The sequence below is a fragment of the Trachypithecus francoisi genome, unplaced genomic scaffold, assembly GCF_009764315.1.
Source record: "Trachypithecus francoisi isolate TF-2019V2 unplaced genomic scaffold, Tfra_2.0 Lachesis_group21, whole genome shotgun sequence".
Classification (NCBI taxonomy): Eukaryota; Metazoa; Chordata; class Mammalia; order Primates; family Cercopithecidae; genus Trachypithecus; species Trachypithecus francoisi.
The window spans coordinates 3,552,615-3,606,005 of NW_022681467.1; the positions used below are offsets into that span (position 1 = coordinate 3,552,615).

The 53,391-nt window shown below is 43.2% G+C and overlaps 1 long non-coding RNA gene across 1 annotated transcript; it reads left to right on the plus strand.

The window, feature by feature from the left end:
• Positions 1-8,842: 8,842 nt before the first annotated feature.
• On the plus strand, positions 8,843-26,261 carry LOC117068234. Its single transcript, XR_004431036.1, has 3 exons — positions 8,843-9,070; positions 9,282-9,441; positions 24,025-26,261. It is a non-coding gene; the product is annotated as an uncharacterized LOC117068234 (long non-coding RNA).
• The last annotated feature ends 27,130 nt before the right edge of the window (positions 26,262-53,391 follow it).

Sequence of the window (53,391 nt, forward strand, 5' to 3'; positions counted from 1 at the left end):
AAAATATTATGTTAAATATTATGTCTAACAAAAAACAACATAAAAGCTGCCCCTCATCCTCACAGATAGCACCAACTTTAGTTCCACACCTGAGAACCACAACTTGGGGAGGTGGAACTGCTTCCTGGGTTCAGAATCAAGAAATAGGGCATAAGCAGAATTGAGCTAGTGGGGTTAGTACCCCGGGCAACAACAGAGTTATGAGGATATTCAGGTAAAAGATGGGACATCTGACTCCCAGAACATGCTGGACAACACAACCAACACTGAGCCTGACTTTACTGAGCTGGGAGCTGCTGACTGATATTCTCGTGGCCGGGGATGAGTGCTCCCAGTGCTCATCCACTGGGGAAGAGCCAGGCCTGAGGATGGCAGCTCAGCAGGTGGGTGATGCAGGTGTGGGGACCAGGCAGACCTTCCTTTCAGACAGAGGGGTAGACGGATAAACTCCAGGGAGGGGTGGCTGTCTGAATAAAAATATGAAACCTGGAATGGGTAAGAAATTAGCTTAGGTTCACATGGAATCAACCCAAATGCCCATCAGTTACAGACTGGATTTAAAAAAATGTGGTACATACACACCATGGAATAGTATGCAGCCATAAAGAGGAATGAGATCGTGTCCTTTGCAGGGACATGGATGGAACTAGAAGCCATCATCCTCAGCAAATTAACACAAGACCAGAAAACCACACACTGCACGTTCTCATCCATAAGTGGGAGCTGCCTCTCTACCCTGAATGCAAGAGACCCTCATAGTTAGACAGGAATATCATCACCCCTATTCAGCCTGAAGAAGTTAGAGAAGATGGATCTTTGTCCCTCTGCAACACTTAGGATTAAGGATTCTCTTACAAAAGAGAGGGGGGGCGGGTGGGAAATGTCAGAGGCTTGTGAACCAGAGCAACTTCATCTTAAACAGGAGCTAGGTAAAATGAAGCTGAAACCTACTGGGCTGCATTCCCAGACAGTTAAGGCATCCTAAGTCACAGGATGAGATAGGAGGTCAGCACAAAATACAGATTATAAAGACCTTGCTTATAAAACAGTTTGCAGTAAAGGAGCCAGCCAAAACCCACCAAAACCAAAATGGTGACGAGAGTGATCTCTGGTCATCCTCACTGCTACACTCCCACCAGCACCATGACAGTTTACAAATGCCATGGCAACGTCAGGAAGTTACCCTATATGGTCTAAAAAGGGGAGGCATGAATAATCCACCCCTTGTTTAGCAGATTATCAAGAAATAACCATAAAAAAGAGCAACCAGCAGGTCTCGGGGCTGTTCTGTTTATGGAGTAGCCATTCCTTTATTCCTTTATTTTATTTTATTTTATTTTTCTGAGTCTCATTCTGTTGTCCAGGCTGGAGTGCAGTGGCGTGATCTCAGCTCACTGCAACCTCCGCCTCCTAGGTTCAAGCAATTCTCTGCCTCGCCTCCTGAATAACTGGGATTACAGGCACATGCCACCACGCCCGGCTAATTTTTCTTTTTTTTTTTTTTCTTGTATTTTTAGTGGAGACCTGGTTCTGCCATGCTAGCCAGGCTGGTCTTGAACTCCTGATCTCGTGATCCACCCCCCTCAGCCTCCCAAAATGCTGGTATTACAGGCGTGCGCCCAGCCTACTTTCTTAATAAACTTGCTTTCACTTTGCAACAAATAATAATAATAATAATAAGTGGTAGCTGAACAGTGAGAATGAACACATGAACACAGGGAGTGGTACAACACACACTGGGGCTTGTCGTGGGGCAGGGGTAGGGACAGCATCAGGATAACTAGCTAATGAATGCACTGCTAAATACCTAGGTGATGGGTTGATAGGTGCAGTAAACAACCACGGCATATGTTTACCTATGTAACAAACCTGCACATCCGGCACATGCATCCCAGAACTTATAATAACATTTAAAAAAAGAAAATAGTTTGGGTTCATCGGTGGTTTCTATAAGGAAGCAGAATCCCACTGTCCTTGTGTGGATCACTTAGGAGCCTGGATACTCAGAGCTAGGGCAGCAGCATCTTTAAAAATAAAAAACAAGGAAGAGGGTTCAAAATGTGATTCACTTTTTTCCCCAGGCCCTTTCTCCTCTCCAAGAGCTTGCATTTTACCTCCATCTTTTCTCTTCCCCATTGTTGGATATTTTCGTAGTGCTCATCTCAGCACTGACGGAGTGAGGAAGGAAGAAGGGCTGTCTGGTCACGCCCAGCCATCCCCACCGGGAGAGGATGCCCAAGGAGGAAGTTTCCAGGCAAGTTCTCTGGGAGCTGGAGGAATTAGAAGATGAGGTTCTTCATCTTCATATGTTCCCTGCAGGCTCAAGGTACCGCTCGCTAGTTGCAGGAGGGACAGGGAAGCCTGAACACCACGATAACATCAACACCAGTTGGGGGCAGCTGCCCCACACCCTGGACATGTGGACAAGGAAAAGAAACACCAGGAATGTGTCTCCCCTTAGTCCTGCCTCTGACCTAACCTGCTGCCGGTCAGAGTTAGAGGCAGTGCACATAACCAGCTTCTCCATCAGGCCTGAGCTGGGGATCGCTTGAGACTTTATCCAGCTCATTGCTGGCACCTTCGCGGAGCTGGCCATTGTGAGCTCTGCCAGGGCCTCCAGCTGGGGCCGAGTTGGGAGGCAGCTTGTGCCTGGGCGAACGAATGAACCATGAAACGGCATCCTCTGCTGCCCTCTACTGTCGAATAGGCTTAATTGCAGACGGCCTAAGCGGCTGCTTCAAAAGGGAACTAGAAGAGCGTCCTGCATTCAGACGTGATTTCGCTTCCACCTGCTTTTATGAATTTTACCTCATTTTATTGGCATAGATAATCTAAATGACAATATTTTAATTAAGGAAACCTCAATGATATTCCCTAGGAACTAGGGCTTGCCTTTGACCCAGGACTCAAACGTCTTCCTTTTCAGTGTCTGGCGGAGGGTCTAGCAGCAGCAGGCCTGGCTGATGGTGCGCTGTGAAGCTTTCGCTGATGTGCTTAGGAAGGGCCGGGGCACACATTCTCCTTTGCAGTGCCTGTAAATGTATGCAATAGAAAAACACAACCAATGACCAGAAAACGTGTGAGCCCTGATCTGAAGGTAGGTCTCCTTCGAGGGCTTCCAGGTTTTTTGTGCAGAGTCGCTGGACTCATCTGGAGTGCTACGTGATTAAAGTTTGGGGATGTCTGATCCTCCCAGAAAGCAGATCAACCACGAATTGAGGCTTCAGGCTCTATGGACCACGGACACCACCGCTCCCTCCTTACCAGGTGATGGGTGGCTAGGCAGACCCACTCCACCACACTTATGTGGGACGACCAGCCTAGCGTTTGGTCGCTTGGTCCAAATATCAGGGCTTGTTTCATCCACAAAGACACACTGCAGCCCTGCTACATGCCAGGCACTTCTCTGGGCACAGGGATGGGACAGCAGTCAAAGACACTTGAACTCTACCTCCTAGGGTGCTGGCAGTTTTCTCACCAGCTCTTCAGATGTTTCCGTATGGTGGGAGCACATAGTTCTCAGCTTGGCCGTCAGGTGGTTTATCTATAGCCCTAAAGGGAAAAAGACACCCATTGTCCACAGAGCTCACTACAGACAGTCCAGGAAGTGCTCCCTGGCATGCGTGCTTTCTGTGCAGTTTGCACAGTTGATCCCGTTCCCCTCAGGTGGAGAAGCTTCAGGGTCTAGGGCAATGGGGCAGAGCAACAGTGGACGGTCAGGGGACAATGAAGTGGGGTCACTCCCAGGTCCTGAGCTCTGGCAGCCACTGGCACCAGGAGGACAGACAGTAAAATAAGTGATATTTCCCAAGCATACAGAGAGTTATTAATTAGAGTTAGCTATTTGCCAGCTAAGTGCTGAAAGGGTCTATGGTAATTAAAAGATCTAATCAGATTTTCAAAGGGCACCGATACCATGTAAACACAAGGGGATTCTACGTGCTGTTCTCAGCATGTCATTGGAAGCTGTTGGGGTGAGGGGTTGTGGCTGTTGACTCCTCCAGTACAGAAAGCACCACCCTGTTGGCTGCTCACCCCTACAGAAGGATGGAGGGGCCTAGAATTAATGCCAGGGCCTCCAAAAAGGTGCTGCGTACACGTTTGCACTATTGTTTGTAAGTATATACAGCTCTTCTAGCTTCTGGTTTTGTTTTAGCTTTAATCATCCAAAGTGCTTCTAAGTTAATATCAGTGTTTTTCTATTGCCTTTTTCTCTATCAGTGGTTATGAAACATGTGTCCATCATGTGTTGTTTGCCTTCAGATCCATTTCACAATTGCCCCGTGCAAACAGTATTTTCTAGGCTCTCTTGCCTACTGGCTTCCCTTTAGGTTTGGCCAATGGGAAATGATGTCAAGAGATGGAGGTGAGAGGAAGAGGGAAGTAAGAGCATTTCTCTCCTCACCCTGACCCCTCACCTCTGATTGGAGTCCCTGGTGGGAGTGCCCCTCCTGGACCGGCTGGGTGTCGACTCCAGCTCTAGCCAGGTGACCCTTCCTTAGACCCGGTTGCCACTGCGAAACTCAGCTCCAGGTTCTATCTTGGCTTCCCTAGATCTAATCTTAGGAGCAGCTGCTGCTAATTTCTGAGGTTTGAAAGTAACAGTAATTCACATGAGAAGGTTAATGAAATACAGAAAATTTATCACTTTGTAAATTCTTACACTGTCTTATTTTGGGATCCCTAGAAGCAGAATCTGAGACAAGTCTTTGTGTGAAGATTTATTAGAAAGTGTTCCCAGAACAACAACAACAAAAAGAAGCAGAAGAGTGGAAAGGTGAGACTGGGGAGTGAAAAAAGTGAGCCAGGAGCCATGTGGGTGCTGCTGGCTTCCTCCTGCTGGAGAGTTCTGAGACAGAGTCAGGACTGGTCACACCCCAGAGAGGCCGCATTGGCGATGAAGGAGCTGGAGTATTCATATCCTGCAAGCAGTAAAGGGTTAACCTTGCCCAAAGAAAGGTGTGGTCCTGGCACACCTCCTGGGAGGCAGCCTGTAAGTCCTCCAACGTCCTGCCTGATAAGTGTCTGTTTACCAAAGCCTTGGGCCACACCAGGTAGTTGATGCTAAGGATGGGATTCACAGTGGAGGCCTTGTATCAGCTTGACCTGTTAAGGAACTGGAGACCAGGTCAGCCGTGTAGATCATCCATCATGTTTACGTGATCAAGCCTTCAATAAAATCCCTGGAAGCCAAGGCTCATGTCAGTGTCCCTGGTTAGCAATATTCCATGCATGATGCTCCACGTCATTACTGGGAGAACTAACAGCTACTGCACAGCCCCAGTGGGAGAGGACACTGGAGCTCCACAGCTAGAGCTCTCCTGGGACCCACTCTAGGTGCATCTTCCCACTGCTGACTTCAACCTGCCGTGTAGTGTTGGAACCATGTGTAGTAAAGGTAATTGTGAATCTGGTGGCCTTTCTGGTTCCTATGAGTTCTCTTAAATCATTGAACCTGGGAGATGTCTTGAGGACCCTTGCATCTACCCATCACTGGGTAAATACTGTCTCAGCACCCCATGCAAGCAGGGTGAGCACAAGGGCTCCAGCAGCCTTGGGACAGCTGCTCATGGAGAGAAGCTGGCACTGGTTGTGGGGGTCATAGTGGCACCCAGGAACAGTGTGCACGGAAGGGGAGAGGTACCCCAGGGAAGCATGGGGCACTGACAGGGCTGGGGGTCAATGTGAGTGCTTCAGTTCCCAAAGCCCCTGTTCTTCCCAGCATCTGCGTGTGCTATGAAGAATTACTTTGGCAAACTGATATGAAGATATTGGCAAACACGAGAACATCTCTCATCACTAATGAGTCATCATATGCTGCTACATAATCAGGTCCCAAACCCCCCGATCAGTGGTTAGAAGCAGAACAAGCTATTGTGAACTACACATCTAATGCTAATTAGTATGGCTTTAGAGCAGTGCTTCTAGGGCTGCAGCAAGCCCTGGAGTCCCCTGGAGGGCTGTGGGCACACAAGGGTGGAACCCACCTCTGAGTCTCTGGTTTAGCAGGTCTGGGACAGGGCCTGAGCATGTGCACTTCCAGCTCCTAGGTGACGCTGCTGGCAGCCAACACGTGCTTGGAGAAGGCAATTTTAAAGATGCAGACAAGAGCTTGCCAGGGGTCAGTTCTCCATCCTGGTGAGGAAGACGGTGAGCAAAGGCCAGCAGGGAAGGTAAATGGCCAAGGGGGCAGGGAGGGCTAGAGGTGGGCATGGGTAGGGACAGGAGTAGAGGACAAAATGCCCACGTCTCCAACTCCCCAGGGGGACAATTCCCAGGTGTAGTTCACGTGGTTTCTCAGACTTTGGCAGGCTTAAGCCCCCATGCCCACACAGGCTTTTTTCACAGAAGTGAATCTTGATGTGGCACAAAGAGGAAGAGCTGCTAAGAAAGAGGGAATTGGGTTCTGCTTGGTGTGGATCTTTCCAAAGTGGATCCAGAGACAAGGGCTTGGGTGCAGGCAGCTTATGTAGAAGGTGGTCCCAGGAAACCCAAATGAGGGAGTAGGGAAGTGAATGGAGGAGACAAGGAAGAAGATACAGGAGGCGTCAAGGGCAGGTTACCTGTGTGGGCATCCAGACTCAATTCTCTGGGCTGGGGGTCTTGCCTGTGCTCCCCTTTCTAGGTAAGTACGTTCACAGCGAAGCAGGCTCCTGTGATGGGGAAGCCGTCAGGTAGAGAGAAGGACTTGAATGGGAAGTTGTCAATTTACAACGATCTGCCCCTCATGGCTGAAGATGAACACAGGTAGGCTGAGGGGATACAGGATGGGGCACCAACATATTATCTTAGGGGTTTGATCAACATGTAATAAAGTGACAAGAATCATGTCTATGTTTTGCAATGAGATGCTTGTCACCCTTGAAGCACTGGCAGAAGAGGGTGCCCACTGCCACCCAGACAGTGACTGCCCAGGATTCTGATGCAGAGAAAATCACGTGCTTAACAGCAGAGAAATGCCACCTACCATTTAAAACAGACCCTGACCCCACTCAGGAGGATGAGTGACAGTGAGCAAGGGCACATCCACTAGAAGAGGATGAATTTGCAAACTCTAACACCCATGTCCCCTTGCCCAAAATTTAGCTCCAAAAATGATAAAGAAACATATTTTAAAACCACCTTAAGTTTGACCTTGTCATGAGTTCAAATTATGCAAACAAGTAAATGAAATCATTGCAGATTGGGATACACGGTGTGAAAGGAAGAAACAGGACAACATGATAGAAAGTCAAGTAAATTGCAGTGAGGGTGGGGTGAGTGGGCTGCATTAGCTATGATTGTCAATGAGAGCCTCTAATAAGGTAACATTTGCTTTTTCTTCCCATGTTACCTGAGAGGGCAACATAAAATTTGAGGGATGAGAAAGTGGCAGCCACAGGGAGCTCCAGGGAAAGACCATTTAATGCAGAAGGAAAGCAAGTGCAAAGGCCCTGGGGTAAGAAAGAGATGGGAGTCTGAGAACACCAAGGATACCAGGGAGTGGGACGCCTCGTGCAGGAGGGAAAGGAATATGGAATATGTTTGAAGGACTAGGCAAGATCTCCAAAATCCCAGAAACCACAATAGGTATTTCAAGCAGAGAGAATTTAATATGGGGGTTCGTGGCACAGGTGAATGAAGAGTTGAGGAGTCAAAGAAGAAGCAGTGACAAAATCCAGATATGAGCAACACCAGGAAACTGATCCCACCTCTAGGCCAGAGGGGCAAAGGGAGAATGCATGTGGGGCTCTCTGAGCCCAACGTCTCTGTGCCCTCCCAGCCAAGCACAACAGGAGCACAGAGAGGGACTGCCTTGTGCTGGAGCTGAACTCATGGATGAAGCCTAGCCAGGGCTGGAGATGTCATGTGAAACAGGAAGAAGGGGCAGGCACATCCAGGCTTCTCTCCCAGCCTTCTCCCAGCAGCCAATCTCCTGCCAGTGACTCCCATTGACTAACTGTACCAGGAAGCAAGGGCTCCTGGGAAATGTAGTTCCCTTCACTATAGCACATAGGCACAGCTGGGGAGTGGTCCGCTATGTGCCATTTAGCTGTCATTTCTGCTGTGTTCCCTGCAGTTAGCCATCAGTAGTATGGCCAGATTACGTGCTTAAGAAACCTTTGCTGAATTATCAACTACTCATGAAACAAGAAAATCCAAACAAGTGATGCTAAGGGCTTTAGTCCTATTACCCCAAATCTATATAAAGTTCTTCATCCTCAGCAAGACTACCTGACTGTAGGCAGTTTACCTGATTAATCAAAGTGTACTTATATCACTGATGATAGAGAACTGTAAGCTTCTTCACAGCATTTCCTCAGTCACTTGCGTATAGATGGTATTCACATTTAGTCCTGCATGTCTAAAAGCTGGAAGAAGTTCCCCACAGCAACAGGACAAGGGATGGCACAGGTGCCCTCCAATCCAGCTAGTGAAGTCAGAACTAACTTCCTCAGTCCACACTGAGAAGATAAACTGGTCCAGGACCGGCTGGTTATCACATGGGGTTTGGAATCCATTAGTACTGAATGTTCTTGTATTCCCTCCTCCCGTCCTTCCTCCAGGCATTGCCCTCCATCTCTCTGATGGTTCATATGTGGTAGCCAGCGTGTACAGGATATGGCTTCATTTTCCTGCTGTGATCTCCTTTGTGATTTCAAAAAGGTTAATTCATTACTTGGTAGAAAATGTGAAATTCAACAAAAATATTGCCTTTCTTACTAAGCAAACTAAGCCTGGTCTAGCTGGGGATATGATGTAACAATTTTCTTGGTGATCTGCCCTCAAACCATCAGGTTTCCATAGCCTTAACAATGTAGCCGTGGGCCATGGGGAGCTAGCATTGCCTCCAGGGTGACGTCACAGTTCCTGAATCCTTGCACTAGGTGGGGCCAGCCTCCTGTTGTGTAGACTCATCACTATACCAGTCCTCTGTTCCTGGTCTCTGGAGCTTCTATTTGGGAAAGTGACCCATTAGCTTCTGAGGACCAGGGTGAGAGAGGACAAGCTTGAATGCCCTTCACAATGGGGAGATGTGTGCACACCGGACAGACATCAGTTCCTCTATCAGTGCACAGGTAGCTGCAATGTAAGCGGCTAGTGTGCAGGAACAGCCAGAGAGCTGGAGGATAAACACCTTGGCTTCCTTCTCCTGGAGGGGACAGTTCTGAGTCCTCATGCCCCCGCCCCCCTCCCTCAGAGACCACACCTCGGCTGCTCACAGCAATGGCTGCCCATCAACTCACCCTTCCATGCCCCCACCTCCACACTTCTGGCCCCTCTTCCTCGTGCCCTTACAGGTGATTCCTGGAATCCTCTCTCCAATAAACTGCTTGACTCCAAATCCTTGTCTTCGGCCTGCATGTGGGGAGATAAAACGCAGACAAAGAGGTAGACGTGAGCAGATGCGCTCCCCTGAACAAGAGATAAGTGGGCTGAGAGGTGAAGGAAGAGGACGAGGTAAGAGAGCGGGGATGGGGAGAGTGGTCTAGGCAGGAATGCACATGCAAGGGCTCTGAGCAGGCACGGCCTCATGGAATCCCCAGGCCTGCCCGGTTCCATTTGGAAGGAGGGCAACTCAGGGTTTCCAGTGCTGAGCGGCGCTCTTGGCATTCGAGGCTCACTCTTTGCCATGGGGGCTGTCCTGTCACTGTAGAGTGGTAAGAAGCATTCCTGGCCTCTACCCACTAGACACCAGAAAGATCCCCCAGTTGTGACAACCAGAAATGTCCCCAGACACTGTTAAATGTCCCCTAGGGGGCAATGTTGCTTCCTGTGGAACTGGGGTACAGGGCTCTGAAAAGATGAGGAGGGAGAGTTGGCCGCTGCCAGTGTCCCCCTTCCTTTGCACATTCATGGACATGTCCCTTGCCAGGTCCTCCTTAAGGCTGGTGACTGGCCAGGCTGCCTGTCCCTTGGCCTGCTGAGAGACAGGAGGGCTTGTTGGCTCAGTTGCTTTTCAGAGGCCTGACTGGTGGACATTCTTGCCTTTGTCCACTAGATGGACCCATTGCAATGCTGTACCCAGGAGACGAGGGTTGGCCAGAAAGGTTCCAGCTTCACTGAGATGGAGAATTTGGTGTTTGAGGCATTTTCTAGTTGAATTTTCCTGACCCCTTCAAGTCCTGGAACCCAAAATGTTGTGTTTCTCCCAAGTGCGTTCGTGGGTGCAGCTGTGTGGGGAGAGGCAGCCAGGGCTTGGCCGTGAGCTCCTGTAAGCTCACGCTGGGCAGGTGTGAGTTCCAGCACCATCGCTTCTTCCCTGCCTGTAAAGTCGGGGTAAACAAAATGCTTATTTCACAGGGCGGCCACGAACGCTAAATGAGACACGACTAGTCAAGTGTGGAGCCCAGGCCCATCTCCCAGAGGAGCTCAAAACATATTAGCAGCCCTTACCATTGGAGCCTCTGCCTCCTAGACCTGCCCCAATATCTGTGGAGGGTGGGAGCAGAGTCGCTTTTCCTCACTGAACCTCAGTTTACTCCTCAGAAAGAGAGCAGTGATGATGTCCTCTCAAGATACCCTCTAACTCCACAATCCCTCTCTCTATTGATCATGTAGGATGAGGCAGTCCAAGTTAAAACAAACACTTTGTTCTTAGCATCTCATTTCATTTCCATAAAAGCCTTACAGGACACACGCTTTTCTTATCCTTATCTTACATAAAGGTAAACCAAGGCACAGAGGGCTCAATGGGTGAGGAGGGATTCAAACCTGGCTGTCTAGACCCGGCGCCCACATGGCTAACCACCCCATAACCTGCAAGGAAAAATGGTTGTTGTCATTCCTTCTGCAAAAGAAGGACGGCTGCTTGGTTCACAAAGGTTAAAGTTATTTAGCAAGGGGAGCTCAAAGGGCTTTGACTGCATTGCAGCCTGGGAGTCAGAGCAGGAATGCAAAACAACCACGAGCTGGTATTGTGTCCGGACCCTTCTAGGGGTTCCTTGAAAGGAGCTATTTTCCTTTTATTCCTATGCAGGGGTTGGCAAACTTTTTCTGTAAAAGGCCAGAGAATAAATAGCTGGCCATATGGTCTCTGTCGCAACTACTCAACTCTGTCACTGCAGCACAAAAGCAGTCATGGACAAAGTGAAAACAAATGGGAGTGGCTGTGTACCAATAAAACTTTGTTTATTAAAGGCAGGCCGTGGCCTAGATTTGGCCTCCTGGCCACAGTTTGCCAGTCCCTGAGCTAATGCAGCACTTTACCCCAAACTTGTACCGAAGTTTTAGTTGCACCTCACCTGGCCAAAAGCCACTAAACGTGGACCGTGTCCCCAGTGTGGGATTCCTACGTGGCCAAAGATAAAAAGCATTTGGCTTTTATTGATAAGGTGTTTCTAAGTGGAATATGTCAGAATGGGTCAGGCTCTAATGAGTGTCTGGGAAACAGAGCCTAGGCAGGTCCACGGGGAATGTGCTGGCTTCTCTCCTCTGGGTCTGTCCCAGAGAGCCTGCAGGCAGTCCACACAGGGGACACGGTTTCTCTGCCCAACTCTGAAAGTAGATGACATGAAACGTGTGAATGATACTTTCTCACATCACACTACGTCAACCTGCAGAAGCTTGCACTGCATGTGCATGTGCTGGTGCACGCCCGGGAAAGCAGCAGCTGACTGGGACCCACTTTGCCCTGTGCAGAGATGGGAAGGTCTGTCTAGAGTGCCTGCTTATCTGCTTCTGGTGCCCCACACGGTCCCTGTCTATTCACTGCTAGGGAAGAATCCTGGTTCTGCTTCTGTGACAAGTTGTACGAATTGCCCCAATCCAGCCAACTGCAGTGTTAAGACTCAGCAGTGGGTAGCCAGAGGTGGGTTCTGACTTGTAATGCTACATGGGTCCTCACCAAACCTGAGAAAGTATCAACTCCTTGTAAGGAAAAAGATATCAGGGAATTATCAACACATCTGATAAACCTATATAGCTCCAGGAAGAAACACCAAGTTAATGTAGCTCTTAACCAACAGCAGCATACATCTTTGCACATTTATTAAACCCTATAAAACCAACAAATTCAAATTATCAGCATTAGTTTAACATGATCGATGGTGTTTTGGGTGAAACTAAATCATCATGTTGAATAGTAGAAAGATGTCTTGGCTGCATGCTTTCCTGATGGAATGGCTTTGGTGACATCATCCTCACATTTCCAGTAATTTTCCTGAAAATAGTGAACTCATTTTAACTACAGTTTCATTATGTTGATGGAGAAATCACTTCTAATTGTGCATTACAGAACAGAATACTCCAGAAAGCAAAAAACTACCATAGAATGACAAAAATTTTCTTTCATATTCTCTGTGTTGCAAGAGACCAGTTGCAAGGTGGCACATATACAGCCTGAGAAAGCTGTTGGCTCAGAAAAAGGGTAGCATCTTAGCTGCTGCCAGCCACTTGGGAATTGATAAGCCACTGTGATTCAGTTCTTGCTGCTTCCCTCTTGTTGATGCATTATAAGGCTTCTCCATATAGGTGGCTCCTGGCCAGCTTGGTGACAAAGACATAAAGACCTTTGCAGCTGGGCAGCTCTGCTGTTGGGCAGCCTTGCTAGCCAGTGTGCGCCATGTCTTCAAGAAAATGGAAATGGAAATTTTTGAGATTCTCATTTGAACTTGGGGATCCCTAAGAGTACAATACATTTTGTCCTATCAATACACAGGAAGGTGGCTTTTCCATGCAACAGGTTTCTTGTTTAAGCAGTAAGTGTTTTTTCTTAGATGCTTAGGTTGCCACTTGTAAAAATTTTACTTCACATTCATAGTTCGAGGAATGTTGACTAGTCTGCATTCTGAGTTTCTACCACAGTTTCATGTCAGCTTTTTTTCCTAAAAATGATTTTATAACATCTACAGAGCCAATCGCTTACCAAAGAAATAGTTTGCTGACTTTGTTATGTGAGTGGGAAATAATATTTAATGTGTAGAAATTAGGTTATTAATTTGTCCAGGAAGTATATTCTTTTTCAAAATTCACCTATGTCTGTAATTTTTGGTTTTGTTTTTGCGCTTGTGTTCATCTTTGGGGTCATGGAAGCAAACAATTCTATGGGTAAAACCACATGGAATTATTATTTCTGTAGGTCAAACATAGAAGCAAATATATTAACATATGATTCAGTCTGATAGAATATAGTCATATCATCAGCTTTACTGATGTGATGCACAGGCATTCTCATTAAAAAAAAACAATCCCCAAGCCAGATTTCAAATCTGAAAACTAAATGTAAAGCTTCTTATTCAGGAAACAAAATTGCAAAGCTGGCAATGTGATGGCCATGAGGAGAGACAGAGCTGGCAGTGTGATAGATAATTAAAGGCAGCTCAGGGTCCCTGACCCGCAGCTTCTGCCCCAGTGGATGATGAACGATGCCGGGAACAACACCTTTGGCGACTCGTGTTCTTATAACCATGTTTTTGGAAGATGTAGCGGAGAAAATTTGCCAGCATGATTTGGTTCTCTCACTTTCTAGCTTTAAGTTTGAGCATCAGCTGGAGCTTTGGTGAGAAGAGATGAAGGGGACTCTGGGTCAAAATTTCCTCTGCTTTGCAATTTCCCTCAAGTGTGAACCTCTGAGCAGGTCGAGGGTCCATTATGGACGATGGCCGTACGCAGAGCTGACAGCAAGGAGAAAATGACCCAGCAGGGAAAGAATTAAAAGAATGTCACCGTTGTTTGCTCTGGCTCACTTTCTTAATACACCAGTCACCTTGACATTTCTAAAGGAATTTTTCAAGAGCCTACCTTTAAAAAGTATGCAACTTGTCCAAATAAAATGTTCACAATCACCAGGTGGGCCCCCTAAATTTTGGCTGTGCTATTCCTCTCACAAAGGTGTGACTTGAATCTTGTTTAACCAAAAGGCACCTATACTTTTGCTGGTAAGAAAGTATTTTCCATTTCAGGTGACCGAGTGTGGGATACCTGGCCTTTGCCGAATGTCAACACTGTTTGGGGCTTCTGGTGGTTGCTCAGTGACCCTAGATAAGCACATTCATGCTTAGCAATTCCAAGGTTTTTACTTCCAAGCTTGGGACAATACAAATCATTAACATGTTCTGATCCCAAGAAAAGGACTTCTTCGTTTAACAAATAACATCAGATGTGAAAAGCAGTGGAATCCCTCTTGGTCTTTCAGTATTGCATTTGTGTGTGTAGAGCTGGGTTTATTACACATTTGCCTATTGCAAAATTCTATTAGACCAAACTCCATTAAAATATCCAACAGTGGCAGAACACAGCAAAGATTTATATCCACAATTTCATTAATCGAGTGTGCAGGCATAATATAATTCAGACTGAGTATCCCTTATATGAGATACTTGGGACCAGAAGTGTTTCAGATTTCACATTTTGGAATATACTTACTGACTGTGTGTTGCAAATCCCAAAATCCAAACTCCAAAATCCCAAATCCAATGAGCATTTTTTTAAGGCATCATGTTGGCCTTCAATAGGGAGCATTTCAGAGATCAAATTTTCAGATCTGCAAATTCAACCTGTACTGAATTGAGAAATGGCTCATGAGGAAGCCAACATTGAGGGAGACTTTGAAGGACAGGTTAGATTTTGACATGAATTGGACTTTGGAGTCAAACTGCAGCTTCCAAATTCTGGGCTCAGATCCACAAAGACAAATCTTTAGCTCAGTTCAAGATTCTGTTATTAAAAAGTGTGCGACCTTAGGGGAGGTTAGGAACCATTAGGAGCCTCATGTCCTCTCCTACAGGGCAACAGTAAGAATCAACACTGCTGAAAACCCTGTAATTTGGGACTAACACTTGGTAAGTATTTTACAGCACGTGTGATTGCGTCTGCTACTACTGTGCTATTAGCTATTGTGATCATCCTCACCACTTGTGGTAGGAGGCATTATTTGCCATAAATCTTCATCTCTCCTGCATCCACACCCTTGCCAAGGTAAGGTGGGTGTGAACTATTTTCTTGCCCCTTTACTTTGGGCTGGAGCATTCAACTTTGTTTCACCAATAGCCTGTAGAAGAAGGGACTGTTTTCTGGTTTTGAGCCTTGGAATCAAGAAGCTTTGTATGTTTCCACGTTCCCTCTTATTTTTCCTCCAGTGACATGAGAAGAAGTCCTCCTTGGTCACTACTGTGCCTGCAGCCTTGGCTCAAAACAAGCACCGGTGGAGCTGAGACCCCCTTGCCCACCCACAGACCAGCACTGAGAGCAAAACCACCTGGGCCAAGGCAGCTTGGAGCAGAACTGCCTGGCAAAGCCCAGCCCTGATCAGCTGAACCCAGAGAACACACAGGCACATGAGCAACAGTAAATGACTGCTGGATTACGCCATTGATATGAGGATGTTTTGTTATGCAGCTAAAGCTAACTGATGAATTATTTCTGATAATTTCAATACCAGAGGCTGTTGAATAAACAAAAGTCTGATGGAGGGGCTATATAGGATGGAAACTGGAAACAGCGGGAAAACAGGGTATGGAAAACAGAACAGTGGGAACTAAGGATTAAAGAGCATGGAGATTACAGAGGTCCCTGAGGATAAAGCTAAGGAGCCCAGGCTTTACCCATTTTACAGAGGTATCCCCTGGAGGCTTTAAGGAGGTTGAGGTGAACAAGCAGAACGTTAGGAGAGGTGATAGGACAGCTGCTCCTTCTCATACAGGCCATGCAGGATGAGGCTGGTCACCTGGCACCACAGCTCCCTGCACCCTCCTCCCATCAGGCATTGGAGAGGCTGTCCAGTTAGTGGTCTCCCTTCCTTTCCCTGTCCAGAGTGGCCTTGATCATCTTTTCTCCCGATTTTAGCATTGATAAATACACCAGGGGGCAGTGAGGTGGCATCCCAGACCCTCTCTCCTTCCTGACAAATCCACTATCCTGGACATTGTCTAGACCTGGGACTGTGGCTAAACAAGAGTAACAGACACTAAACCAGTGATCTGCACTTTGTCCCTATATTGTCGGCAGCTCCAGCAGGGCTATCCTCTGAAGCAGAGTCACAGAGCCAAGTGTAGCAAGAAAAGGCTTGGTGATGCTGGGGGAGGAGGAACTGGCACAGAGGAATCCAAAGGAGCCTTGGCAGCATCACCGTAGACAAACCTGTGCCCGCTGACTGCCCTACTCAGACTCTGCCTGTCTGTGGTGGCCCACTGTCCTCGGGGTGGATCAGCCTGGAAGTTTCATTAAAGTGAAGGGGACAGGGGGATTGTGGACAGTGTTGGGACCCAGCAAAGCCCTGGGCTTAACGGATCAGAACCAAAACCCCAGCTCTACATGGGCAGCCCTCAGTTTTCATGGGCCAGCCCCTTCTGAGAAACCCAGCCAGGGAGGAGCACAGAACCAGCAACAGGGGATGCTTCTAAACCCCTATCTCACTTGATAAGCTCATCACCTTCCAAGCCTCTGAAGAATGTTTATGTTCCTGTAAGTTTCTGAAGCCACGTTCAAATCGTAGCTCTACCACCAATGAGCTGCATGCTGGAGGGGAAGTGACTTCACCCCAGGCCTGAGTCCCACATGCCTAGACTGGGTGAGAGGGCCTCCCCACAGGCTCTCCATAAGGACAACCTGCACCCTGTGCCTTTAATGCACTTAGAGCAGCAGGTGCCTCAGTAAACGCTCACTGCCATTCTGCGATCATTATTGCATTTACTTCCTGGGGCTGCTGCAACAAAGTCCCACAGCCTGGGGGAGCTGAAACAGCAGACCCTGACTGGGCCATGGTTCTGGACACTGGAAGTCTGAAATCAAGGTGTGGTCAGGGCTGGTTCCTTCCGAGGACTGTGGGGAAGACTGTTCCACGCCTCTCTGCAACTCCAGGTGGTTTGCAGGCAACCTTTCCATTGCTGGCTTTGCAGACACATCACCCAGTCTCCGTCTTCATGTTCACAAGGCGCTCTCCCTGAGTGTGTGTCTGTGTCCCAGCCTCCCCTGTTTATAAGGACAGAGTCGCATCACATGAGTACTATTACTCTAATAGGACCTCATCTTAACTAACTACATCGCAAATAGCCCATTGCCACATAAGGTAGCATTCTGAAGTACTAGGGGCTAGGACATCAACATAGGAATTTGGGGAGCACATAATTCAACCCGTGACAATGATTAGCATGTTATTATTAAGAATATGTAACCACTATAGGATGAACGCAAATACTGTAAAATCCTGCTCATAGGTGTGCGGGGATTCAATGGCATCATTGGAAAACTGTCGGACACAAAGAAGGGGTTCAACAAATGCTGTTTTACTTCCTCACTGTCAGCGTAAATGTAGAATGTATTTGCTCATTGGCCCAACAGACATGTTTTGGCTTCTAATTTTATGCCAGCTTTACGTATACATGCTTATACGTTGTATGTGACATTTTGTACATGTAAACTTTAGTTCTGCCTTCTAATGTTATTTTGAAATCAACTTTCCCTTGTTAAAGTGTTCTTTTTAAATTATATAAAATAGCTGAATAATATTTTAAAGCCAAAATGCTACAATTTACTTTCCATGTTTTATAATCTGCTTACATTCAGATGGTGTACCATCTTGCATTCTGTTATGAAACAGCACAACCATGCATCTCTAACCCTGCCACCCTACCCCTGGAACTTTATTTACTATGAAATGTCTCTTCGTACTTTCATTTGCATTTATTGAGAACTGGAAGGTAGAACCTACTTCCCTGTCAATGTTGACCATCAATATTTCCTCCCACATGTGGCTTCTGTTTCTGTCTCTGGGCAGATTTATTCTAACCTGCCCTCAACTCTGTAAGAAGATGGTTCATTCTCTAGGGCTGGTCCAAGCCTCCTGGCCTGGTGCTTACTTCAAATTCACTTAAATCTGGCGTAAAAGTTTTCAGGACAGGCTGGATCAAGCTGTGCCCTTGTGTGAGCACTCCCTGGACAGAATGTCTGGTCATCTTCTGTGTAAAATCTTTCCCACGACTCACAAGTAGAAATCAGGAGAGGAGGGAGGTAAGAGGTGCAAGCCTCTGCAGCTGTCTGGAGAGTCAGCAAAGGGGGACAGAATCTTTAGTTACTTCACATGTGTAACAATATGCCTGGGTTTTGTTTTGTTTTGTTTACATTGTTGAGTTATCACAAGAAGTGGTGTATAAAAATGTCAAATAAGCAGATTCTCTCCCTTTCTTACTGACCACATAACTCTAAGAAGCGTGGCCAGACCCATGGCTCAGTGGCATCTATACACAGCCACATATAAGAAAGCCAGGGATGGGTGGCCTCATCGTATCCCAAGCACAAGGCCTCATCCACGTAGCCCTGCTGGTTTGATAGCAGCAACATAGACAAGCTCTGGGATTTTTATTTGGTGGGCTTGTCTACTCTCTAGCTCACCCTCAAAAGGGGAAGTGCCCAGAAATTCACCAGCTGAAGCAGGCATGGAAGATCTGGGCCCATTTGCTCATTTGTTCCTTGCACAGAGTTTAGGAAGGTACCCATCCTGCAGGAAACACAACCTGGTTTCTCGAACACATGCGTTGCAAAGAAGGGAGACAGGAAGATAGGGAGAAAGGGAGAAGGTCAGGGCAGTGGAGTGCGAGGCAAAGAGAAAGAAAGGGAGAAAGAGACGGGGAGGACACCTACCAGTTAAAGGAGAATGAAAACAACTCCTTGCAATAGGTAATGTAGCTGCTAATTCAAAGAAACCGCTAAAAAAAGATGATGATATTTATGAGGTAATTAGAAATATAAACATGAACTGGTTATTTGATGATACTGAGGAAACTGTTGCTCATTATTTTACATACAGTGATAGCATTGTGATTGTATTTTTTCCCATTTTTATTTTAGATTCAGGGGGTACATATGCAGGTTTGTTACCTGGGAATATTGCGTGATGCTGAGGTTGGGGTACAAATAATCCCATTCACTGGGTATTGAGCATGGTATCTAATAGTTGCTTTTTCAGTTTTGACCCCCTGCCTACCCCTCACCTCTAGTAGTGCCCAGTATCTGTTATTGTTTCTTTATGTCCATGAGGACTCAATGTTTAGTTTCCACTTATAAGTGAGAACTACTGGCTTTCTGTTCCTGCCTTAATTTAATGAGGATAAGGGCCTCCAGCTGCATCCAAATTGCTGCAGAGGGTATGATATTGTTCTTTTTTTAATGGCTGCATGGTATTCCATTGTGTATTTGTGCCACATTTTCTTTATCCAGCCGATATGATTATATTTTTTAAGATGACTCCTTATATTTTAGTGGTACACAGCAAAACATTTACTGGATAAAATTATGTGATGGTGAGAGCATAAAGAAACCAGTTGGCTGTAAGTTTGTGCTTAATTAAGCAGTGACCTAGAGTTTTCACTAGGGAACCCACTCTGTAAATGTCAAGATAAGGAGACCTTTTCTCTGAACTCATTCAGTATCTAAAGAGAAAAGTTTCTCCAAGCTTTTTATCAACAGTGGGGTGAGGAGCGAGCCACCTGCGCTGTGGGTGATGCAAAATTGATAGGGGCTGGTGTCTGCACCTCACCCTTCAGCTTCAGGATGTCATACAAACTTTATTTCGTGAAGCCCTGGGTCCCACCCTGCCTTCTGCTGTGCCTGGAGTAGCTAAGTCAGGGAGTCTCTTGTTTCCATTTCTCCCAGTAATGTGGTCTGCATGGGGAAGGCAGGCCTATGCCTGCATGGGGAAGATCGTTGATGATGCTGAGGTTTGAGGCACAAATGATTCCATCACCTGGGTACTGAGCATAGTATCCAACAGTTAGTTTTTCAACCCTTGCCCTCCTGCCTCCCTGCCTGATAGTGTCATCCCTTCCTTTCCAGTCCCCCCCTCCAAGCCTTGTGGAAGTGCTCATTCCTCACTCTGCTCTGGGTTGGTAATCCTTCCTGCACACAGGAAAGGAACACGTGAGAATGGCAGCTCAGTTCCAGGTAGGATGCAGGCAGCCTGCAGCGCTCCCCCGAAGGCTTGGCTCAATCACACATGCTCATCTGCCCATTTGTCAACAAGCAGGGACCAGCTCTGCCCACAGTGCTGGTGGATGCAGAAAACCAGGTCCCCGCTGTCCGTGAGTTTTGCCCTGGTTAGACAGTGTGAAGGTATCAAATGACTGAAGACAATTAGCATCCAACAATGAGAAAAAAAACTGAAAACATCGATGTGGATTACAGTTAACCCAAGCTGGTAGTCTATTTATGTAAAGTTTGGACAAAACTAACCTAGCCTGATAAATGTTAAGTCAGAGGTTGCCCTGGTAGGGTCAGGGAAGGCGGTTAGCTGGGCACACATGTGAAGGACTTTCTGGAGCAGTGGAATGTTCTAGATTTTGATTTGGGGAAACTGTCACATCTTCTGTCAAATCTCACTGAACTAGAGGAAGTGACACTTCCCTGAGAGTACCTTGTATATGATTATGATTTCTGAGATCATGTCTATGTTTTATGTATTTGAGAAACAAAAGTAAATCAAAAGGGCAGAGAAAATCCTCCTGCCAATGGCGGCATGGAAAAACTCACTCTGTCACATATACATGAAGTTGATGAGTGACAACAATTTGATGTCTTAACCAGGGGTTCTTGTCCTGGTCTAAGGATGTATTATGACAAAGGCCCCAAAACCCCCTGAAATAAGATGCAAAATGTCGTTCATATATTGAGTTTTCTAGGAATGGAAGCCACTGTTCCATCAGATTCCCAAAATCGTTCCCGACTCAGTGGACTTAGAAACCTCTCTTCTGAAAAAAAAAAAAAGTCTCATGAGTTAATGCTGAAGTATGCAGGAAGCATAGAGCCCAGTGCCTCTGTTCCTGGGGAATCACATTTTTCCTGAAAGCTTCCAGAAAGTTGAGAGGCTGGCATTTGCTTCTCTTGCTCTGCCACCACCTGCAGAGTGAATGAAGAAATATAGAGGCCACTGTCTACCATGGCTTTGAGGGTGGGGTATGTAGTAAAAGATAAGGAGGTTCCTTTAAAAAAAAATTGAAAATAAAACTACTAATATTATGACTGCACTAATGCACATTCCCACCAGCAATATAAAAGGGCTACCCCTTTCTCCACATCCTAACCAGCAGTTATTATTTATTGTCTTTTTGATAGTGGCCATTCTAACGTAGGTGAGATGATATCTTATTTTGGTTTCAATTTACATTTTCCCTATGATTAGTGATGTTGAGCATTTTTTCATATACCAGTTGGTCATTTGTATGTCTTCCTTTGAGGAATGCCTATTCAAGTACTTTGCTCTTCTTTAATTTGGGTTATTTAGGTTTTTTAATTTGTTTTGTTTTCTTTTTGCTATTGAGTTGTTTGAGTTTCTTATATAGTTTAGATATTGTCCTCTTGTCAGATGTAGAGTTCGCCAGTATTTTTTCCCATTCTGTAGGCTGTATCTTCACTCTGTTGATTGTTTCCTTTGCTGTGCAGAAGCTTTTAGGTTTGATGTGATCTCATTTGTCTATGTTTGCTTTTATTCTCTGTGTTGGTCTTCTCCCAAAAAATCTTTGCTCAGATCAATGTCATGAAGCACTTCCTCTATGTTTTCTTCTAGGAATTTTATAGTTCTAGGTCTTACATTTACATTTTTGTTTATTTGTTTGTTTTGTTTGTTTTGAGATGGAGTATTGCTGTGTCACCAGGCTGGAGTGCAGTGGCACAATCTCGGCTCACTGTAACCTCTGCCTCCTGGGTTCAAGAGACTCTACTGCTTCGGCTCTTGAGTAGCTGCGACTACAGACACACACCACCACACTCAGATAATTTTTGTATTTTTAGCAGAGATGGGGTTTCACCATGTTGGCCAGGATGGTCTTGATCTCTTGACCTCGTGATCTGCCCACCCTGGCCTCTCAAAGTGCTGGGATTAAAGGCCTGAGCCACCATGCCAGCCTACATTTAAGTTGTTAGTCTATCTTGAGTTAATTTTTGTTGATTTTATATATGATGACAGACAAGAATCTAATTTCATTCTTCTACTTTGGACACCCAGTTTTACCAACACTACTTATTGAACAGACTGTCCTTTTTCCATCGTGTGTTCTTGGGCATCTTTGTCTAAAATCAATTGGCTGTAAGTGTATAGATTTATTGCTGTGTTCTCTTTTGTGTTCCATTAGTCCATCTGTCTGATCTTGTACCAGTACCATGCCGATTTGGTTATCATAGCTTTATAGTGTACTTTGAAGTCAGGTAGTGTGATGGCTTACAGCTTTGTTCTTTTTGCTTAAGATTGTTTTGGCTATTGGGGGGTTTTGTGATTTTATGTAAAGTTTATAATTGTTTTTTATATTTCTGTGAAGAATATCATTGATACTTTGATACAGATGGCATTAAATCTATAAATATTTTAGTAGTATAGATATTTCAACAATATTAATTCCTCTAATCCATGAACATGGAACCTCCTTTACATTTATTTATGTATTCTTAAATTTGTTTCACCAGTGTTTAGTAGTTTTTATTGCAGAGACATTTCATCTCTTTCATAAATTTATTCCTAGGTATTTTTGTAGCTATTGTAAATGGAATTGTTTTCTATACTTCTTTTTCAGATAGTTTGCTATTAGCATACAGAAATGCTATTGACTTTTGTATGTTGATTTTTGGAACCTGCAACTTTAATGAATTGGTTTATTAGTTCTAATAGCTATTTAGTGAAGTGCTTAGGATTTTCTATCTATAAGCTCATGTCATCAATAAGCAGGAACAATTTAACTTTATTCCTTTTGACTTGGATACTTTCTATTTATTTCTCTTGCCTATTTGCTCTGTCTAGTACTCTCAGTACTTTGTTGAATAAAAGTGGTAAAAGTGGGCATCCTTGTCTTGTTCCTGATCTCAGAGAAACAGCTTTCAATTTTTTGCCTTCCAGAATGATGTTAGCTGTATGTTTTTCATATATAACAAAGTATTTATTTTGTTGAGGTACATTCCTTCTACACCTAATTTCTTTTCTTTTTTATCATGAAGGGGATGTTGATTTTTGTCAAACACTTTTGCTGCATCTATTGAAATAATCATATGGTTTTTAATCCTTCATTCTGTTAATGTGATGTATTATGTTTATTGATTTGAGTATGTTGAACTATCCTTGCATTCCTAGGATGAATCCCACTTGATCCTGCTGAATGATCTTTGTGTCATACTATTGAATTTGGTTTTCCAGTATTTTGTTGAGGATTTTTACATCTCTTTTCATCAGGGATATTGGCTTGTAGTTTATTTTGTTGTTGTTGTATCCTTTTCTGGTTTTACTATCAGGGTAATACTTGCCTTACAAAACTGGTTTGAAATAATTTCCTTTTGTTCAAGTTTTTGGCCTAGTTTAAAAGTTGGTATTAATTCTTCTTTAAATGTTTGGTGGAATTCAGCAGTGAAGCCATCAGGTCCTGGGCTTTTCTTTGATGGAAGATGTTTTATTATTGATTCAGTCCCTTTTGTCATTATTGGTCTATTTAGTCTATTGATCTATTTTTTCATAGTTCAATCTTGGTAAGTTGTATGCATCCTGGAAAAAATCTTTTTTTTACGCACTTTATATATCAAACAGAATGCAGAGTGAGACATGGCATTTGTTGTACATCCCTATGCTGATGTTGAAATTTCATTGAGGTAGTTTATTTTCTATTTTCCCATCTTTCCGCTTTGCTCCTCTGGTTTCTTGATACCATCCTTTCACTCTAATGACACTGTAGTTATTCCTTTACCAGGCTCAAAGTTTTCTCTTCTCCAGCGCACTCCTCTCATGCTGCCTCTGCTTGGGCTGCCTTTCACTTCAACCCATCCTTCTTTGTTGATATCTCACCACCATTCAAAGCAGTGCTCATGTGCCTTGCTGACCTGCCTTGACTCCCTAGCTCTTCCTTGGGCCCCTAGCACATGTGATAAATGGCTTGCAGAAGTGGCCCCAAAGTTCCTCCCAAGCATATATCCACACCTGTTTGCAATCTGACTCAATTTCCATCAAGAGATGGAGTCTATTTGATGCCTCTTAAATCCAGATTGGACAAATGCTTTGGCTAAGGAGACATCAGAAAATATGGCACAGTGAAGATTTGAAAAGTGCTTGTTCAATGGATCTTGGCCTCTTTTGTTGCTCAGGATACTTCTGCCTCCAAGAAAATGAGACTGGGTTGTCCTGCTGAAGGAAGAGAGTCACATGGCTATTGCTCAGATAACATCAAGCTAACCACCAGGCATGTGACTGAGACCATTTAAGATAACCCAGTTTCAGCTGAGCTGATACAGAGCAGAAACACTGTCCAATAACCAAGGGAAACTGAAAGATAAGTAATGTTTCTTACTTTAAATCTCCATATTTGAGTTGATTTCTTATCCAGCAAAAACTACCTGATATGACACCTTCACAACGCCTTTCTATATTCCAACTTAACTGTAGCATCCTTGACCACAGAACCACTTTGACTGACATCCTCTGAAGCTCCTTCAGGACTCAGATTCTGCCTCACTCATTTAAGGAGCAAAGGACATATTTGTTGATTGACAATCTTGTCCAAAGTTTCCACTGTGCTTCAAGGATCAGTTAGTAATTTAATTCCTTTAGAGGCTGGCTTAGGTCCCCAGGCACCAGCTAAAAACAAACCTGCTACATCAAATCTTCTTGAAAAAAAAGCCAACAGATCGTAAGCTTTGAAATCAACTGTAGGATCTATGGAGGAGCATTTTGCTAGGGCTTCAAAGACCATAGGCATTAATATAATCTCACCCTTCAGACTCAGATCCTCTCTCTGATTTCTCCTTCAGTTCCTGCAGAGAATTTGAGGTCAAAGGGAATGTAAGAGTCTGCTAGTTCAAAAGAATTGAGGTGGGGATGATTAAAAATTGAATCTCAGCTGACAAAATTGAGAAGTAAAGTTTCTCTGAAAATATTATTTTCATAGTTAAAAGGAATTTGCATATATATAAATGACTTTCTATCATGTAAAAATGCTTCCACAAAAATGTACATAAGAGTTTCACCTCAATGTTGAAAATGAGACAGTTGGAGTATATGATGAGTAAGAGCTTATAAATACATAATACTATATAGAGTTCTGACATCCTGAGATGCTGTCCACCTGTCCCTAACAAAAGCCATAAATTCCCAGAGGGTCATATAAAGTAAAAGGTTATTTTGAACATTCTAAATTAGTTTCTGGGAAAGGAGGGCAAGATTTCTCTCTTGTGCCCTTTGGGTCCCCACAATCTATTTATTAAGACAAGTACTAGCCACTGTGATGAAGTTTATTTCTCACTCGTGTAAAGTCCAAAATGAGCCATCAAGATAGGTGACAGAGGGTGGGGTTGGGTACAGAAAGTACACTCCACACAGTGGCTTAGTCATCTTCAGCATGCAAATTCTGTGGCCACACTGAGAGTCAATCCAATCAACACAGGAAGACAGAAAGGGTGATGCATCAGAAAGTTTTATGCAGTGGGCCTAGAAAGTAGTGTACATCCCTGTGCCCATATTTAATTGGTGGATCAGTCACATGATCACATCTAACTGCAAGGGAGGCTAAAAATGTGGTCAGCCTCCCACAGATTGTCACCAATAAATGATTTCCCCCATAATAAGAGCATCACATGGATCATGTCACATCCAGACTTGGGGATTCAGTGACATCCAGCTAATACAGAGTTTTGGTAGGAGGTGTGATTGCATGCCAAAGTTACTTCCCATGTAAAACCAATAAACAAATTCATTCAAAAACACTAGTTTATGATATATTATACTCCTGGGACAATGCTAAGATCTACAAGTCATAAAAGAAAAATACACCATAATGTCTCCCTATTGGGAGCTTATAGTTAAACTGAACACATTTGACATATTCACTGAAAGATGTGTAAATAATGCAGCATCAGTTTCTAAGTGTGTTTGCCTGTCATAGATAAGTGTATATTTATACATTTTTCTAACATATTTTTCCAGAACATAAGACAGTACACAGAGTTTAGAGATAGAACAGATCCTGCTATTGTTTGAATGTCCCCTCCAAAACTCACATTGAAATTTAATTGCTATTGTGACAATATTAACAAGTGAAACCTTTAAAAGGTGATTAATACTGTTATTATGGGAGTGCACTAGTTATCATGGGAGTGGGCTCCTGATAAGAGGATGCATTTGGCCCCCATTTCCCCTCTCTGTCTTGCACACTTCCTTGCTACGCACAGCCTTCTGCAATGGCATGACCCTGACCTGATGCTAATGCCATGCTCTTGTACTTTCCAGCCTCCAGAACCATAAGCCAAATCAACTCCTGTTTTTTGTAAGTTACTCAGTCTGTGGTATTCTGTTATAGCAGCAGCAAATAGATGAAGAAATAAAATGGTACCGAGAAGTGGGGTTTTTGCTACAACAAATACCTGAAAATGTGGAAGCAGCTTTGAAACTGAGTAATGGACAGAGGCTGAAAATACCTGTGAAAGGTATGTACAGATTTTGAAGTAGCTGGTTAGGAAAAGCCTAGATTACTGTGAATAACACGTTAAGGGAAATTCTTTTTTTTGTTTATTTTTTATTTTTTTTGAGATCGAGTCTGGCTCTTTCCCCCAAGCTGGAGTGCAATGGCACAATCTCAGCTCACTGCAAGCTCCGCCTCCTGGGTTCACACCATTCTCCTGCCTCAGCCTGCTCAGTAGCTGCGACTACAGGCGCCCGTCACCACACCCAGCTAATTTTTTGTATTTTTAGTAGACAAGGGGTTTCACTCTGTTAGCCAGGATGATCTTGGTCTCCTGACCTCATGATCCGCCCACCTCGGCCTCCCAAAGTGCTGGGATTACAGGCATGAGCCACCCCGCCCAGCCATGTTAAGGGCAATTCTAATGAACGCTCAGAAGAAAAGGATAGCTGTAGGGGAAATCTGTAACTTCTTAGAGATTACTTATGTGTTTGTGCCCAAAACATTGGAAGGTAAAGGCCATTCTGATGAGGACTCAGATGGAACTGAGGAACAAAGTATCCGAAACTGAACTAAAAGAAAATCCTTGTAGCAAAGTAGCAAAAGCCCTGGCTGAATTGTTTACCGGCCCGAGGGTTTTGTGTAATGCAAAACTTTAGAGTATGACAAAAATATGACTAAACTAGGATATCTGGCAAAAAAAAAAAAAAAAAATCTAAGAAGTAAAGCATTCAAGCAGCTGTGTGGCTACTTTTAACTGCATATGGTAAGAGGCAAGTGAAGAAAACTTATTTAAAGACAGAATTGCCGGGCGCGGTGGCTCAAGCCTGTAATCCCAGCACTTTGGGAGGCCGAGACGGGCGGATCACAAGGTCAGGAGATCGAGACCATCCTGGCTAACACGGTGAAACCCCGTCTCTACTAAAAAATACAAAAAACTAGCCGGGCGAGGTGGCGGGTGCCTGTAGTCCCAGTTACTCGGGAGGCTGAGGCAGGAGAATGGCGTGAACCCGAAAGGCAGAGCTTGCAGTGAGCTGAGATCCGGCCACTGCACTCCAGTTTGGGCAACAGAGCGAGACTCTGTCTCAAAAAAAAAAAAAAGACAGAATTTATAATTAAAAGGTAAGTAAAATCAGAAATATAGAAAATTTTCAGCCATGTAAATAGTGTAAAGGTGTCTTCGGGAGAACAAACCAAGGGTGTGGTGAAGTGATTGTTTGCTAAAGAGATTATCATGGATAGAACAGAGGTAAGTGCTGTTCATCAAGACAATGGGAGAAAGACCCCAGAGGCATTTCAGCCGTCTTTGAGGCTGCCCCTCCCATCACAGGCCCAGAGCTCTAGGCAGGCAGAGTGGTTTCAGGAGATAAACTTGGGGCACCTTTGTGGGGCTCACTGCCCATGGTCACCTGGAGACTCTGCTCCTCACATTCCAGCACAGCACTCCTTGACATCTTAAGCCATGGTTCAAGTGGGCCCAGGTGTGACTCGACTAGATGCTCCAAAAGATGTAAGTAGCAAACTCTGGCAGTGTCCATGTGGTGCTAATTCCACATGCTCACAGAATGCAGGAGCTTTGGAACCACAAGTTCCTCCACCTACATTTTAAAGAATGCCATGGGCTGCTTGGGGACCCAGGCGGAGACTTGCTGCAGAGGCAGAGCCGTCCACTAGGGTAATGCCAAGTGGAGTTATGGAAGTGGGGCTACCTGAAAAACCCCAGAAGCGTAGGGCCACCAGCATGCAACTCTAGCCTAGAAAAGCGGCAGGCGTGAGATTCCAACCCAGCAAAGCCAGAGAGGTCAGGCTGCCTAAGGTCTTGGGGACCCAACCCTCACCCCAGTATGCCTAGAATGTAGGACAGGAATCATAGGAGATTATTCTGCAACTTTAACACTTAAAGTTGTTTTCGCTGTTGGGTTTTAAATTTACTTGAGACCAGTTGCTCCTTTCTTCTTGCCTTTTCTCCCTTTTGAAATGACAACATCTAACCTATGCCTGTTCCATTATTGTATTTTAGAAGCAGATAACTTGTTTTAATTTTACAGGCTCACAGCTGGAGGGAAATTTGCCCAAAGATTTATCATGCCTTGAGCCGCACACATTGCTGATGTGGATGAGGCTTTGGAGTTTGGACTTTTGAGTCAATGCCAGAACACTTAGGACTTTAGGGGCTATTGGGATGAAATGAATGTATTTTGTATGTAAGAAAGCCATGAGTTTTGCGGGGGCCAGGGATGGAATACTATGGCTGAATGTTCGAAACTCATGTCAAAACTTAATTGCCATTGCAATGGTATTAAAAATGGGGACGCCTAAGAGGTGATTACCTCACGAGGATTCTGCCTTCATTAACAAATTAATGCCATTATCTTGGGGGAGTAGGTTAGTTGTTGTGAGAGTGCACTCCTGCTAAAAGGATAAGTTCCACCGAGCATGGCGTCTCATGCCTGTGATCCCAGCACTTTGGGAGGTAGAGGCAGGAGGATGGCTCAAGGCCAGGAGTTTGAGGCTGCAGTGACTTGTGAAAGTGCCACTGCACTCCAGACTGGGCAACAGAGTGAGACTTCATCTTAAAAAAAATTAATTTGGCTCCCATTTTTTCTGTTTATCTTGTGTTCTCAATTGCCACGTGAAGCCTTCCACCATGGGATGACCCTCACCAGATGCCAGCACTATGCTCTTGGACTTGCTGGTCTCCAGAACTATGAACCAAATAAACTTCCAGTTTTTATAAATTACCCAGTCTGTGATATTCCATTAGCACAGCAGAAAACAAACTGAGAAAAATGCTTAGATGCTAATTTATACCACATGGTAACCTGTGAATAGGTGTGTGAAAACGAAAACAATAGCATGAGCTACAGTCATTAGAAAAGTGCATGAAGAAAATATGACAAGCTGGGCTTCAAGGAATGGATAATTTGTGGGTATTTTGGAGCAGAAACCAGTTATCAGGGAAGTAAGGATATGTTGTGTGTTAGCCTGGCAGCACAAAGATTTCTCCCGAGACGCCTTTAAAAAAATGTGTAGTTCAAGTTTGATAAGCCTGCAAACTTATCAAAGTTAGGTATCGGGAGCCAGCAGCAGGCAAACCTGACCTGAGTCTCCTCTTGTGGACGACACACAAATATGCAGTGCAGGAAGGCACTGACTTTGCCTGGGATCAGACAGTGGGGAGACTTTCCTGAAGACGTGACATACGTGTAACCTGCAGGCTACATAGATGTCCCTGAGGAAATCAGGTTCATTTCATTCTCAGATAATAGGGAGCTATAGCAGGTTCTTGAGAATCAAAATGGCACCACGTAGAAGAGTTTTCATTTTGTTCTTAAGAAGTATATCCAGTGAAGGGGAGAAAAGGCAAAGGCAGGAATCTTCAAATGTATCTTAAATTGTTCACTAAGGAAATTAGGGAAGGCAACTTGAATGTTAAGAGAACCAGTCACTGCTTTAATGCAGTCAAAAAAGCCCTTTAGACACCCCCCTTCCCTCCCACAAAAATGTGCTTCTTCTTGAAGAGACTCAGAGTTCAGAGTTCAGCTGACCTCCCTGAAAAGTCAGTGGAAGTCCTTTTTTTCTGGAAGGAGTAGGTCCCAGGTGTGACGCTCTAAAAAGTCTCCAGCCAGGTCTGGCTTTGAAATCGGGCAGCTGAGAGGAAATCTGCATCTCCATGGCACACGGAGCAGCATGGAACCTGGACACTTCCTGAGGGGCTGAATACACATCCCTGGCCCGGTGTCTCTCCCTTCAGAAGGACTGTTTGCCCACCTGAGCCCAGCCAGGCCACCCATTCCCCACTGCTTCGCAGGTGGAACTGAGGACAGGTGCACTCAAAGTGAAGCCAGGAAGCTCCTTGCAGTCCCTCCAGGGGGCTTTGCATCACAAGGGGGACATTATTTCCTTGACTAGGAAGGCTGTGTTTGTCTGAGACCCCAGGGAGCTGATGAGGTGATACTCTGGGGACCTCAGTGCCTCTTGGCTGTGCTGCAGGGTTGCCTGAGGATGGCCAAAGCTCAGCAAGGCAACACTAAGGGACCCGGCCTGGCCACAGGGGAATAAAGCTGCCGTTGGTAGGAAATTTGCTGTTGTATCCTGCTGATTCCTCATAAAAGGTACAAATTAGAGGTCTGCTGCCAACACCAAAGTCAGAGACAGTTCATATGCTAGGAGCTGTTGCCCTAGGAAATCATGTCTTTCTTTTCCAAGGAGATGGACATGTTGCCTGTTGGAGTGCAGCAGGAATGCAGCAGCTTGGGGTGTCCTGGTGATGGGGATTGGTCCTTTGCACACGGCTCTGTTCCTCCCTAATCAGAGGTTATGGGGAGGGAGGATTTGCCTGTTTTGAAATCAATCTAAAAATTGTCAAGAATTGAGAGAAGAAACTAGAGAAAGGACACTTGCCCAGATGACTTAAAACAAGACAAGATCACAAACACCACAGGCAGGCTGCACTTTATGCACTGAGATAGGAAAGTGACGGAAACCGGACACAATGTGAGGGTGTTACCAACAGTAAACATGGGAGTTTCACAGGGAGTACAACTTAATGGTGAAGGGAGGAGGCAGGTGGCAGCTGCAGGCTTGCTCTGGGTGGGCAGCCACCCACTGGAGCTGAGGGGACAGCACTCTCCTGGCCCCACTCCTGTATTAACTGGTCTAAGAAGCCTGTACTTCTGAGCCATGCTCTGCGGAGATCACAATCCTGGGAGCTGCCATGTGCAAGCTGACCTCGGCTTTCACTTTAAAGCAAAAATAAGCCAGGCACAAAAGGACAACTGTCACATCTTGTCACTTATACGTGGGAGCTAAAAAATTTAAACGCGTGGAAGTCCAGAGTGGAAAAACAGATAACAGACTGAGAAGGGCAAGTGCGGGGAAGGAGGGGATGCAGAGGAGAGATAAAGGGTACGAACATACAGGAAGATAGGAGGAAGACACTCAATGTCTGACACCAGAGTAGGATGACTACACTTAAAAATATACTGTGGCCAGGCACGGTGGCTCACACCTGTAATCCCAACACTTTGGGAGGCCAAGGCAGGTAGATCATTTGAGGTCAGGATTTCAAGACCAACCTGACCAACATGGTGAAACCTCATTTCCACTAAAAATACAAAAAAATTAGCCTGGCATGGTGACTCATGCCTGTAGTCCCAGCTACTCGGTAGAGTAGGCAGGAGAATTGCTTGAATCCAGGAGGCAGAGATTGCAGCGAGCGGAGATTGCGCCATTGCACTCCAGCCTGGGAGCCAAAGATACTCTGTTTCAAAAAAAAAAAAAAATATATATATATATATACACACACACACACACATATATATACACATACACACACACACACCCTAAACACCCTGACTTGATCACTATGCGTTACATATCTTGTAAAAAAAATTCTCATGTACTGCATAAATTTACACAAAAAGAATATAAACAAAAAAAGGAAAATAAATAAATAAAATGAGCTCTACATTCCAGATGTGCAACACCTATATCATAACATGTTCTTCTCAGGCAGCATCTCAAACACCTGCACTTCTAAAAAGCAAGGCCGGCCGGGCGCGGTGGCTCAAGCCTATAATCCCAGCACTTTGGGAGGCCGAGACGGGCGGATCACGAGGTCAGGAGATCGAGACCATCGTGGCTAACACGGTGAAACCCCGTCTCTACTAAAAAATACAAAAAAACTAGCCGGGCGAGGTGGCGGGCGCCTGTAGTCCCAGCTACTCGGGAGGTTGAGGCAGGAGAATGGCGTAAACCCAGGAGGCGGAGCTTGCAGTGAGCTGAGATCCGGCCACTGCACTCCAGCCTGGGCGACAGAGCGAGACTCCGTCTCAAAAAAAAAAAAACAAAAACAAAAACAAAAAACAAAAAACAAAACAAAAGCAAGGCCAACATCGATTTTGCTTTCCATACTGGCTCATATGTACCAGTACCCCAATAACCATTTTCTAATCAAATAAATTAATATGATTTTTTTTGCCAAGACTTAAATTTCAGCTTCCACAATAGTAAGAGCAAGTAAAATATTAGCAAATTCTCAGAAACTTTTTGTCAGTTGGTTCTAGCTTCTGGGGCTTTGGTCTCTCATTTGAGTCCTAGGCAGTCATGGTGCCCTTCTTAGAGATTCTCTAATGGGCCAAAATGGTTGGCTCTTAGTTAAGACTAGTTGTCAGGACCAGGTGTGTAGCATGTGTCGTATCTGTAGCAGGCACTCAGGAAGCACCCATTGATTGATACTAGTATTTGGCCTTCTCTTAGAGTCTGGGCATTGCCAGTTATTTCAGCAGGAATTACTCCCCTTGAATGCTGCAGCCCAGCCTCTGAATGCTGTGGTTGAATAGTTATAGTTTTGCCAGGCCTGGTGACTTTCAGCAAAAGAGATCCAAAAATGTATTTCTGTCTAACTCTCTGGCTTTAAGAATTTCCATTCAGACCGGGCACGGTAGCTCACGCCTGTTAATGCCAGCACCTTGGGAGGTTGAGGCAGGTGGATCATTTGAGGTCAGGAGTTCGAGACCAGCCAGGCTGACATAGCGAAAACCCATCTCTATTGAAAATACAAAAATTAGCCAGGCATGGTGGCAGGCGCCTGTAATCCTAGCTACTTGGGAGACTTAGGCAGGAGAATCTCTTGAACCCAGGAGGCAGAGGTTACAGTGAACTGAGATCATACCACTGTATTACAGCCTAGGTGACAAGAGCAAATCTCCGTCTCAAAAATAAAAAAGAAAAGAAAAAAGAATTTCAGTTCAAAAAAAAACTTTAAAAACTACAGAGAGTTTTTACCACATGTCCTATGTCTTTCTGGCAAGTTTTTTTTATCAGGTAAAATTATCTTTCTGGCAAATTTTAGGAAAATCTGGTGTCACTGAATGCCTCTTGACATCCGGTGAGCCTTATTTCTCAAACTCTTGCCCTGCAGTGATCCACCCACCTTGGCTCCCCAAAGTTCTGGGATTATAGGCATGAGCCACCGTGCCTGGCCACCAAGTCTTTTTATTTATTTCTTTTCTTTTTTTTGAGACAGATTCTCATTCTGTCGCCCAGGCTAGAGTACACTGGCGCGATCTCTGCTCACTGCAACCTCCGCCTCCTGGGTTCAAGCAATTCTCTGCCTCACCCTCCCGAGTAGCTGGTACTACAGACGTGCACCACCACGACCTGCTAATTTTTGTATTTTTAGTAGAGACAGGGTTTCACCAAGTTGGCCAGGCTGCTCTCAAACTCCTGACCTCAAGAGATCCACCTGCCTCGGCCTCCCTAAGTGCTGGGATTACAGGCGTGAGTCACCATGCCTGGCTGCGAGTCTCATTTCTAATGATTCTGGGGTGTTAGGATGGAATAGAGTGCATTGTGTCTATCAAGTCCATTAAATCCTCCAGAGAAACTAAAATGAAAACAGATGGTTAGGCCTGAAAAGAAAACAGAGAGAGAATCGTCAGCTCCTCTTGTTTTCTGCAACTACGTTTCAGATGAAGTCCAGAGACCTGTACAAACAGATTCAATTAATTGTCAGTGGAAGGACAGGACTAGCAGCCGCTTATTCAGATGACTTGATTTTTGTCCTTTTGATCCAGGGCAGACACTAGGGGTGAATCTGGTAACATGAACCACAGAGTTAGTTTTGTGGGTTCTGAAACCTCAATCTTGTGGGGAAGGTCAGGTAGATATTCTGAAAGTGCAGAGGTCGTTGCCTTCTGGATTCACACCTGTGGATGCCGTCTGCCTGTGAGAGAAGGGGTGCTTCTGCATGGCGGTGGCCTAAACACGGAGATGAGGTGGGACAATGCACTGTCGGGCATTTTATTTAAGGAACCAGAAAGCAAACTCATGGGCCATCATCTTAAACATCACTAAATCTGTGATACCAACACTTCTATAAAATCCCATCAAATTATCTGACATTGATCTTTCTAAATATGTGTTACTGCTATGTTCCTTTGAACCCACTAAACACTTAGACTTTTCATTGTTTATTGGAAATTTCAATATTTGAGACACAGTCATCTGGTCCTTAAAAACCAAGCTGTGAAAATCGAAGTCACGGTTGTTAAGAATTTGGAATGTTTTTGCAAAGGTTGCCATTGAGTCCAGTGACCTCCTGGTGGCCTTTACTTCCATGCTCTTTGCAATGCATTTGCTGAATGTCCGTCCCACATGTGAATAGTCACAGAGGTCTCCCATGAATTTTCTGGTCAGACTTGTGAGATTAAAATACGATAATGGATCTGAGAACGAACGTACTTTTAAAAAACCTGATAGAGCTAAGTGCTTGGGAAAGGTTTTAATTTTTGACAACTTAAGTCCTGTGTTCTTTACTTCCCCAAGTGTAACATTTCTTAGGATATTTTGTTGCATTCTGGGATTTTTCTGGAAATTATATTCACTTAGGAGCGTAAGAAGCTAAGTGCTGACATAGCACACTTCCTAATAGAGCCAATCGTTTGTTGATTGTTTCCAATTAGCAGCTCCTCTGGGACCCTCTTTAGAATTTGATTTGCTCCCTGGAGAGTCAATGATTTTTCACAAGAACTCCCAGAGAGAAGGCAGAGAGAAAGAAATCCTCACTAATGGTTTCAAAATTATTGAGAATCAAGGCTCCTTTTAAGGTCAAAACACTTAATAGTTGTATTTTTAGCAATCATTGAAGAAAGGGACAATGCTATTATGAATTCTGTAACATTTTCAAATACATCTGAATTTTACAAATTTACTTTAACAGAATGCCTACTCTCCAAAAATAGTGCACAACCTATTTGATGAATTTTACCACATTTTCTCATTTTACAAAACTTTAACATTGGTAGTGTTGGTGTGTTGTTGAGAATGGATGATATCTTAGTCATTGTGCCAACGCTATAATGTCAGTGTTTATTTTCTAGTAGTACATAAATAACGGTGGACTTTACAATCAATGGTATCCTAAATTTGATGAAATACGCCTTGGGCAGAAAGTTTAGTGTTTACTCAGCCCACAGGCCATAGGTGGTAGTCTGATTTCCAGGCTCCCCAGAATCATTCTACTTTGCCCCAGGGATCTTCTCTGCCTCCTAGACTGGGAAATTGCTTTGATGTATCCTGTCGTTTATATTCACCAAGTTGTTCCTGGGTATAAAATGTAACAAAGTATATTATATAGTCCTGCTCTCAGTGGGGATGTGTGCATCTGGTGGATTTCTCACTCATTGTTGCTGGGGAGACTTTGCAACTTCAGGTTTGGTTTTGTAAACACCAAGCATGGTGCCCAAGTCCCAAGAAACACCTCCAGAGTTTCTCCCAATTCCAGCAAAGACAGAGCTAGTGTTTAGACGGATCAATGGCCAGAATGTCCTTACGGAACTCACTGTGAACCCAGCACAACATTCCAAAAATTATTAAACCAAGTAATAAACTGAATTCAAGAATTTACCATTTATTGAAGCATTTGGAGAATAGAATAATACACTGTGAGATCCCACTTAGAGGGTTCAGGAAATTTCAGAGGAGGCAGTGGAAGATCATTTAAACCGAGATAAGCATAAGAGAGTTTCAGCCAGAGGCTGAAGGATGGAGTTCAAGCCCACCTGAAAAAAATTCTGCCTGCATCCCATTAATTAGATGTGACCCACAATTTTAAAAACACTGATTTATTGAACATCTTCCATCTTCTGGGTCCTTCTTGTTTACGATCTCACATTCATGATCCTATTGTCCCATTTTACAGTGGTTACACCCCTCTTGCAGGTTGCAGGGCTGATAAATTACCCAGCATCTGGTCCAACGCAGAGTCTGTGATTGTCACCACCCCAGACAGCCCCCGAGGAGGACAGGTAAGCAAACAGTAAGTAAACAAGAAGGGAGGCATTTCCGGAGGGAGAAAGAAAAGCAAAGTCTCATGTGCACCTCCTCACGTCGGTTTCTAATATGTTGCCTTGGGCGAGTGAGTTAGCCCTTCTGAGCCTCAGTTTCCTCACTGGTAAAACAGAGACACAATTGCTTGTCTTGCTTTATTCATCCACACAGTAAACCTGATAATGAAAATGAAGCACAGTATAAAGCAATGGTAGGCATTAACCAAATATAATCATCTCTTACTGTCATTGTATACTTGCTGTGGTTAGTCCTTGAGTGGTTTTAAAGAAAGCAAGCTAGAAATTCTGGAAGATGTCACCCAACTCCCCCTTCCAATACACCCTCGTATCTCCACACATCCCTTCTCGTCTCTGCAACCATTTCCAGATACAATTCTAAGCCAATGAGTCCTGAGAAAACTCAACCAAGAAAGACTGTAAGTGCCCCTCAGGTGGTCTTTTCTTGTTGGAATTGGTTTCCATTTGTTTTCTAATGGTCGTTTCGCTGCCAGGGTCCAGATATGAAAATTAACGCTTCAGATAGAGATGAGAAAAAAAGATTTTTGTAGTTAGAGCTCCAAGCCCTCATTTCTCATCCCAGTGGATGGGTATAAACTCCAGAACTGGCCCCACTTGTGGGCCATCCATACTACTCCTGTGGGGAGGACAAAAAGGGAAGCATCAACCAAGGGAACAGAGCACTCCAGGCCTGAACTTGTGTGCCCTGAGTTGTGACATCACCACACACTCTGCTGATCACCCATAACGCTGGTGCTTAAAAAAGGCCCTGAAGCAACTAAGGAGGAACTGACATGCTTGCCCCTGGGAATCGGGGCTAATGCATTTAGGCCAAATGAGGTTTTAGGATCTAGCTGTTGTCTATTTATTTTTTAAAATAACAGAAACACTATTCACAATAGCTAAGATATGGAATCAACCTAAATATTAAATATCCATCCACAGATGAATGAAGAAAACATGGTATATATACACAGTGGAATACTATTCAGCCATAAAAAGAATGAAATCCTGTCTTTTGCAGCAACATGAAGGATCCTGGAGAACATTAGGCTAAGCGAAATAAGCAAGGCATAGACAGACACATCCTGCGTGTTCTCACTTAAATGTGGAAACTGAAAATTGAGCTCATAGATGTAAAGAGAAAAACAGACTTATGAAGTTTGGCAAGGACCCTTCCCCACCCCACTTCACAGGTGTAGGGGACATTGTTCCTGAAGGAGATCTGGGTTTCCTGTCACCTAGTGGATGTCAATATTGGCTGCCCATTAGAATCATGGGGAAGGGAGAGCTTCTGGAAAACCCACGTGTCAGCTCCGACCCTCATCAGTCTCTAAAGAAAATAATAATTTTTTTAAAAAATAAATCTAAAAGACAGTGTCAGGTCTTTAAAAAAAACAGCAACAACAGTCTGTCAACACCCATGTTCACAGAAGGATTACTCACAATACCCAAAAGATGAAAGCAACTCAAGTGTTTATCAATCAATGGATGAAAGGATGTATAAAATGTGGTTATCTCCACACAGTGGAATATTATCTAGTCTCAAAAAGGAGGGAAGTTCTCACATGTTAAAATACGGATGAGCCTTGAGAACATTAGGCTAAGTGATATAAGCCAGTCACAAAAGAACAAACACTGTACGATCCCACTTACTTGAGGTACCTAGAGTAGTCAAATTCATAGAGACAGAGAGTAGAAGGGTGGGTGCTAGATATAGTGGGAGGGGAAATGAGGAGTTGTCTAATGGTTACAGAGTTTTGATTTTGCAAGATGAAAAAGTTCTAGAAATGAATGGTGGTGTTGGTTGCATAACAATGTGAATGCACTTTGTCACTGAACTGTGTGTTTAAAATGGTTAAGATAAGAAATTGTATTATGTATTTTAACACACAACAAAAAAGATGATGATCCTTGTGCAGGCCTGTCCCTTTCTGTTTTTCTGTTTTACCAGCTACTCCAACAACGTCAACATTTACATGGAAGGATATCTGATCATTCCAAAGAATAAGGATTAGAACCCAGGGATTCAGATAAGAATTTTAATACAAATTATAAAACTCCATTTAGCTTACTTATGGTTATATGTATAAGAAACTGAAAGGAATTATGACAATATCAAAACTATTTAATGGGTTTAAAGAGAAATTTACTCCTTTTTGTGTTAATAAAATTATAATTTAAATGCTTACATAATTTAAACGTGTAAAAATACATAATTATTTGGATAATACAGGGAAAGTGCCCTGACTCGCCATCGGTATCCAAAACAATATCGAAACATAGCTGAGCCACAGCCTCCTGCAGTCAAACTGGCATTTACTCGAGTTGTGTTTTTCAAGACTACTCGAGGTAGAAGAAGAGCCAGGGACCCACTCAAAAAATTCTTTCGTCCACATCATTGTAGGCAGCACATGAAAACACCTGGGAAGAATGGAAGGGTGCAGAGAGGTGACCCGTTTGCATAAAATGAACTTCAGCTGACAAAATACAGGTAATCAAACAGGAAAATGCAAATTGCTCATTAACTTCTCAGAGTCAGTGAACCTGGCCACGAAAGTTCAACCGACCAAGGAGAATCTCTGCAGCTCCCCGGGTGGCCTCAAAACCACCATAGTAGTCACCGTCTTCCTCATGGAGGACACAGGAGGGAGAAAGTGGCAGAAACCTTTTGATCTAAACTCCTTCGTGCGTGGGTGGGTACACTAGGGCAGATGGGCCCACGCGGGCCTCCAAGAGGAGGGTGTTCCCAGAGCTGGGGGCAACAACACTTTCTAAAAATGTTCAGAAGAACCAGAGACATGGCATTCGTGTGTATGAGTGCAAATTGTGTGTGTATGAGTGTGTAAGGGAGTGTGTGAGTGCATAGGTGAGAACGTGTGTGAGGGCCTATATGTAAAGAAATGTGCTTACAAATGTCTATGTGAGTGTGGGGGTGTGTATGAGGCAGTGTGAGACTGTGTGTGCATGTGTGATAGTTTATGTGGGAGTGTGTGTCAGTCTCTGAGGTGAGCATGCATGTGCAGTGCTGATGAGTGTGTGTGTGTGTGAGTGTGCATGAGTGAGAGCATGTATATGCTTGAGCATCTCCGTGTCTCGAACACATGTTTATACTTGTCTGTTTTTAGATTTGTATGCAAGTGTGTGTGAATGTATGTCTATGAATGTGTGTGAATTTGTGTGTATATCTGTGTGAGTGCACATGTTGTATACATACGTGTGTGTGCATATTGGTGTGCATCTATGTGCGTGTGGGTGCATGTATGAATGTATATATATCAGTGTTTGAAAATGTATGTATGTGTAAATTTGTGTGTATATCTGTGTGTGAATGTGGACGTGTGAATTTGTGTGTGTGTCTATATGTGTGAATGTGTATGCGTATCTCCATGTGTCTGTACTCATGCACGTGTGCATGTGTGACTGTGTATATCTCTGTGCTTGCACATGTATATACATTTACATGAATTTGTGTGTATATCTGTATGTGAGCATGTGCATGTGTGCAGATGTGTATATATCTGTGGTGTATGTTTGTGAGTGTGTGCCTGTGTGCATTTGTGTGCATGTGTGTATATCTGTGTGTAAGCATAGGCATGTGGGTGGATTTGTGTATCTATGTGTGTATGGGTGTGTGTGGATGTGTGTCTGTGTGCATGTGTGTATATCTGTGTGTGAGCATGGGCGTGTGGGTGGATTTGTGTATCTATGTGTGTATGAGTGTGTGTGGATGTATGTCTGTGTGCATGTGTGTATATCTGTGTGTGAACATGGGAGTGTGTGGATTTGGTGTGTGTGGATGTGTGGCTGTGTGTATATCTGTGCGTGAGCATGTGCTTGTGTGTGGATTTGTGTATCCGTGCGTGTATGGGTGTGTGTGGATGTGTATCTGTGTGCATGTGTGTGAGCATGTGCGTGTGTGTAGGTTTGTATACATCAGTGCGTGTACAGGTGTGTGTGGCTATGTGTGTCATGTCCATGTGTGTGCATGTGTGCATATCTGTGTGTGAGGCTGATCTGTATGACCATGTGCACATGCGTATCCACACCGGGCTGTCTCTCAGGCTCCCCAGCAGCGAGGAGAATGTGAGTCTGCCGCTGCTTCTGAGACTGTGTGTCTCATTCATCATAGACGCATGCAAGACCCTTTTGTCCCCCTTTCTTTCCAATTTGAAAGCGACTCTTGAAGTGTAACGGGGTTTGTTTAAAGACTTTCCCTCTCCTTAGGTGAGCCCTGTTTGTCCATGTGAACAGCAGGCCGTGGACAAGATGTACAGCCCTTGGCTTTAAAATAGCTGTGCACATTTTCCTCCGACCGCGAGACACAATTCTAGCCCTGTGGCCTCTCAGATTCATTCTCAGGTAAACACCCTGTGACAGGCCGCAAGCTCGAGACCAACTGGCATGGTCACAGCTGTGCCACATCACGGTGCACCCCGACACCAGGCCCGCACAAGAATGTTTGCCATCACCCCCAGGCTGTAGGCAGCAAATATTTTCCATAGCTCACCAAAGAGAAAGGTTTCATAGAGAGTTTCTCCTAGATAAGTTATGCTGGAGTCTGTAGGGACCTTGTTCCAGAATTTATGAGCCACGTGTATGAATTCTCTTGAAAACATTAAATGGAATTCTTAGTGCTAGATCTTACTTAATCTGACACTATAAACTTCTTAAAGCTTGTAAAACTCCTACAATCCTAAAAAAGTAGCAGTTCGTTGCAGGGAAAGATGAGGCTTTCGGGCTGGCAAACAAAGTTTGAGGGGCATTCAGGCCCCAGCAGCTGTTTATAGACCAGTGACTCATATGCGGCAGAGGGGTGGCCTTTTCCCCACGTCTCTTGGGCAGTAAAATCTTTGCAGCCAGGCTGTTTCCATGAGGGGTGGAGATCAGGCTGCAGGCTCAGGCTGCCCTGGTGGAGGTTAGGCTCAGGACTGCGGAGGCCCCTGCTCCACCCCTGCATGGTGAGTCATATGGGTCCCTCTTCGCATGTGGGGCTCGGTGTGGGACTCACCAGAAAACCTCAATGGGAGAAACAAAACACCCTCCTGGACTTCCAGTTCCTGGTTCCAACCCAACTTGTGAAAGAATCTGGGAAGGTAAATGGCAGGAGAAGGGACCTACCCTTCATCCTTGAACTTGGCACAGCCAGAGCCTCGGTACTGGCATCAGCCAGCTCAGCTCTTGGCAGGGGGAGCCACTTCAGCTCCAGGGAAATGAATTTTCTGTCAGAGCAAAACATATTAAAATGAAGTGAAGTTCCTGAATGTTTAACTGAGCGGTGAAGACTCCAACATACGGCGCATTTGGAGAATGGGGAGGAGTCAGTCTCACAGAGCAGGAGGTGTAAGCCCAGCTTGGGAGCGGAGGGAGCCGAAACAGCCCCTCCCCAGCCCGGTGCCATCCATCTGGAGGAGATCAGAGGGAAGGACTTTGAAATAGAGTTCCTGGAGGTCTAGTTCCTCCTTCTAAAGGAATATGGGCTCCAGGAAGAAAGCCTGGACTCTTCTATCAGGCAAACTTGGGTTCCCTTCCTCCTCGTGCCTGTATGCTTTGGGAATCGCAGTCAGAATCTCTGCATATGAGTCCCCTCCACATACAAGAGGAGGGGGAGGGTTTGAGCACTTGTTCCATGGATGTCACGAGGAGCAGAGCAAGGGAGGCCGTGGAGCCCCAGCACTGCAACAGGCCCCGAGGGAAAGTCGATGGCATCGGCTCTCCCACTGAATTCCGCAAAGCTGGGCATCTGTGCTGTTTCCTCTGCCCTTTTCTCCTGACAAGAGATGCTAAAATAAAGCAGGAGGCAATGCACTCATTCACTGAAACATGGTCCTTCACTCCTGCTGTGTGCAGCATGATGCCAGGTGCCTAAAATGAAACCAAAAAGAAGGCGTTTCCAGACCCCGTGGATAAAAAGAGGAGGATGGTCGTTCTTTCTGTGTTGCAGAGTCCAACATGGCTTTGGGACCGGGAAGTGGGAGCAGTTTCCCCAAACTCTAGAGAGGTGCACCTCACTCGTCTCCTGTTGAGATTCCTAGGCAGGGTTAGGGGCTGCATTTTTCAGAGACAGCTGCATTCTTACCTCTCTTGTTCCACACACTGCCCTTTCAATGCAAGGCCACTTCTTCATGAGAGGTGGGGCCTGTATTTCCTCCCTCTACACCTGGGCACACTGTGTAACTATCCTGATGGATAGAACGTGCAGAAGTGATGATGCATGGCTCCTGACGTTAGATCCACCTGGCTGGCTCTCCCTTGAGACCCCCACCTTGGGAGCCCAGAGCCTTCAGGGAAGAAGCCTCCCTACCTTAAGGCTGCCATGCTGAGAGGCCACCTGGAGACAGACACGCCCGGGGTGCCCCCAGTGTTCCAGCTCCTCTCCGTGTGAATCTCCCCAGTGCTGGTCCTAGCCATGTGAAGGAGGAACAGATGACTCCAGACCAGCCTTGCATCTTCCATGTGAGGCCGCAACATTGCAGAGTGGAGACCAGCCAACTCCATTGTGCTCTGTCTAAGCCAACTTACAGGCTCTGTAAGTTTAATAGATATTATGTTTTAAGCCATTGATTTTGGATGTAGGTGATTGCATGACCAGAGTAAGTGGAGCAGGTAGTGGAATAAGACATTCTCCAAGGGATATATTTGCATGTGGGGCTTAGCAGTGGAGATGGCAAACAGAGGTAGAAGTTTGTTCTTTTGAATTGTTAAAATGGCAATACTGCCCAAAGCATTGTACAGACTCAATGCTATTTCTATCAAACTACCAATGACGCTCTTCACAGAATTAGGAAAAGCTATATCCCAAAGTCCATATGGAGTCAAAAAAAACTGAATAGCTAAAACAATCCTAAGAAAAAAGAACAAAGCTAGAGGCATCACATTATCTGACTTCAAACTATACTGCAAGGCCATAATAACCAAAAGAGCATGACTGTAGTACAAAAATAGACACATCAGCCAATGGGACAGAATAGAGAGCCCAGAAATAAAGCCACACACCTACAACTATCTGATCTTTGACACAGCTAACAAAAACAAGCAATGGTGAAGGGATTTCTTATTTAACAGATGGTGGTGGGATAACTGGCTAGCTATATGCAGGAGATTGAAACAGGACCCCTTCCTTACACCATATACAAAAATCAACTCAAGATAGATTAAAGACTTAAATTTAAGACCTAAAACTAAAAAGAAACCCTTGAAGAAAACCAAGGAAATGCCATTCTAGACATAGACCTTAGCAAAGACTTTATGAGAAAGATTTTATGATAAAGATGCCAAAAGCAGTTGCAACAAAAACAAAAAATTAACAAATGCGAACTAATTAAACTAAAGAGTTTCTGCACAGCAAAATAAACTATTAACGATGTAAGTAGACAACACACAGAATGGGAGAAAACATTTGCAAACTATGCATCTGACGAAGGTCTAATATCCAGCATCTGTAAAGAACAAATTAACAAGCAAAAAAACCACAAACAACACCATTAAAAAGTGGGCAAAGGATGTGAACAGACAGGTTTCTTCATACATACAGCCAACAAGCCTATGAAAAAATGCTCAACACCACTAATCATTAGAGAAATGCAAGTCAAAACCACAATGAGATAGCATCTCACACCAGTTAGAATGACTATTGTTAAAAATTTTAAAAATAATAGATGCTGGTGAGGTTGTGGAGAAAAGGGAATGCTTATACACTATTGGTGGGAATGAAAATTAGTTCAGCCACTGTGGGAAGCAGTTTGTTGACTTCTCAAAGAATATAAAATCGAACTATCACTCTACCTAGCCATCTCATTACTGGGTATCCACTCAAAGGAACATAAATCGTTCTACCATAAAGACATATGCATGTATATATTCATCACAGCACTATTCCTGATAGAAAAGACATGGAATCAACCTAGAGTCCCATCAGTGCTAGCCTGGATTTTTAAAAAATGTGGCACATATACACCATGGAATAGTATGCAACCATAAAAAAAGGAGATAGCGTCCTTTGCAGCAACATGGATGGAGCTAGAGACCATTATCCTAAATTAACTAATGCAGGAACAGAAAACCAAACGCCACATGTACTCTCTTATAAGTGGGAACTGAACATTGAATAGACATGGACTCAAAGAAGGGAACAATAGACACTGAGGCCTACTTAGGAGTGGGAGAGAAGGGTGAGGATCTAAAAACCGTGTATCCAGCACTGTGCTTATTACCTGAGTAACAAAAGGATATGTACAGCAAACCTCCACAACATACGATTTATATAACAAACCTGCATCTGTACCTCTAAAACTCAAATAAAAGTTAAAAAGAAAAAAGATGTTTCTACTTTTGGGTTAGACATTGTTTTACAAAAGCAAATTTTATGGACCTCTCATTTCCTGGTTGTGATGTTGATCTGGGGAAGAAAAAGCATAACCTAACACTATAGTGATCCCAAAGACATGGAACAAAACATTGGGTCCATGGAATGTTGATAGCTCTTATCAAAAGGTGGAGGAATATACACAGGAGAGAGACAGTAAAAGGACATTGTGTGGTCAAACTTGAGAAATACTGAATGTAGCAGAGTTGAGAGTGCACACCCACATCCCCAAAGCACCTATCTGTCCACTACATGCTGGCCGCCTCCCATTGCAGAGCCCAAAAACTCACTGCCTGAGGGCTTTGTCTCAGTGTGCTCAAGTCAGGCTGGAGCAGCCTGGGGTGAATGCTGTGGGAACCTCCCTCAGTGGATGATGGATTGAAGGGTAGGTTACCACTCTGCCTTTCTCACCACTGTGATGTCTCCACCATCTCTCAGAAGTCCCCAGCTGGACTGAGTTCCTCAGCAGTAAGCTGCTTAACCATATGTGTTCTACTGGCTTCTGGCCCCTGTGTCTCACTTCCCTACTCCCTAGCAGTGCTTCCCAGCATCACCTCCCAAACAACTACTTACAAGTACAACCTTATTTCTGGGTCTGCACTGGGGGAACCCAGACTCAGATACTATGTTGTTAGTTTTTCTGCACAATTCTTCAGAGATAAATAAACTAAAGCTCAATGAGGCTCTCTAAGGTGGATGCTGAGAACACGACGTTTCAGAAACATATCTGACTGTATCGTTAGTCCACTTTTTGTTGGGATTGTTTGTTTTTTTGTTGCTGTTGTTACTGATATGTTTGAGTTCGTTGTAGATTCTGGATATCAGTCTTCTGTCAGATGTATAATGTGAAGATTTTCTCCGACACTGCGGGTTGTCTGTTTACTTTGCTGACTGTTCCTTTTGCCGTGCAAAAGCTCTTTAGTTTAATTAAGTCCCAACTATTTATCTTTGTTTTTGTTGCATTTGCTTTTGGGTCCTTGGTCATGAAATCCTTGCCTAAGCCAATGGTTAGGAGGGTTTTTCCAAAGTCATCTTCTAAAATTTTTATAGTTTCCCATCTTAGATTTAAGTCCTTAATTCATCTTGAGTTGATTTTTACATAAGGTGAGAGATGAAGATCCAGTTTCATTCTCTTACATGTGGCTAGCCAATTATCCCAGCACCATTTTTTGAAAAGGGTGCCCTTTTCTCACTTTATGTTTTTGTTTGCTTTGTTGAAGATCAGTCTATTCGCAGTTGCAGAATCATAGAACCAACCCAAATGCCCATCAATCAATGAGTGAATAAAGAAACTGTGGTATATGTATATACGATGGGATACTTCTCAGCCATAAAGAGAAATGAATTAATGACATTTGAAGTGAAGTAACTCAGGAATGGAAAATCAAACATCATATGTTCTCACTGATATGTGGGAGCTAAGCTATGAGGACACAAAGGCATAAGAATGATACAATGGACTTTAGGGACTTGGGGAAAAGGATGGGAAGTGGGCAAGGGATAAAAGACTACAAATAAGGTGCAGTGTATACTCCTTGGGTGATGGGTGCACCAAAATCTCACAAATCACCACTAAAGAACTGTCTCATGTAATCAAACACCACCTGTTCCCTAATAACTTATAGGGAAAAAAAAAAAGGTTGAGTTAAAAAAAAAAAGAAACATATCTGACTGTGAAATGATTATTTTGTTGTGTGTGTGTGTGTGTGTGTGTGTTTCACTGAAACATCTCACAGTGTTCTTGTTTCTTAATACCAGCTTGGAGAAATGTTGCCTTAAAAAGTATTTGTAAATGGAATTTTATGGACCAAATATTCCATGCAAAATAAATAATTTGTTAAGTAGCAATGTCCCAACTGTTTTGTGATCTTTGAAACAGGCGACATTTTCAAATCAGACTTGAAATTATGTCTGGCCACCCACACATCAGGAGATGAGATTGGGATTATAAATATGTGATCTGAGCGCCCTGAACCAACTTAAATGTCCTAGCCTGTGCTAAGAGCAAGCCTCATGTAAAAGAATGACAGCATTTTCTCTGAAAAGGGGAGATAGTTGGTCTCTGGAACACCCAAATGGCCTGGACTAAAACTAAAGAATTTTGACCCAGTAATATTATCCTCGTCCTCAATTCTCAAATTTGAATATGCACTGCCCTCCAGGCCCACACAGTTTGTAAGCGGTAGATCAAGCCAAGGGCCCATACTCTTAACCACCTCAGTAATGAAACTCTTCTAATGAAACTTCAAAGATCACTGGAACCCGTGAGGAGCTGCTTTGATTGCCTCTGTCTTCCACACATTCTCCTTTGCGAAAAGGAAAGTTTTAAAGTGTTTGGAGGTCAGGCTGGGTGATTCACTCCTGTAATCTCAGCATTGGAAGACTGTATATTTTAGAAAAAAAAGAAAAGTTTGGCAACATTGATCTAAATCTTTAGCAGCAAAAGAAAGGGGAAAATCTGAGAAACAGTATAAGTTTCATAATTTAACCAGGCTCATTGTTAAGTAGATCATATCTTTCTAATATAGCTATATCTAAGATGTAATTGTTCTGTTGCCTGTACTCCAGGGAAAGAGGGTTTGTGTGCGGGGGAAGGGTGGGGAGTGGTGACTTTCCCTGAATTGTGACCTTTATCTCCTGATTCTTCACCTGAAGCATTTCTTCCCCTTCCTGCTTGCCAAAATCTAGTAAAGACAGATAGGATAACTATGTGAGGGAAGATGCTGAGGAGGTGGAAGTTTTTAAAAATACAATCTAAGAAAAGGAGCAAAGCCAAAACTTGGTTCTTTAGTAGATTAATAAAACTGATAAGTTCCTAGGAATAGTGACCAAAAGTAAAGAAGAGAATAAACAAATTCTATGTCAAAACAACAAAGAAAGATGTGACTAGAGACATTTAAAAGACAATCAGCTATTATAAACAACTTTTACCCATATGTTTGACAGTTTAGATGAAATGGGCAGATTTATTGAGAAATGTTAAATTTTAAAAGCTGATACAAGAAGAAATTAACAAATTGAGGAGTGCTTTATCTTTAAAAAAAAAATTGTATTCATTTTTAGAAACCCGTCTATAAAAAAAAACCCCAGATCCACACTGTTTCTCAAGTGAATTCTTCCAAATTTTAAAGAAAAAATAATACGATCCTATGGAAAATTTTTCAGAGAAAAGTATACTTAATGTTACTTAGTTTTAAACTAACGTAAATATCTAAACTCTTGCTGCTGTCTTCCTTCTACACCTCCACGGAATCAGAAATCATTTTGCCATGGCCACACAGCTTGATGTTCTTCCATTACCCCTCCTTGACCTCCCCTCTGCAGCCCTGAATGGATGCACTGCCTTTTGCTTATTGATTCTGCCCCCTTCCTCAATTCCACGCATCCATCCCTGTTTCAGTCCTTGTCACACCCCTGTTTCAGCTCCTGGTTGAAACTGGGTTAAGTTTATGACCACTTCACTAATAAGGGTAATGAAAATGAAAAGAAAGGAAAAAAAAATACCATCCTGATTTATCCTTCCTAATTAATCAAATTTCAAAAAAAAAAAACATTTTTCCCATAATGACTCAAAGATATGCATAATTTTAAGTGGTTGCTAAAATAGTGTAGATACGATTTTATAAAATGCTATTTCATTTAACAAAGGCTATACATGTTCTTCTGTGTTGCTTAGTAATTGTCAAAATTATTTTATCTGTGAGAATAAAATTCCAGTTTTTGCCTTTCAGGTATAGTATCTCAAAAGCTCTCACTGTTGTTTCCTATTTTGTTATGTTTTGGGTAAGAGTCTTCTTCATTCTCCAGCCTTATATTTTTCTTTCTTTAAATTATTTACAATATAAATTTACAAAACATATTAACATACATGATTTGGCTTGGCTGTGCCCCCACCCAGATCTCATCTTGAATTCCCACTTGTTGTGGGAGGGACCCAGTAGGAGGTGATTGAATCATGGGAGCAGGTCTTTCCTGTGTTGTTCTTGTGATAGGGAGTAAGTCTCACAAGATCTAATGGTTATTATAAAAGGGAATTTTCCTGCACAAGGAAAACTCTTCTCTTCTCTGCTGCCATGTGAGACGTGCCTTTTTCACCTTCCACCATGATTGTGAGACTTTCCTAGCCACATAGAACCGTGATTTCGCCATTAAACTTCTTTCCTTTGTAAATTGCCCAGTCTCAGGTATGTCTTCATCAGCAGCATGAAAACAGACTAATACAGTACACAAAAGTGTACTTTTCTGATTTTTTCCTACAGAAAAATACACAAAGATAGAAGTATATTTATTGCACCTTTTTACAGTTACCCCAAAATCCACTGGCAACAAGAGGAATGCCCACTAATATGAAATTGTTTAAATGAATTTAAATAACACAAACGTCCTCAATTTTGTATGATAGTCTAGCAGCAGTTCACAATTTAGCCTCACCACAGATGGCTAAATATATAGTATATTCCACACAGTACAATGTTCTTAAAAAGAATAAAGTCTATCACAAAATGTCAAAATGAAAAGAGTTCCATTGCTTATTTTAAGTTTGAAGAAAACAAGGTACAATTAGTTTATCAAAAGAGTCTCATTTTAATCTGGGAGAGTTGCCAATAAGCAGTTCTTTGTTTTACACATTATAAATGTCTGCAGCTTTGCTTTTACAACCAGGATATGTAATATCTACAATCAGGAAATACATACAGAAAAGGGTACTTAAAATGTACAGGTAGAATTATAATAAAGACACCACAATTCCACCATATTCTAGGTATAAATGTCAAAATTAATAGTCATTTCCAAGAAGCAAAGTCATTTGTAATCCTGAGTCATAACCAGGAATCATTTCTGAAAGTCTGGATGCATTCAATGATTCAATAAATATTTATTGAGCTAATGCTGTGGGCCAGGCACTGTAACAAGATCTCTTATCTCATGAGTTGACATTCTACTCTGTGAAAACAGACAACAAACATGGATACAAATAAGGAAGTAAAGTGATTGCAAACCATATATTAGAGACGAATGCTCAGAGTGAAATACACATGGTGATAAGATGCTGAAAAAGGGAGGAACGCTTTGGACAGCTGGAGAAGTCTGCAAGGACAGCCGGTGGGCCGACACCTGGAGGGTGGGAATGAGCCAAGTGAAGACCCAGTCAGGGGCATTCTAGGCAGTAGGCATCAAAGGTGAAAGCCTTCATGAGGGGTATGGTGCTTCTGGCATTCATGCAACACCAACAAGGCAGTATTACAAGATAAATATATACTTTGTGATTTCTAGGACATAGCAACTTCCCAAACCAATGTTTCCGGGAAAGACAAAAGAGTTATCAAAAGCCATGAGAGGCCGGGCGTGGTGGCTCAAACCTGTAATCCCAGCACTTTGGGAGGCTGAGACGGGCGGATCACGAGGTCAGGAGATCGGGACCATCCTGGCTAACACGGTGAAACCCCGTCTCTACTAAAAAGTACAAAAAACTAGCCGGGCGAGGTGGCGGGCGCCTGTAGTCCCAGCTACTCGGAGGCTGAGGCAGGAGAATGGCGTAAACCCGGGAGGCGGAGCTTGCAGTGAGCTGAGAACCGGCCACTGTACCCCAGCCCGGGCGACAGAGCGAGACTCCGTCTCAAAAAAAAAAAAAAAAAAAAAAAAGAAAGACACACAAGCTGAAAGTAAAAGGATGGAAAGAGATATAACCATAAGAGAGTAAGAATGTCAATACTAATATCAAGTGAAATAGACCTTTAGACAAAAATTGTTAGTAAAAATACATAAACAGATTTTATAATCATAAAGGCTCATTCAAGAGGATCTGTCAATTATAAACATAGATCCACCTAACAATAAAACCCCAAACTGGAAGAATTGAAAAAAAATGGACAATTCAAAAATAAAACCTTAAGACTTCAATATTCCATTTCAATAGTGATATAACAACTAGGCAGAAGATTCATAGAGAAATAGAAAATTTGAACATTATAAACCATATAGGTTTAATAGATGTACCTATATATAGAACACTCTACTATACAGCAACAGAATACACTACAAAAATATTAGGCGCTAATAAATGAGTCAACAAGGTTACAAGATACAAAATTAACATAGAAAAATAAATTGTATTTCCACTCACTGCAATAAACAATATGAAAATGAAAATTTTTAAACATTTTGTTTATAATAGCATCAAAAATAAATATATGGATATAAATTTAACGAAGAAGCACAAGCATTGTACACTAAACATTACAAAACAGCAAGAACTATAGCACAAAGTTGCTGTGATATACGATGCTGTTTTCTTTATTTGCCTTTTTTGTCATCTATTGGTTTATTAAACAGAGGTGATACAACTAATTTTGAGTTTAGAGTTTGTTCCAACTCAATGGCTTAGAGTATCACTTTGATAAAAATCAGCATCAAAAGCATTCCTAATTTTCAAATACTATGTATGGCCTTTTCCATTGAAAAATGCTGAATTTTGTTTGTTTTGTAAATCACACTAGGTAATGCAGTGCTGTTTGAATACTGTTTCTTAATGACTCATTTTAGCCCCTATTTTCAGGGGTAGTGAGATAATGTAGTTTCGCCAAATTTTTTCCTATTATTTGCTGTCAGATTACAGAGCATTATAATATTCTACTGTTGTCATATGTGCAGGTTTATGTCCCACGTAAGGAGACTTAGGGGGAGAGTGACAGAATGCCTGAAACACCTAATTCTGAGCTTTTGAGGTAGTCAACCAGTTTGTGATAGAATGATAATGGAATTTTCCTCAACTGTTATCAACTGTCATGATGTACTATCCCTTCCTCCTTTACTTAATTAAAATTGTAGGCTGACTTCCTTTAACCTACAATCTTCTTAATAATTTTTGATGATAATGACTCCTCATTTCTCTTTGCCCAAAGACCTCATTCTTTAAACAAAACTTGTGATTTTGCTGTTTTTCTAATAGGGACCAATATACTTGTGTATCAGCACAGTTTTTGTTTTACATTGACTTTATAAATTCCATTGACTTGGGTTATAATATTATAGTTTTATGATTTTTACCACTTAGGTAGGTCATTTGATTATCATCTGTGACAGAATAACGTGAAGTTCAGTAATTATTAAACTCTGAATTGAAATGGCTTTCAAGGAACTCATGCATTTAACTTAAAGATAGGAGCACTGTTGCTTTCATCCAGTGTATTTGTTTATGGAAAGCAAAACGCAAAGGCAGGCTGAGAAAGAAGAAATATTTAAATATTGTTAAATGCTCTGTATTACTGTAATTTTAGAATTTACCCATTTACAGGCTCCAAAAATAAATTTTTAAATAAAATATATTAGTTGACATAAATAAAAAGTTGTGCTGTGACAACTAGTCACATGCAAAAGAATGAAGTTGGATTCTTACCTCACACCACATATAAAAATTAACTAAAATTGAATAAAATGCCTAATTAGAAGAACGAAATGTATAAAATTGTTAGAAGAATACATAGGTGTCAATCTTCATGACCTTGGTTTGGGTAATAATTTCTTAAATGCAACACCTAAAGCAGAAGCAACAAAATAAAACAAAATAGATAAATAGATGGATCTCATCAAAGTTAAAAACTTCTGTGCTGCAAAGGACACTATCAAGAAACTGAAAAGATAACCACAGATGGGAGAAAATTTTTGCAAAGTATATATTTGATAAAGGACTCGCATCTACAGAACACTTACAAATCAATAATTTAAAAATGCAGTTTAAAAATTGAAAAGATATTTGAAATTTTTTTCAAAGATATACCAATGTCCTGTAAGCACATGGAAAAATTGCAAACAATGTCCACACAAATGCCTGTACGTGAATGTCTATAGCAACATTATCCATAGCACAGAAACACAGAAAAAAAAAACAAATTCCATCAGCTAAGAAATAGGTAAACAAAATGTGGTTAATCCAGACAATAAAATTACTATTCAGCAGTAAAAATGGAATCAAGTACTGACACATGTTAATAGATGGATATACCTTTTAAAAGTTATACTAAGCAACTAAGAAGCTAGACACAAAAGCCATAGGTTGTATGATTCCATTTATATGAAATGTTCAGAATAGGCAATGCAGATTACTATTACTGGTTTCTGGGCCCTAGCAGGGCAGCAGAATAAGGAACGATTGCTAATGGGTAAGGGGTTTCTTTTGGTGATGATGACAATGTTTCAGAATTAGATCATTGTGACGGTCCCACAATTTGTGAATATACTAAAAACCACTGAATTTTACATTTTAAAAGGGTAAACTTTATGGTGTGTGAATTACATCTCAACAAGGAAGATCCTGAATGTTCTTGATATAGTTGCCTTTTCATATCATTCTGCTACCATATCATTTTAAAATCAAACAATTTGGTGTGAACCTCCATTTATGTCACCACTCAAAGCTCAAATTCAAAGGCAGGAAGAAAACCATGCCCATGATTTGCCTTGCACCATTAGGATAGTTTCTGGGACACTGAGCTCCTCAGCTTGCTTCCTAAATAGCACTAAACTTTTAAAAAACAATTTCCCCTTCTACAACACTGTCATGGGCTCTTATTCTGGGAAAGTTCACAGTGTCTATTAATTGTCTTGAGGCTTAAGAGCAACCCATCCTCATTTGACAGGTGAGGAAGTAAGTCTTACTCATTTTAGAATCATAGAACTTTAGGGCTAGTGTGATTTGGGAGAACATACAGCTCTTTATCTTATTTTATAGATGACAAGATGGGCATTTGGAGAAGTTGAAGGCCACACGAGAAATTGTGTGCCCCTCAATGAATCAGGGTAGAATTCTCCTTTCTGCCGCAACTCACCAGGTCCTGCTGCATTT